Genomic DNA, 60,948 nt, shown 5'->3' with positions numbered 1-60,948 from the left:
TCCAATCACGAGCAAACGGACCTCACGACGCTGACGCCATCTAGCGATATTTCGCCTCTGGGAAAACCCTCATTGAAGTACACATGGGACTTTCGAGGGTCAAAATTGTGCAGTCTTTTTTTTCTGATTTAGGAACTGATATATCCTCCTGGGTCCCCGATCCTCACTTGAAGACATAAATAAATTATAATTTGAACTTTACTTGATTGTTCAGTTTAAATTGTGAAAACAGAAATTTTACATCGGGTCTCAGGATATAGGTAGAAAGAAGTAGAGCAATTGGTAGAATAGACTATACATGAGGACCATTCTAGGCATTGAAACAACAAGTAAGCTTTTAGGAGTTTATTCAGCTTAACAGCTACACATTAAAACAGCTTACAACTTCAGCTTCGTCCTCCTCCAGTGACGCCTCTTAGCATTGTACCTGTAACAAGGAGTGCCATATTAAAGTCAAAATTTATATGTAAGTAATCAAAACATATTTTGGATCAAGGGCTTTTGATAAAACAGTGATCAACTAATAACCAAGACTGAGTAAAAATTCAAGCATTTGAACTGCAAGGGTTGAGCATCCTCTTAAAATAAAACCACTGTCACTTTTTGACTTTTAATTTTTTTTAAGTATGTAAGAAAAAGTTAAATCCCAGTCTCTATAATATTTGCTTCAAAGAGTAATTTCATACAAAATTGACTTGTCAGTGCATTCAAAGAAATAGGAAAGAAACAATCCTTGTAGGTACTTCTCCATTATACTTCTAGGTTCTATTTAGTTACTATAAAAATAAAATAGATAGAGGTCTTGACAAACTAGTTAGCCCATTAGAGTTCCCTTTTGTAAGCAAGTACCTCACATATAACAAAAAATAATTTAATCACCATGGAAGTAAATTTTAGTCTACTTGTAAAATGATGATTTGAAATTCGATACATGTACCTACATGTAGTGAAATCAGATTGAATGAAATGAATCAGTCATTTATTTATTCAAAGAGATGTGCTGTTTTGGAGAATGTAAATGCTTGCAATCTTATCACACTTACTAGAAAATTGTTAAATTTTTATATTTCATATATGCACGGGAAACATGAATATAACCAAGCCAGGTCATAATAAAGTTAGGAATATATGGTACAAGAAATACATATAACTTCAAACGTTTTTAAGGTATTAGATTCATTAGGAGGTACAGACAGTGTTCATCTCACAAAAAAAATGTATTAGAGCTCTCTGTGATGTTGGACCACTTGAATCATGTTGGCCACTATTTAAAAAAATAAATTTGCTTACGTTACCTAGCATGTATATACTGGAAACCTGTGTCTTTGTCGCCAGTTATCCGTTCTTCTTTAGTAAGCCAAGAACCAATATAAACCTAAGGCCCAGGGATCCTACAAAGTTGCTAGTTCCAACATGTAAAAGTGCGTTATATTCAAGGAATTGTCACGCGATGTCTGTGAAGGTGTTCAACCATTTACCTGAACGTATACGACGTATTACAGTCATTGTCAAATTTAAAAACGAAGTGCGTATCTGGCTGAGGGAAATGTCTTTTTACTCTATTAAGGATTATTTGAGCTATGACACCAAAGTATTGACCTAATGGATTATTGTGCCTACTTAAATTATTGATTTGTAATAAATGATATATTGACATGTTGAATAAATTGCTAGGACATTTAATAATAATAATATTTTAGAAATCTATTACCCAATACTAATATTTGCATGCTAGAACTGGCTAAGTGTGTGCTAATTAGCCCTTAGATTAAGACCATTGTAATGTAATCCACACTTAAAGCGAATAAATGAATATGAATATTAATGTAATGAGACAACGTTTAGTCAAAGTAAACAAGCGCTTGACACGTTTGCTACTGATAAAACTGCAGGCAATTTCTAGAGCAATACCTATCGTTATGTTCATCTTATTCGGTGATTGCATGTTGTTGCCTATATTGCAACTGACTTGAGAACGTTATTTTTCTTATGCCATTAATCGAAAGGAGTGAAGTTCCAGAAACCGAGAATAAGAACACGCAGGTTTGTTTTTTGACACTTTTATCGATTGAAATCAACTGGCGCCGGTGGTCGAGAATTAAGTATTTGAGACAACAAGAAGCCAACATCGATTTATTAAGTAAAACACATCACTCGTGCACTTGACTTTAATCATTTTATAAATTTTGTTTATTATCTGCTAGACTTACCGTATGGTGTTCCCTGTGCGCATTCTCACCCATTGGGGAATCGGCCTGTTCTGTTTGAGCTTTTTCGCAAGCTTTCGCTTGATAATAAATGTCTTGTGGGCTGACTGAAATATCAAATAAAAAAAATAAGTTAAATTGCATTAAATCACTAATGGGATTACAGTAATAATTAAAGATTTTTCTTTAAAAAAAGCACAAACCATTTTCACGCCGTCAGCTGTCAAAACAAAATGACTGAGCGGAGGCGGAGCGGAGCGAATGGTTTTGGAACTTTTGGAATGGTTGTTTCTGATAGCTACAGATAAGAAACAAACAGCATACAAAACAAAATTACAAACAAAACGAGCAAATGAATGAATGAGAACAGATAACGTAAATGGTGCTATCGATTAAAAATTGTCTATGGCTCAAGAAAATAATTATGATATGCACACCCGAAATTCCCGAAAAAACCTAAAATTTAACTGGGAGTCCAAGGGTAATCTAATCTCCCGAGGTTTCACTCTTGCCTCTGGCCTCGCGCAACAACCCAAGGAATTTAAAAAATAATATAGATTTTTTAACTATATTTTCGCATCAGGCATCACATACTTTTCACGAAGGACAAAGGGCCTCGCAAAGACCTGCAGGGCTACTCCGAAACTCGAAGTTCGTGTCGTGCGGTCCCTCTGACACTTATACTATTTAATACGAGAGCGAGAGGGACCGCACGACACGAACTTCGAGTTTCGAGTTTCGGAGTAGCCCTGCTGCCGCCTGGCCCGGAGCCCGCAATGGGTAAGGCCGCCGCTGAGTGAGTCCATTATTTATAGACAGTATAGTCATATTGGCACTGATGTGATGGTAATTAATATGATTAATTTATTTTGTTTATTAGCCGATGAAAATTTACAGCCTTACAGAGTTCATAACAATTCGCTGTAAATTAAAATAAAATAATCTCGATATTATGATGAAATCCGATTTGTCCTCCCCCAAACTGCTCTTAATCACGTTATGTCATGAAGTAGCCGCTTTAGAGCACTAACATTTTTAAATGATAAAATACGTCTCACTACTGTCATTTTATCAGCTGTTATCAATGTCAAATAAAATTGACAATGACAAATACTGTCAATTCAGTACCTGTCTATCATTCTGAGTGTCAGTTATTGAATGAACCCAAAACAGTGCAAGTATATTTAAGAATTAGGCGTAATACGGTCTAAAATGAACAAATTAATTGCATTGTTCAGTTATAGACCTTTCGTAGAATGTCGGTCTATGGCCAGACTGGCAGCAGATGGCAAAGAAATACCTAAACGCAAGAATTTTGAGAACAGGATAACATTGATTGGCACTGATGACTCTGTTAGCATTACGGATCTAAAAAATGCACAAAATCTTTCTCAAAAACGAGAGTTAAAGCTAGTTAAAATTCAAGACGTCGGTGCTAAAACACGACGACCAGTTTACAAGTAAGAGAATGTACTTTGTTATCATATCATAATAATATTTACTCAGATCAAATTGCACATTTCTTTGTGTCTTTGTTAATGTGACTACTTAATATTTTACAGGCTAATGACAAATGCTGAATATCACAGTGAGGAGCTTGAAAGCAGAAAACAAAAACAGACTAGTCAACAAAACACATTAAAAGGTGAAAAGCTTTTGACTCTTTCTACGAAAATTGGTGAACATGACCTCATGACTGGGGTGAAGAAGATGCTTAAGCTTCTCGAGAAGCAGCACCAGGTCCGAGTGGTGATAGCTGGTGAATCAGGACAGGAAACTCAAAGCACAGTGAGTATATGCTTGAAGCATTTTAAAACATCTATGTATATTATACCAATTTAAAAATAGGTTTGGATTAAAAAAACGAGACAGTGTATTTGCTTATTTTTGCGGATTAATCTTGGGAATATATGTAATTTGTTTTTGGTCTTCCTTCTGTACCTCTCCCAAAATCAAAATGTCATAAACTGGACAGTATCTCCATGTGCGTAATATCTTTACATCTTGCAAAAACAGTAATGGTGAAACCCATTAAATTAACTTGGGAACTAATTAACCAATTTCAAAAAATTTCTTGTAGACTACTCCTCAGTAAGACAGATTACCTGTATGAAACCAGAAAAATCACAGATATAGATTACACTAGATTACGCAAATGCATCTACTTCGCATGTCCGAACCCAGACCAAACGTCGAGGTTGGCCCCATACAAAGACTGACCGCTAACTGACTAATCATGACTCTAGCTCCACGGCGTCGGTTGGGCGGCGCATTTGAATCGATTTTGCGCGTACATTGAGAAATTCACATTGCTAATTCGCTCTTGAGGTGTTACAATAGATATAAAAAACGTGACACTGTTAGCTTTCATACAGATTGAGGTGTTTGCGTTATCTAGTGTAATCTGTATCTGTGAGAAAATTAGACTTACGAGTATTATGCTACTATACTCAACGCCATATATAGATTCCAAAAAAGTTACCAAAGATGGCCGAACGTCACTGTCACCAGTAAAATAAAAGACAGAATGATGCAGTTAGATGTTTTAATTGATGATGTGGTTGAACCTTTTATAATTAATACGGATGAGGAACTAAATTGTTCGGAAATTGAAAATTGAATAAATATTCATATCACTATTATTGTTGAATTTATTACTAATAAATAGTTTGTAACTCCTTAGTTGCAGTGTAAAAAATAGTTTAGTATGTTTGTCAGTCAAACTCGTAAAAATGGCTCAATTGATAGTTTGGCACATGGATAGTTAAAAACCAAGGTATTCATATGCAACACACATTGTACACAATACAGTATGTGTAGGTATATATAAAACATCCAAAACTTGGGATTTACTTAAATAACAACAAAATATTATTATGACTATTTTTAATTGATGTGCATTATTGCGGCAAGGGGTTTCGTCTCGAAGTTCTAGAATGCATGGAGATAATTAGGTACAATAGTATAGGGTCTATTATTAATGAGCAGGTACATAAATTTAGTATCATCTCCCTTGCTACGGCTTGGGTCTAATTTCAGCAATGGCAGTTAATTGACAGTAAAATAATAAAAAAAACAAGGTAGTTTTATAGGACAGTTAAAGTTTATTAATATTTTGTGGGTAGTTTTGTTTTGTTTGAGAAAAAATATACGTGGGTACTTGGGGAGTTACAGTGACAAATTAAAACGGTTGTTGTGGTGTGTTAGTCTAACAACTGGTAGCATGGTGTTTGGTTGTGTTACTCTGAAGATGAGCTCTGGTTGAGTTCGAAACGCATCAGTGTGGTGTGGTGGTGGTAATAGATGGGTTTGTGTGATTTGTGTGTGTTCTTACAACAGTGTGGAGGTGGAGGAATTGCATGAACACGCATATTTTGCATAAGCTTAACTATCGTAAGGTCGCGGGTGAGCAAGGATATTCTTTTAGCTCATTAGAATATAAACCTCTTTTAATATATGTACAGTTTACCGCATAAGTGTAAAAAAAAATGTGTTATTATCCTTAATAATGTTTATATTTCAGGAAAAGATTTATTCAATCATCGAAAGAGGCGTCAAATCAGTTGGCAAAGTTGTTCAAAAGAGAAATAAAGGTAACACTTTGAGATTCCAAATACTACCCTCAAATGAAAGCAGCACGCAAGGAGGTGGTGATAGACTCGACTCCAGCCCTGAAGACAAAGAGAAAGGCCCGCTTTGACTAGGCGTGGGACTTGCAGCCATATTGACACTCAAGTACGTCATTTTACAAAAATATTATTTTTCTAAGCCTGTTAGTGAAAAAGAGAAGCAATCAAACAAAGGCGAAGAATTAGATTTACTTACTTGACCGCATTTAATTTTAAGTGTTTTTAATTAAAAATTTCTTAGTAGTAAAATGAAACAGATAATTACAGTTTAAATTGTGTATATTTATTAATAAAGATTTTTATTACTTAGATGTTTGTATTTTGAAATTAATTTTAAATTAGAAAATGTACATCTTGTGATTTTCCTAATGCAGCATCTTACACTCAGTCCAAATTGCTCTTATGTTAAAATAACTTTACTTAAAATTAAATACACTCAAACTTGCTATCATGGTAAGGAATACTTTAAGCTACACAATTATGGTGATACTTCTAAAATATTCATAAATTAAAGTTTTATCGGTTGGAATTATCACAGATGCTTTAGAGATCTTTAAATCTTAAATGGTAGAAGTTATTAGTTACATATATATATAACCTTAGATTAGTATAACTATACTTTCTATTATTAAGGATGATAATTTACAGTGATCAGTTAGTTACTGACACAAGGAAACTACTATTGATTTAACAGCAAAGCCTTCGTTTTGAAGCTGAAATAAATTAAAATTTAGAAAGGAACATTTTCCGTAAGCCGTTATTTAAAATACTCTGACCCTCAGTGTATTTGTTGTTTACCTAACAGGTAACACTAGGATAATTAACAGAACGAATGGCATTGAAATTAGCTCTCAATTGGTTAATCTTGCCTGATTTACACACTGATATGAAGGTAATTGATTTGATCTATGGGCAATGGAGTCAAGTTCAACTAACATTACTACTAAACCTACTATAATGACTATTGAACACAGTCAAACTAGATACTTATGCTACGATTAATAGACCGTAGTAAGTCTAAATATTGGGATCTGTCTGCATGTATTCCGCATTTTCCTAAAAGAATTCTTTCACAGGTAAATGCACCGAATATTATTTTCAGCTACAATATATGGAACGAACTGCGATTACTGACAAAAGATTGGAACCTAGTTAAGCTTATACAAAAACATCTACTTAATCCAATATAAATATCTGTCTAAAATATGGTATTGTTGTTAAAACGTGCTGTCGAAAAAGTTTCACCGCTTTCGTGTGCCGAGGCAGGCTTCTAAACTCGTATTCTTGAAAACACGGTCCTCCGAGCCGGATTATGGCCATGAGCAGGCTTTGAAAATAACCTTTTCAGAATACGTAGAGGTTATGAGTAGACCGCGATGTAGTTATATCTGTTGTTGTCAGGCGGCAGGTCCGCGTTGAGCGTGCTTCCCCAGATCAGCAGAGGGGACACGGTTCCCACGACAGCTGCGGGCCGGACATTTTTTTGATCCTGCAACAATAAAAAAATAAATAAGTTATTTCCCTACGTCGTTCGGATGTTCCCGGCATATAGACAAGTTTGTGATTCTGACGAAGTTGGGGATAGCGGGTTTGAATCCTGCTAGGCCAAGCCAGTCAAGGTGATCAAAAATATCGACACATTGAACTCTAAACCTTAACAATATAGTGCATGTGCCGATATTTTTGGCCACCTTGACCGCTCCGAAATATCCGATGGCGACTGCACCTACGTATAGTCTACTCAGTTAAAATATTTTATTTTCAAAAGTTCACGGATCGTTATATATTGCTATATTGTCTTAAGAACTTTGCTATTAAAATAGCAAAGTAACTGCAATAAATAAAGCAATTAATAATAGGTGACTGCTTTTTGTTCGACGTACTTGCTAATAGTAACCTACCTAAAATTTTGTCTTACCTGTAGATATACGCACGTACACGAGCGTTACAACTGTTTTCGAACAATGTCTCTTATGGAACTATTACTTATTAATCGAATCAGATGTAATTAAAATGCTATATAAATAGTCGAACGTAGACTTCACAAAGCATCTGTTTTGACCTATATTAACTCATATCCTAGAAATTGCCAAATATGACCGCACAATACCCTTGAATTCATTCGACAATAGAAGCTTAACATGTGTGAACTAATGGGTCTGTGAAAAATGCTGATCTATCTACTCTCAATGTGCTTGTTGATGTATTTGCGTTAAAGTGCAAAAGCTAGTATTTAAATGCAACAGTTGACCCTTGATCTTATCATAATTACAACTGTAGCATATTTGAGAATATGTGAGATGATATGCGCGTAAGTTTCGTGCCATATCAGACAATACGAGAAGATGCTGTTACATGATTTTTTTAAATAAATATATATACCCAACATGCGAAGCATTAATAATGGATTGTTAGTATTTGACTCCAACTTGTTCTGTGTACAAAAATGTAGGTATGTGATTTGTCTAACTGGGAAAATTTTACAACAACGCGTAAAATTTAGAAAACAGTTAATTTTACCTACATGTGTTGTCTACAATAACTACCGTAAATCTAGTCCATCCTTTTATGGTGTATAAAATAATGTAAATAAACCTAATCATCTTCAAATAAAACAGTCAATGCAGTCAATCTTTCGTTTGTCAACATGCTGCATGCTGCTGTATGTGAAAGATTGCCTTGATTGGCTGATTCACCGAGCATCACAATCAAGTTTATTGAACTTATTTTAATACTTAAGGTCACATTCACTGAGAAACTGGCAGCCCAATGTGTCGCAACTATAAACAAAATGACTACGCTACAATTAGAGCTTATTGCAGAGCAGACTATCCCTAGACGCATAGCGGTGAAAGGGATACTTGCTTCATGTCTGCTATAAAATCTACGAAGCATTTTGTTGGTATCCGTCACCGAACAATAATAATTTAATAATAACCGAAAAATAAAATAAATATAATTCCCGCCATGATCTTAGCGAAAAAGTGGATTAAAAGGATGGACTGTGATCGTTTAGAGAACAAGTGAGCGTCAAGTGTGAGACACACCATGTTACCCATGACAGAGGAACGCCGTCGGCCCGAGCGCCGCTTGCGCCGGCACCAACAACGGCGGCCCCTTCTGCGCCCGTACCCGCGACTCCGGCCGCGTCCCACCTCTCGGCTGCGCTCCGTGTCCGCGCGTACCACCGGCGCGGGCGCCGGCACTGCCTCCCGTTTGCGCTCGCTTCCCGTATGCTCGGCCACTATGTGCGTATCTTCGTCGTCCAACGCGGATTCAGAGCTGTGTTACATCAATTACTTGATTAATATCAACGAATAGTACCTACATGGAAGAGTATATATTGCGAAGAAGTAACTAACGGGAAATTGACATTCAATTCAATTCCACGAAGTTATGTTTACCTAATTTAAAAATTTCATCAATATTCACAAACAAATGTTTTCAAAATTATACACAGTGTAATTTAAGCTTGCCTATACATCTAGCGTTCAAAGTTATAGAAGCTGCCGTCGTTCTTGTTAAATTTTCTTTGTAACTTTGTATAACTTTTGCGCGGCCTTGTGTAACCAAGATAAACTTTTAAAGTGATCGAGCAGTATTTATAGAACTTACTTTGCACTTATCGCGCAATATTCGTTGAGCTGCTCCCACGTACATCCAAAGGTGCAACATTGGTCTGCGATGCCGATTTGCCGCTTCCGACGCACTACTGATCCTGGTTGCTCAACTACTGAAACAAAACACAAGAAATAAGACTAATATTCACTTAAAACCTTCCTAAAACTAACGAGTTTAAAAGAATAGTAAATATTAGAAATAATCTTCCCTTTATGATCACCGAAGAAGATAACGAAAAGACTTATCAACGTGGCAATCTCGTAGGACTATTTTTTATAGCTACCTACCTAATAACAAACCTACACTTGCGAATATCTAGTGACTAGTTAAATAGTCTGGCGTTACAACAGTCCTTATGTTTACTAGATATAAACAGCCAAAAGGTCACAAATGCCATGATAAAATAAGCAATGTAATCGAAACCCATATCGTTTAATTACAGACTCGAATCGATAAATATAATTGACCAGTTTAACTTAAGCAAACCGTGACCAATAAAATTTATATCTGTCTGCTGTAGTGAAATTTTGAATAAGTAGGTACATATATCTTATAAATATTACTTTCAATTCACCTTATGTACCTACTTGAAATTATATAATGTACGTTTCCGCTAAAATAAAACTTCTTTACATAATTATATTGCATCACTATCACATCATCATCAACCTTGATTTTTTGTGAATTTTTGGACATGTTAAGATTTACAAAAGCACAGAAGCACTTAGTCGTAATTTAATCAAAGTTGCAGGAAAAACATTTTAATTCAAAAATTCCAGGTATTCAAAGTAATTGGTGCCCGGGTCATCATCATCATCATCATGTCAGCCGAAAGACGTCTACTGCTGGACATAGGCCTCCCCCAAGGCTCTCCACTCAGACCGGTCTTGTGCTTTCCGCATCCACCGCGATCCCGCGATCTTAACCAAGTCGTCGCTCCATCTTGTTGGAGGCCTACCGACAGCTCGTCTCCCGGTCCGCGGACGCCATTCGAGAACCTTCTGGCCCCATCGGCCATCCGTCCTGCGAGCAATGTGCCCCGCCCACTGCCACTTTAGTTTCGCAATTCTTCGGGCTATGTCGGTAACCTTAGTTCTACTGCGGATATCATCATTTCTAATTCTATCCCGCAGAGAAACCCCGAGCATAGCCCTCTCCATAGCCCTCTGACCCCGGGCTCTCTGGTGCCCGGGTGCCATGAACTTTTAGATAAACACGTCAATAATTTGCGGCCGGATCTCTCACTATCTAACTTCGTATCTTTTGTTTTGATATAGGTAATTGAAAACATTTTTAACCTATAACACAAGAGATTCCAAAAAAATACATTAAAACCCAAACCTAAATTAAACCCATTGATAAAGTAGAAGTTCAATACTTTCATGATACTAAAAATAAAACTATGAATTAAAATAATTAGCAATTTCTGGCGCTAGATAAATATAGTTGACAATAATGTGACAATCGAATCGTAACGACCTTCTCATTAAGAGTTTATCGATAACTGTTGTTGCTTTGCGGATGTCAGATATTTCGAGTAGGTATAATTATATTAATGAATGCCATTATTTTACCCATCCAATTAGAATCATAATTACCAGCAGCAAAGAAGACTGAGAAATATTTAAACTTTGGCGTTTCTCGTGCGGCTCGTCTTTCAGTATTTAATTAGATCATTATCTAATTGCCTGTTTATTTAACTGCCTCTAATTATGTTGACGTTTAATTTCAGCTACTATTTCTAGGTATCATGTTCCTATATCCCGATACTACGAATGAGTTAGCCCTTCATAGGTTGTTGTTTACTTGGTCTCTGTTTTGATATGATGCCGCTGAGGACCGTGCAATGGCTCTCTTCCTGTATTTTATTTATTGCTACAATAAGGTCGAAAAATAATAACACTACGGTCCTAAACATTGCCAAGGAGTTGAGAAATGAAGGTAGGATGTCTTATTATAGCAATAATACAAATCTTACAGTTTTATATATTAACGTGAAATGTTCATCATTTTCACGTTCATCATCATTATCACGTGACTGCGAAGACGGGTCTTGAAAAAGGTTAAAAGTGCTTCAAAACAAATTGATACCTATGCCATTTTTTTGCAATTAGTTGTGATTAAATAATTCGATGACGATGAACTACGAACTTTAGGCGAAAATCAAAACTTGGTTAAATCCGGTACAGGATTCTACAATCCCGTGGTACGGCAATCACTCTATAATAGAAGGTAATTATAAATTCGCGGTTATCTTCACTATATCGTTTCCAATACTAACCAGTGGGATCATCCCAAGAAGGGCTGTTGTATGCGTGGCAGACGCGGCTCATGATATCGCTCAGCTTGCGGCCGCACAGCTTGACTGCCGACGTGGTGGCGGCGTCACCTGGCTCCGACATCATCGCCAGCGCCAGCAGAAATTGCACAGCTTTGCTCACGAGCATTGCCGCTGCTGGAACAAGGAACAAGGAACGTTAAGACCAGAACCTTGAGCAAAACTTTTGAAATTTCTGTAAGGTAAATATCGACGCTAATCTGGTACTTTTTTTTGTTAATGGCTATTCGTGCTTTTTCTCGAGTGTATAGTAACCTGGTAAGGTGAGCCTCGAATGTGCGTAACCCGAGCAGCTCTCCACTTTTATAGCGAAGGGTAGCTGCTACCCGATACGGGCGACGCCTTGTAATCGTTGATCCCTTAAACACTTCTGTCATTTCCTAAGTGTATTGCTTTTCACAGTGAAAATGCATTTTATCAATAACGCTTGCATTAAATGATTTATTTGTGAGTGATAAGGGGGGAGCAATATCTGCTTTTATCACCCAATGCCAATTACTTTAAACGAACCGAGCGGAGTGATGCGAACAAAGTTCGATTCCCATCACTTGTTTAACTTTCCAACGTTAATGTTCAGCTCGGAGCTCTCACGATTAATTCACGCTGTTTATTAATGTCTTTGTATTATTTAAATATTATAAACAAATAATATCTTATAGGTACGTATTGCTATTATTAGGTATAAAGTAACATTTTCTTGGTCTCAGTAAGCTTTGCTTCAAAGTGCTATAGGTAGGTAAGTCTGCGATGAATGAACTGTAACATGATATTTATGGGTTAGTTTACGTTTTCGGCGGCGTTGTTGCTACGCTCGTTGTGTTAAACCATTTTATATACTAAGTACGCGACTTACAGAATCCATTTTTAGGGTTCCGTACCCAAAGGGTGCCAACGCAACCCTATTATTGAGACTCCGCTGTCTGTCTGTCTGTCTGTCCGTCCGTCTGCCACAGAGCTTTACCTTAAGCCGTAAAAGTTAGACACTTGAAATTTTTACAGATTATGCATTACTGTGGCCGCTATAACAACAAATACTAAAAATAAAATAAAGTTACAAATTAAAGGGGGTCGTCATACAAGAAACGTGCTTTTTAAGCGTTTTTTGGTTGCTAGGTGTTTATAGCCGTTGCTAGGCGACCAAGGTAGTCAACTAGCAACGGCAAAAAAACTTATATTAGAAGAATTTTAAGAAAAACTTTTACTGAACTGTTTGCGGAACCCTTCATGTACGAGTCCGACTCGTACTTGACCGATTTTTATTTAATATGATGGGGTCAAGCAGCATGCGGGTCACCTGGGGGAAAGCAATCACCCGTCCATGGATTTTCATACCATAAGTTGAGTTAGATATGGATGCGTTGGCGGCACTTTGAGAAAAGAGTAGGCTCGATATTTGAAGATCCCCAAGTTGCACCGGTCCGGAAATACCGGCGTTGCCAGCTAATTCCAAAGTTTTACCGTGCGTGGAAAAAAGTTGCAAGAAACGAATTTTAGTAGACTGCGCTATTGAGTTATCTAACTATTACCTAATCGATTTCACGTTCAGGTATACACAATGCCAGTAGTGTTTACAAATGAGGGCCATGCCATGGTTGTGTCTCGTCCATTCATGAGCGGCATTGAGCGGCGCTGCTGACGCCTGCGCGCGCGCCGCGTCTCGCAGAGCGCGGCGCGCGCGCGTAAGGCGCAGCGACGGTAGTATCCACGTGCAGTCCAGTTGCATCTTAGATTGCCACTTAGCGTCCCGCGCCGTAAACAGGAAAATAACACCACTTTGCTGCTACCATTTTATATGGAACAGTCCATTTATAGATCTAGTACAACAACAAATATGTTTTATGTCTTAGATTCAGACTATCCGATTTAGGAGCCCGGCCAGATAACAAGGCGAGCTTTCCTCGTGCCAAGCTGCACTTTACTCGGATGCAGCTAATAATAAGTCTGTTATAAATTTATGTAGCAGAGTTCTTAAACGGTTGAACAAAATGATGATGACTTCACCTTCCTCGTTGATAAAAATGCAAATCAGCCTCTTCCTTTTCTTAAGTGCCGTGCTAAGAATAGTGTGGGGTGGGTGCTATTGCTTTACTGGTGCGTTTTGCTTACATCATGGTGTAATATAAGGCGGAGGACACTCGCATTTGTTATACGCAGGTGGGTGGGAAGCAGAACATTAAAAGAATCTGTAACCTGATAGTTTACAGTAAAACGCAGTATGAACGATACCTATACAAAGCGTGAAGGAACGTAAACAAAATGAGATTGATCTGAGCTCTAGTCAGTTGTACATTTAATGAAGGCGGGACATGACATCTTATTTTTTGTTGCACTCGGTCATATGCATCGATCGCATAGTTTTCTTTTAGTGTTATATTTTAAAACTTCCAAAGTAACAAAACTGGAGTAAACCGAAGCCGTGGCGGAAACAGTGCTGCGGTGGCGTGGTATACCGTAGCACTTAGATTTCTACTAGACTAGGTATGGCAAAAGTTGTGTAGACTAAATGCAAATTGTTGCAGCCTAAGCCGACTTTTCTCACTACCTGTTCCCCAAAGAAACACACACACACACACACACACTACATGTATTTCATTCATAAGATCTCTGTACATTTACCTATGTTTTGACAAATAAAATTATTGATTGATTGATTTAATGTCTACTCATCGCCCCTGGTTAGTACCTATCTTCATTCATGGCTCTTCTCGATCGTTCTGTCTGCTGTTCACACGGTCGGCTAATGTCTGATATCGAAATATGGAATGAATTGTTTGGTGTACTGCAGTTTCGGCAAAATATTTTTCTTGCGCCAAATATCACTTCCCGAAAAACTTATCGCAGTACGAGTTGTTTCATTTCCCAAACGAATCCTTAGCATACCTATTTACATTTCGGGTTGTATTCATTTGGTAAAATTATCATTTGGCATAACTTTCTTTGTCAAGTTTTAATACGACAAACGATTATTAAGCAAATGTTTTCTTTTGGCTAATATAATATTCCACAAAAATGATTCTTCAAAATGACACTTCGCACACGAACCAAACTCAGAAACCAACTACTACCAGAAAAGTAGGTTATTAAGCCATGCAATATTTTGGGAAGAGTACGGTTCGTTATGCCAAACGATACATTTGACTAAATAATACTTGGTAATATGAAACATGACTAAGTAATTATTTATGAAACAATACTTTGCCAAAAAAAATATTAACTGTAAAATTGCGATAAGTTGTTTTAACAAATGATATTTGGCAAATGATAATTTGAGTAAAATATTTTGGGATGTGATATTTTGGGAAAAGTTTTTTGCCCATATATTAGTAATCCGAATTGTTTAGAATTAGTAGGTAAATAATTAATAAGGTACTCTTTGAAGAACAGTTCATTCAAAAGCAATCGGTACCAACATCTCAGTCAGCCTCTTTATTCTTGGGAATAATTTTCAAGAAAGTATAGGAATTAATGGCGAATCTAATGCACGCATTATCAGGATGTCCCACTTTCTGGAAAGTCAGGGAAAAGTCAGGGAAACTCAAGGTCGTCAGGAAAATCAGGGAAATTTGCTAGAAATCCAAAAAGTCAGAGAAAAAGTGTGCATGTTCGGTGTGCAGTGAATTCCCATCATCGGGTCTAGCTTAGTATCTCGGGCAGTAAAAAAATCAACACAACACCAACATATCAGTATAACTTGTTTTGAAATGTACATGATTGGTCAGGGAAATTTAGAAATGTGGTCAGGGAAAGTCAGGGAGAAGTCAGGGTTTTTTTTAGGGTTTGTAGGGTACACCCTGAGATTATGTTTGATGGAACAAGAGCGTTATTACGAGTAACGAGGTGTTGTCGGTTTGCGTGGCGCGCAGTGGGTCGGGTCGGTCACACGCAGGGCGCGTGCGCTGCGCCCGCGGCGGCCGCCGCGCCGCGCGCCGCTCGCGCTCGGCTGCGCTGTCTCGCTCGGTGCTAGTGCACTCGATTGGATAATTACGTGAATCCCTGTCTCGATTTGCAGCCTTGCCTTGTTTGCTTTAACGCACGTTACCTTATGCGATGAAGTAGCACAGATCTACTCTTCAGAGTAAACGGTTCACATGAAACGCTTAGGCATATCCTGATGAATACGATCTTACTCACTGCGGATATTATATATTTTAGCGTACCTAAATTTAAGGTCTTTATGTGAGTGAGTCAAGTTATTGAAAATTCCTTTGATAAAGGTAAGTGCAATTTGAGATGAGATTTTAGAAGAAGGAATTTGATTAGTACCTAGGCTAGGTACCCTACGCGCCTACGCCTGCGATATGTAAAGTCGAGTCAAAAAAATAGACATTAATTAATGAGGTCGGTTAGAAATAACGCTTGTTAAAACAGTTTAAAAAATAATTATTAAGTAACTATAATGTAGTGTGGGATATCATTGGAGAGGTCTTTCAAAAACATTATATTATGTTTGAACACACTACTTTAGGATTTAGGGGAGACGAGTGTCGCCTATCCTCCATGCACAAGCTAAACCGTAGGCTTTTGAATATTTTCGGATAAGTAATAATTAGTACCTACTTATTTAGTACATTTTTATTTAGCAAACTCGACTAATTTTGAATTTGACCTTAGTCACGAGACGTTGCTCAAGCCGTTAGCTAGAGTTAGACGGATAAAATTATACCTTCATGGTAATACTTACAGGGTAATTACGCCGTAAGTAGTGTTGTCACTGTCTATATCAGAAAACCGACCTAAGGCGCTATGACTTAACAGTTCGGTAATTATGACTGAAAGGTTGAAATAGACCGCAATCGAGTATGCCATCGTATGATTGCAATTCTATATTTCATAGTACCTGACAGTACTACACAGGCACGGTAGGTAAACTTGTTTACATAGTAATTTATTTTAAGTCTGCCGTATAAATCAAAACGCAAGACAGCGGCGTGAGTATTTACGATACAGACACGTGGCTGAGCGCCGGTGGAGCTTAGCAACAGCTGTGTACATAGGTACTTACCTACCTAAATCTGAGCTCGTAACAAAAGACAATTTAAGAGTTTGCGGGGTCAAGTGTAACGTCGGCTCTCCCAATTGGCGGGTTGCGGCGGTCAGTGGCTCTAGTGCGACGAGACACCTCGCGTCTGATCTGTTCCTAGGTGGCTCCCGCGTAACCTAGTGCCGTCTACCTACGCGAATTATACTAGCACTTAGGCCCGAAATAGCATCAGACACACGTTTCAATCAATTATTATCAATGTCAATTACTGTAAAACTTGAGAAACCTAAAATATTCTTTGAGTTTGTTTAAGGGGCTACCCGAGGTTTTCTCAATTATTATCAATGTCAATTACTGTAAAACTTGAGAAACCTAAAATATTCTTTGAGTTTGTTTAAGGGGCTACCCGAGGTTTTCATCGATTTTTGACAAGTTTTGAATCGTATCTCCTACTTTTGCACTACAGATAGAATAATAAGTCAAACGGCTATCGGTTCTCCAATCTTTTATCTCCATTTTTGTCTACCGGATTTTGAAAATAATGAATCCTTTGTATGATTTTTTTAAACATTGTCTGAAAAAAACACTTATTTCGTATCTCTATTGACGTGAAAGATCTAATATATACGAAATCTACATATTTGGGTTCGTCTTTGACGCCTCTAAAAAATGGTCGAGTTTTCATTTGAAACTAATTAACACAAAAACCAGTTTTTGGCCTAAAATTGTTCATCTTTGATGCCAAATATCTTGAAGACAATGAACTTTGAAGTAAATATCGGATACTATATTGCTTAAAGCCGTTGCTGTTAATATAATAAGCTACAAAAAACATTAGAAAACAAAGGAATTCTGATCGAAGGTCGTTGGGGCATGGGATCCCCTTAAATCTAACTATAGGCAGAGTCTATTTAGTTCATACTCATACTTGGCAAAAGTTTTTTACTTGTTATACTATTTTGTCACTTCTCACGAAAACATAGCCTGTTCAGTATGATTAGCCACTCAATGATCGGTGATTACAGGTCACAGTCACAAGTCAAAGATGGTCGGTCGTGGCATCGGACCGATTGCCTTCGACCCCAATTTAAAGTTTGACCTGTCAGATATCTACAACAACAACAGTTATTTTGTAATTTATCGTTTCGTCAGTGTCACTTCGCGAATCTTTGTGCTAGGTCGGCGAGGAGCACTGCGACGCAAACGGACATTGCATCTCTCCTCATTAAGAAGAGTATTGTTTTTTTTTTACATTTACGTATTAGTTGCCGAAATTTTTTTATTTCTTTTACATTCTTTTGAATAATAAGGGGAAAATATCCCTTTAAGAACTTAAGTCTTAGGTACCTAAACTTATTTCCTCCCAAAAGTAACTAGTGAAGACCTGTTGAGCAAATTCTTAGCTTATATAATATAATAATTTTTTCACCTCAGCACCTCAAACAAGCAGGTTTTGCTACGAGAAATCAGTGAGCAAAATCTCATTTTGCTCACTCCGTGAGACCAAGTAACTTTTTAATTATTTTTTTAAAATCCTGAGTAGGTACAGTGCTGGGTCTATTCAATGAATTTCAAATATATTTGTACTTCACTTTCATCTGTCACTTGACTTACAACACGAAAAAAGCGAGTAAATGTGTTGATTACAATCTTAAATTTAATTTATGGTATTAAAAATATATCGATAAGTACCTAATAAATTAGATGACAACAAAATATTTCCAAAATGTAAATTTTTCCGATCTTTTAATAAAGTATGCAACCTCGTTGCACGAAAGCCGCTTCTCTTGTTTTTTTTTTTATAAAAGAATTCCGTATACTGCCTCTACAGTTGGAATAAATATTTGTCAAATTGAATGAATTTGTAACATCTATTTATGTTTATGTAATAGAAATGTTAATAAAATTCATATTTAAAGGTTTAATAACATCCTTCCTTATATACTATTATAAAGGGGAAAGTGAGTTTGTTTGTTTGTTTGTTACGCTTTCACGCCGTAACTACTGCGCCGATTCCTATGAAATTTTGCATACGTCATACTAGAGGTCCAGAATTATTTTAATTATTTTACTGTCAATTTCAGCAATGGCAGTTAATTGACAGTAAAATAATAAAAAAACAAGGTAGTTTTATAGGACAGTTAAAGTTTATTAATATTTTGTGGGTAGTTTTGTTTTGTTTGAGAAAAAATATACGTGGGTACTTGGGGAGTTACAGTGACAAGTTAAAACGGTGGTTGTGGTTCGTTAGTCTAACAACTGGTAGCATGGTGTACGGTTGTGTCACTCTGAAGATGAGCTCTGTTTGAGTTCGAAACGCGTCAGTGTAGTGTGGTGGTGGTGATGGATGGGTTTGTGTGATTTGTGTGTGTTCTTACAGTGTGGAGGTGGAGGAACTGCATGAACACGCATATTTTGCATAAGCTTAGCTATTGTAAGGTCGCGGGTGAGCAAGGAAATTATTTTAGTTCAAGGATATTTTTTATCCCGAAAAAAATTGCCATTCCCAAGGGATGACCAAAAGTTTGTTTTTGTATTCTAACCGCTGAGCTGACTCTCTACATAGACTATGAATGCACATTACACAAAACGTTTTTTTTATAATGTGTTAAAAAGCATGCTTGCTTGCTAGCTGCACCATTTCTTGCATAATCACATGCTTGCTTACACGATTGCTTCCAAGCTTGCTTGCATGCTTGCTTGCATGCTTGCTTGCACGCTTGCTTGCACGCTTGCTTGCACGCTTGCTTGCATGCTTGCTTGCATGCTTGCTTGCATGCTTGCTTGCACGCTTGCTTGCACGCTTGCTTGCATGCTTGCTTGCATGCTTGCTTACATGCTTGCTTGCATGTTTGCTTCGAGTACTGCCTTTTCGCAACGTAACTTTTTTTTTTATTCGACTGGATGGCAAACGAGCATGTGTGGCAACCTGCTTCATTTCGCAACTTTTTATTTCGCAAACTCTAAAACTGTAAATATTTCAGGATTTATTTCAGGGCCATCGTGTAGAACCCTTTAGGTTAGGTTAGGTTAGTTTTATAAAAATCCTGAAATATTTACAGTTTCAGAAATATTAAACAGTTGGGAAATGAAAAGTTGCGAAATGAAACAGGTTGCCAAAAGTTATTCGCCAAAACATTAGTAAACCTGTTTGCTTGCATGCTTGCTTGCATGCTTGCTTGCATGCTTGTTTGCATGCTTGCTTGCATGCTTGCTTGCATGCTTGAATACATGTTTGCTTGCATGCTTGCTTGCATGCTTGCTTGCATGCTTGCTTGCATGCTTGCTTGCATGTTTGCTTGCATGCTTGCTTGCATGCTTGCATGCTTGCATGCTTGAATGCATGCTTGCTTGCATGCTCGAATGCATGCTTACTACTAGCACTATTTTTTGCAAAATTACATGCTTGCTTGCATGCTTGAATGCATGTTTGCTTGCATGCTCGAATTCATGCTTGCTCGCACTATTCCTTACATAACTACATGCTTCCTTACATGCTTACTTGCATGCTTGCTTGCATGCTTACTTGCACGCTTGCTTGCATGCTTGCTTGCATGCTTGCTTGCATGCTTGCTTGCATGCTTGCTTGCATGCTTGCTTGCATGCTTGCTTGCATGCTTGCTTGCATGCTTGCTTGCATGCTTGCTTGCATGCTTGAATGCATGCTTGCTTGCATGCTCGAATGCATGCTTACTACTAGCACTATTTCTTGCAAAATTACATGCTTGCTTGCATGCTTGAATGCAGCTTTGAATGCATGTTTGCTTGCATGCTCGAATTCATGCTTGCTTGCACTATTCCTTGCATAACTACATGCTTCCTTACATGCTTACTTGCATGCTTGCTTGCACGCTGACTTGCATGCTTACTTGCATGTTTGCTTGCATGCTTGCTTGCATGCTTGCTTGCATGCTTGCTTGCATGCTTGCTTGCATGCTTGCTTGCATGCTTGCTTGCATGCTTGCTTGCATGCTTGCTTGCATGCTTGCTTGCATGCTTGCTTGCATGCTTGCTTGCATGCTTGCTTGCATGCTTGCTTGCATGCTTGCTTGCATGCTTGAATGCATGCTTGCTTGCATGCTCGAATGCATGCTTACTACTAGCACTATTTCTTGCAAAATTACATGCTTGCTTGCATGCTTGAATGCAGCTTTGAATGCATGCTTGCTTGCACTATTCCTTGCCTAACTACATGCTTCCTTACATGCTTACTTGCATGCTTGCTTGCATGCTGACTTGCATGCTTACTTGCACGCTTGCTTGCACTATTCCTTGCATAACTACATGCTTACTTGCATGCTTGCTTGCATGCTGACTTGCATGCTTACTTGCATGCTTGCTTGCATGCTTGAATGCATGGTTGCTTGCATGCTTGAATGCAGCTTTGAATGCATGCTTGCTTGCATGCTCGAATTCATGCTTGCTTGCACTATTCCTTGCATAACTACATGCTTCCTTACATGCTTACTTGCATGCTTGCTTGCATGCTGACTTGCATGCTTACTTGCACGCTTGCTTGCATGCTTGCTTGCATGCTTGCTTGCATGCTTGCTTGCATGCTTGCTTACATGCTCACTTGCATGCTTGCTGGCTTGCTTGCTTGATTGCTTGCTTCTTTGAAATGTTAATGGTTAACGCGAGCGAAGCCGCGGGTAAAAGCTAGTTTATAATAAATTATTAATGTTATTAAACTTTTATTATTATCGTTTATTGTTCAACCTTTTAAATGACTTCAAGATGAAGCTTTTGCATTACAAGAAGTTCTTACAATGCATGTTATGAGTATGAGATTTTTATTGTATCTACTGGAAACTTTTTTATGGTTTTAAATGTTATTATTATATTTGTTTCTTAATAATCGGATTCTATTTAAAAAAAAATGTGTTTGTTTTGTAAACAGGTAGGTACTTATATGTGGTTTTATTCTTATGTTACATTTAAATTATTTTCTCGCTGCTGAGGTGAAAAATTGTATGTGTCACACGAGACCAAAGTTTTTTGCATCTCGTGTATTTGAATCCCTTGCTGCTCTCAGGATTCTAACCTAGAATCACTCGCTGACGCTCGTGATTCAATTATAGAATCCTTCGCTTACTCGGGATTCAAAATCAACACTCGCAACAAAAAACAACTTTGCTCTCTTGTTGCACAAATAACTATTACACTTTACTACCTTGTCGCTGTTACTTCTTGTTTGATCTTTTGTATAAAGTTGTTAGAACGCATAGGTACTACAAAGGACCGGTAGGACGTGTGCACGCTCCGCTATTTCAGATGCAGGTGACTGTACTAAAATCTAGAGATATATCCTTGACGTCGACTGTACAGTCGTCATACATAAATATCAGAGCTGTCTAGGCCCTCAAAAGTGTTTAGGTATAGATATTTTGAGTAGCTAGACAGCGCCGATATTTAAAATAATGAATTTACCAGGCCCATCTAAAGGTTTACCATTGTCTGTTAGTCGTAACTGACGCAGTAAAACCATTTATTGCCACGAGGTAGGTCTGTCTCACAGCGCTCCATTAGTTCGCGTCAGACACACACGACGGCGGATTCGTTCATAGTTCCCAGAACTTCAATTAAGTTTACGGCTCTAAAAAGAATCTGTTCTTTATAGCAATTTGCCGACTGACCGCCGGCCAGATTGTGCGATAAAACGGACCTCAGTCCAAGTTCGTTTTATTATAAAGTTAATTAATAAAAAAAGTAATACACTGCTTGGAAGTCTGAATATTAAAAACTGAAATCCTAATATATAGGTACCTACATACGAGCATATACAGCGTGTATTGTTGATATAGCCTCAAACTGTAACCAGACGTAGATAAGTGCTGTGAACCGATATTAAACCAAATTATTAATTTAGAATTAATTACCAGAGCGTACTTATTTTTTGAAATTTTTTCGAGCAGCAATGTAATGCGTACAGTCACCAGCACCAATATCTGACACAACGAGCGTGCATAAATATCTGATACGACTCTATTTCTAGGGCGGGAAGGACTTGTCAGATATTTTTGCACGCTCCGCTTTGGCAGATATTAATGCTGGTGACTGTACAATAATTTGATACGAGATCCGAGAGAAGGGTTCTGTGACAGCTGTCACGTCAACAGGTGCGACGTTTTGAATAAAAACAAAATAGATCACATAGTCATACGTTGCGTGCTAATTTATTTTATAAGGACAATAATATAAGTCTAACATTTTTTACTATAACATAATAAACTGTGATTATTAGGGCCGCCCTCTCTAACTACCCTTAAAGTTTGAGGTTGTATACAAAAATACATGCTGTATTTTTTTGCATTTTTGAAAATCTGTAGACGCTTCCCCCACCCCTGGAACGGGAAATATCACATTATAACTTTTTTCTCCCTATCAACTAATCTACAAAATCGAATAGGTCTTGCACGACGCTCGAGTAAATACCCATTTAGCATCATGGCCTCCCATACTATAATACATAGCTGTAGGAATTGCTATTATTGCTAAAGTTCAGTTGCGCAATGTAGTCAAACCGCAAACGTATGATGCTATTTACTTATGAACAGGTATATAAGATATTACTAAACAGCAGGTTTATTATAGAAGCCATCACGCATAATGCGAATTATTAATAGCAGTTATATAGACTTAGTGTGGCGGCTTCCATTACTTTACGGCTAATTAACTGCAGACTCTACAGTCACCTTAGTAAGCCCTAGTTTATTGCGGGTTACTACTGCTTTTGCTTGGGAAGCCATTGTTACAACGATTCGGAGAGCAGAGTTTTCCTTATTCAACTGACGTGGGTGATGATAATAAATTGTAACTTTAATTAACCTCTAAACTTAACGGCAAAATCTACTTATTGTAAAGGCCACTTGGTAATAAATTTATAGGTAAAAGTATATTTGTTATAGGAAAAACTATTTTTGCTATAGTCTACATACCTAGATATAGAGATACAGTCGAGTTATAAACTTGTGAGCAAAAATTTGATCAAAAATATCTGAACACGCTTCTACGCCGTTAACAATAGAGTCGTGTTCAGATATTTTTGATCAAATTTTTGCTCACAGGTTTATGAATTCTACTGTAGGTACATACATAATGTATAGATGAAGTAACAAACATTCAAACATCTAACTAAGCATCCAAACATTCGCATTTATATTTATAATATAACATTATAATATCACGCAAAAAATGGCTTTACGAATTTGGCACACAGATAAATTAAGTTTAAACGTAGGTAGGTTTATAACACAGAACACTTTTTATTCTCTAAAACGGCATCGTTCCCGCGGGAGAGCGATCAACAAAATCTTCTCAGATGAAGTCTCGGGCAACAAATTATTATTAATAAAATTAAATAAAGAATACCTGCAGGTATCGTCGTATTTTCTAGGCATTAAAAGGACCCACTTTGCTAAAGATGTAAGTGGATTAGGCCAAGTCTAAGTTGCTTAAGCTCGTTCTGGCGCACGACCGATAATAGTGATTAGTAATTAAATTGCTGAATAAATATTGGTTAAACGACTATTAAAGTTATAAGTAGACACAGCTAAATTAATATGTGATTTATTATCTACAACCCGACTTTTATGAATCCGACATTACCTACCTGCTACGATTGATAACATAAAGATAGTGAAGATGGTTTTACATAGGCTTTAAAATGTTGATTATGGTATGTAGAGACGTTTTACTGTTAGGAATCGGAATCTTCCAGTTGTCATAGAAACTTGAAATTTCGTACGAAGGTAGCTCTTATATTTTACCAGTAAAATAAGTCTGAAAAGTCTTAATATTTTATGCCTGTTAATCTATGTTAGTAACCAAATAAAATTACCCCACGCTGCGTATACATTTTGCTTAGGAGAGGGGCTCTGCTAATACCTGCATAAAAATACCTATAAATTGATATTGAACAAACTAATAAATAATTTTGTCCTATGAAAATAAGGAATTTAATTATTGCACGATCTTATTCATGCACTTTCCTTGTTTATTATTAGGAAGTAGAATATTACTACTATTGAGAATAACAATGGTTAGGGTACCTAAATTACAGTCATCTTGTAATTACGCTGATGAATGTATTTAAAACAGATCAATTAGTGAGGGACCCCAGTGTATTCATTGTCATAAGTAACAAAACAACATTAATGAATGTAAACAGTAAGAATTTAATGTGTTTTTGATTTTACCGCTTTACCTACTTCACTACTAAGTAATGATATGTTTTTGCTGCTAGGATGGCGCCTTTAATGCCTAACATTAATTAGTTAACGATGGGCATTACCTAATTAATTGGATATTAATCATTATATCTATGTTAGCATTAATTAGGAATATACTATGCCCACGTAGTCATCGTAATGTTCTATATCGACTCTACATTATACGAAGAGTGCCAACTCAATATATCAAAATATATACTATGTATACCTATATAAAATATTATTAAAATTAGGTAGCCGTTTAACTTGTAGAAGAATCTTAAATCTAAAACATTGTTATGATATCTCTCGTAAACAAAAGATAGGCAATGAAAATGTAGTTGGTTAACATTTTTGATGTTTTGAAATGCGGTTGCTATCAGTTACAAATGATACTATTAAACTAAAAAAAATGGCATAAAATAAGAATTAATTATAATGTTTTTGTTATGAGGAATATATAGGTCGCGTGATTGATCGTGATAAGTATGATTTATAAAAAACTTAATTTAGATTGATTCAGCACATAACTGGTATGTAGCTAGATATACACGCATGTATGTAGCCAAAATAATAACTTAAATTTTATCTAAGATTTGAAAATATCGGGTCGGATTTCTTAGATTACATGTATATCCTTACAGAATAATGAAATGTAAGTAGTCACTTTATGGGTAGAGTCCTTATAATTTTGGATATCTTATTTAGCTCCATCTGATTACTATGAATTTAGTTGAACCCTTATTAAAATAAGAGTTTATACAAGTATATTAAAGTTAACGTTTCAATAAAAATACATATGACACGAACTCCATCAGTAGTAATCTTATCAGTGTTAAAGAAAGTTTTCACTCAGGTAGCATTAAAGCACAAGATTAAAAGATGATTGATTTGACTATAAATCAATAAACGGCGTATCAGAATGCACTTACCTTTTATGCAGAAAGGAACGTAAGCTGTTTCTTGAGGTGATGCCAAGGCCAGACCAGATGCCGGGGAGGTCGGTGGCGCCTAAGTGCAGGAGATCGCGGCTGCTCACTGCGTGTCGCGCGCACTCGGCTCTCCGGCGCAGGGTCGGGCTGAGGCTGCCCGGGCCGCGTGCGCGCGCGCCGCTTAAATAACGGGCGATGGGCGGCGCGACCGACACGCCCCGCGCCCGCTGACCCCACTCCTCCCACCTTACACACGGTACGCTTAAATCGTAAGGGTAGTAACTGAGATCAAGCACCGTTGACTTGTAAGGATAAATAAACAGCAACAGTACAGTACAGTACAAAAATGTTTAGCTTTCTTTAACTTCGTCGTACCTAGTTAACTAAGTATCGAAAGTATTACGAGTACTAGGACTAAAAACAACCTTATCTCACGATTTTTGAATTTGACAATCCACCATTTTCATTCGCATGGTATATTCAGTGACCTGCATTAAGGTGCGGCCAAACCGCTGCTTAAAAAACTGTGACGCATCGTATATGCGCACCGTTTTTATGCATGCTTTCCACACCGCTGCTTAAAATACACAAACGGTGCGGAATCGCAGTGACGTGCCGTAAACGTCACGACTTTTGTTCGGTAAAGTCTAGGTAAAGACCTGAAGTTTATGACACGTCACTGCGATTCCGTATTTTAAGCAGCGGTTTGGTCGCACCTTTAAGCTCTGCAATCCTAATAGCGGTCCTCTACCGGTCCTAGAAATAGAGACGTAGAGACGCAGATGTTTATGCATAGGGACTTTGTTGTGTTAGATATTGGTACTGGTGACTGTACATGTTCTTCATTCAATTCAAATTCAAATCATTTATTCAGTAAATAGGCCGCAATGGGCACTTTTACACGTCATTTTTTAAACTACCAGCGCTTTCGGAAAGACCATAATTGCCAAGAAGAATGCGCCCCAAGAAACTTGGCAGAAAGTGATTTTTCAAAACAAAAAAATTACAAATAAAATACTTAAAAACTAAAATATAAAATTAAAGAAAAATGTACAAAAAATAATAATAATTATAATACAGGGATGTACGAGTATTGTGTCCCTTAGTTACAAAATTAAACACTAACTATAGGTATATCTACGTTCAGTGGAAGTGTAGAATGCTTCGACCGTCATATATGTGAAATGTATATTTCAGTTTTTTTTTATTCGACTGGATGACAAATCAAATTATTATATCTATGTCAAAAAACAACTTTCCACTCTTGTTGGACAAATAACTATTTCCTGCGACAGGCAACACCAGGTTTATAAATAAATAAAAAAAAATATATATTATATAAATTTACTTCACTGAATAATTAATACCTGTATAGGTACTATAAAAATGCAATCATAATGAGACAAGCAGTAGATAGTTGTAATAGGTCATTATCTGCTAGGAGTAAACATGAGCAAGGATGGAATATCCCGCCAAGCCTGTGGTCACTGCGCCGGCGCACCAGACGACGACCTGCCTACTACGAGTCACTGACACCAGTCTCAGCTATAAATACCAGATTCTTTGCAATCGTTCGCAGATTTATTTATTTAGCCACGCTATTTACAAACAAGGTGACAATATTATTGACAGATAGAGCCCTCAGGGCACTACTAATGAGAATTAATTGCCGCATAAGTGTGTCGCCCGCGCTCTGCAGTCTGCTCGGTGTTGTGTATCCAAATGTTGATAAAACTGTACTCGAACAAGTTATCTACTCTGGAATATAATACATTTTATAAACAAACTTTACCATGAAAAAACTAGTGGTTGAGATAAGACACCTTAAGATGATAACGGTTTTTGTCGGCTTTTGATACTTGTTGTATTGTATCACATAACATAAGTAATTAGTAGCTATGACGAGCTTTGTTTGGGTGGTCCCAAAAGTTAAAGAATTACTTACCTACTTATTACTTATTCTGCGCTCTAGTATCCATGTAAATAAGTGCTTAAGTGCTTATTGGGGTTAATAAAACAGTAATAAATAAATAAGTGGGCTAAAATTGTTTTTGATGGCTATAATAAAACTTTTGAAATTCACCAATTGGAGGAATGTAGAATTTAAAGGACGGTCTCTATGTATGCAAAAGTGTCCGTCGAAAGGTGAATTCAGTGCATTTGGTCAATTTCCAGGGTAGACAGGCTAGTTTACGCCGCAGCAGTATCCACCCCCAGCCCCCACTGGCCTTGCACTGCCTTTCCTGCTTCATACACAACGGTATCTGCAGTAGCAAGGGGGTAAATTTAAAAGGAAAATTTATAATGTTATTCACAGTAAAATCACTCAATAATGCTAATTGGTAATTAACTTTTTGGCCAAATCGAAATTAAATTTTTCATACTTACATTATACAAGGTGTTAATTAAATATCTGAAAACGAGAAAGTTGTTTGTTCAGAATCGAGAGTAGAATCGATTACTTATACTATGTTTTAAATTAGATTGTGTTTTTGTTTTTTAAATCCCTTTTTTATTGTGCCCAGTCTAAAAGCTACGACTGCAACAGGCGCCAATTAGTATTTTAGCGAGGTTACATACTATTTCGATAATTTAATTACAAAGTTGTCAGTTGCGCTACGTTTTTAGAAGAAAATCACACATTAACAGAAGAGCGGCCAGTATTAAATTAACGAAATAGTATTGTATTTATACAAATTATGAGTGTAGAGTTAGAAATGAAGTAGAATTCTGAGGGGAGGCCTGTGCCCTGCAGTGGGACGTATATAGGCTGGGATGATGAACAAATATCAAATTTAAAAAAATCACAAATTTGTTTACATTAATGTGACACATAATAAGAGAGAGACATGAGAAACTCACTTTTTTAACGCTCTAAATATGTAGGTACTTATGAATGAAATGAATCACGATATTGTAGTTACAAACTTAAAAAAAAGCGTCACAAATTAAAAATCTTTAATAGGTACCGATTTCCTGCGCCTAATTAACTATCATAATTCTTGATTATCTTTTTACAGTAAAAGTTAGGCTACTAGCGTCAAAGAAATTATGAGCATTTGATCTTTCGAATGTTCCCTTAAGTTAACGGGAATCACAAATAACACGTTGTATAAGACATTTTCTGACCCCATCCATAGCCTCGCGGAAGACGGGTTGGAGCTTTAAAGTAAATAATCTGTTTACCCGAACACAATGTTTACGCTATCGGCCCTGTCTGTTCCAACAATTAATTGGCAACGATAAGCTTGAAAGCTGTCATGTGCCGTCGCTGGCGCCTCCAGAGTTCCAGACGTCTTTGGGAATGTCTATTATTATGCAGGACCTAATAATACACTTTCTACAATTGTCGTTATGGACTTTGAAGAGATATCGAGCCCTAGAATAACTAATCACATCAGTATTTTACACTAACTCTTGGGTTCAAAAGGGCTATATTTATGTTACGGATTCTTGCACAGGACCTTAATGGACGTGTTGTTAGTCACTTAAATTGGTTTGAAAAAATATGCATTAATTACCTACTTTTACTTAAAATTTAAAAAAATACGATTATGATCATATCTTTTTAAATCTATTCGAACAGTTATTTGTAATGGTCATGCCGTTTAATTTATTGACTGCTTATTTTCTTACCAGCATATACTGACGGCCACATTTATAATGGTATAGATACTTTTATTTGTATATAATTTCCCGTCACCTTTGACCAACGCAATCTCTACTTTCTCTTATCTAAGATTTCTTAACTTTTAGTGGTCTAGTAGGATGATGAGTGGGCACGTTATGACGTTAGGTATATGTACAACGTCACGATCTTATCGAATCGACTTAGCACGTTCTGCTGCTTGCACCTAATTCCGAGGGAATTTAACCTACATCACGAAACGCCGTCATGAACTTTCGCAATGGTTTAACATCTGTTATCAAACTATTGTCCTAATTTCGTTGCCCCGATTTAGAGCGACACACACAATCAATCTATTTTCAGAGCTAAAAACAAAATGCATGATTGATGTCCATAATCTGCAACTTGACAAGGCCAGATATCAACTGACTTTTGTTTTGTTATAACATCTAATTAGCAACGCCTCATTAGATGCAACTTTGTGATAGAAATGACTGGTACCTACTCGTACTCGTTGTTGGCGTCCGCGTCTCGAAGTTGCGTGACCGTCGCCCGACCTTTATTGTTTTACTCTTTATTCTTCCTAGATTTGACCTTTTAAGGTTCAACACTACTTAATCGAAAATAAAAACAAATATAGAAAGTTGACATTCACACCAACGGCTGTTCACTTTGAAGTTATAATAGTTACATTTTGCATGCTCAGGTAGGATTCCAGGAAAAGTGATGCCGAAACTGGAGGCGAATTGGTGGGTGGAGTCATCCTAGCACAGATTTTACGATGTCTGTCAAACGGAACATATTTATAGCTTCGTAAACCCGTGTAGTAAACAAAGTGTAAAGGGGAAAGCCTTGTACTCAGTAGTCGTCTTAACATTGTCGAATAACATCAAAAGCGAGTATACGCAGAACTCCTTAAGTATACAGGGAGAGTTGAGAGAAATATGCAGCAAATATAACTATGGGGAATCGTTTTAGACCGGGAGATGGTGACACAAAATATTAGATGATTTGTACCAGTATGGCGGTTCTTCAGGGGTCTAATTACGGAATGACGAAAAAGAAAATGATGGTCATAGCGCTGGTACCGGCGGCCCAATCGCGTGGGCGTTAATCGAACGTGTCAGATAAATAACGAAAATCGAACGATTTGTTTCACAAAAATGATTGTGTTTTCCAATAGTCGATAAAAAATGATGTAGGCAGTAGCGTAATGCCATACTTCTCCGGTGTGGCTTACAGCCCGCCATACCGACGCGAATACATTAATTAAAAAAACAATTCATTCATTTGTTCCAGGCTAATTTTTGCACATCTAATCATCGTCGAGCCATTCACGAAATACACCATGCCATACTTTTCTGGCGGTTCCAAATGGCCACCATACCGCCGCAAATAATAATATAATAGTAATTCTTTTCTTTCGCAAACGATTTGTACCAGTATTGCATTTAGATTTTCGTTTATTATCCGACACGTTCGATTAACGCCCACGCGATTGGACCGCCGGTAGGCCGCCGGTACCAGCGCTATGACCATCATTTTTTTTTGTCATTCCGTAATTAGACCCCTGAAGAATCGCCATACTGGTACAAATGATCTAATATTTTGTGTCACCATCTCCGGGTCTATTTAGAAATTTATAGACTCGAAACCTGCTCCGCTCGTAACTTTTCTGCAGACAAAATAACGGCATTATTATTGGCGAAAGTCATAATTAGCTTGTTTACGAAGCAATGTTTTGACGGAACGATGCCTAAGTAGTAGCATCTGTAGTAGTCACTGATGAATTATGATGTTGTAAACTTCGTAGCGGTTTTACATATATGGTTTTTAATCTTCTTTTAAACTTAACTAGCTGTTGCCCGCGGCATCGCCTCCGTTCCACTTTATTTTCTAAATTTTGTTCCACACAAACCCTGTCCTGAACACAACTAAAAAATAGTAGATTGTACAACAATGGCATAAAACGAGCCATTTTACCCAAGACGTTACGTGGATAGACACGTCGAGGGGAAAATGGGTTTAATGCTCGAGTTTTACACTCTGCTTTTCACTTCGATGGCGAGGGACTGAAATAGCAACAGTGGAAACAATATTATTAGGGTTCCGGAGCCAAAATGGAAAAATGGAACCCTTATAGTTTCGCCATGTCTGTCTGTCTGTCTGTCCGTCCGCGGTTTTGCTCAGGGACTATCAATGCTAAAAAGCTGTAATTTTGCACGGATATATATGTAAACTATGCCGACAAAATGGTACAATAAAAAAAAATGTAAAGTGGGGGTGATTTTTTTTCTCATCCAACCCTATAGTGTGGGATATCGTTGGATAGGTCTTTTAGAACCATTAGGGGTTTGCTAAGACGATTTTTCGATTTAGTGATTAGTTTGCGAAATATCCAACTTTAAAGTGCAAATTTTCATTAAAATCGAGCGTCCCCCCCCCTCTAAAATCTAAACCGGTGGGTGAAAAAAATTTGAAAAAATTCAGGATGGTAGTAAGTAGGTATATCAAACTTACAAGGAAAACTATAACGGCTAAGTTTGCTTGAGAATTATTAGTAGTTTCAGAGTAAATAGCAGCCTAAGGTATAAAATATATAGGTAGGTATAAAATACGAAATCCTTAGAAAAATATGACTTAATTTTTTCGTAATGGATATGGAACCCTATTTTGGGCGTGTCCGACACGCTCTTGGCCGGTTTTTAGTTTTATTGACCTATTTTGATTGATTTGATTGATTTTTAGTTTTAAGTATATAAATTGAACCCATGCACTACCCTGTGCTTGAGAGGCGATAGGTCAAACCTAAGCCACCGGCTCGCACCTCTGAGTTTTTCGAAATTAATGTGCGGAATTACAGTCATTTGCAATGTACCACGAGCTTTGCGGTGAAGGAAAACATCGTGAGGAAACCTGCAGAACCTGCGAAGCAATTCAATGGTGCGTGAGAAGTTTCAATCCGCACTGGGCCCGCGTGGGAACTATGGCCCAAGCCCTCTTGTTCTGAGAGGAGGCATGTGCCCAGCAGTGGGACCAATATAGGATAGAAGTGAATAAAAAATACTATTCAAATTGATTCTGTCGTTCAGAAGCTTCGCGCGTACCTACATAGATTTCAGCGATTATTTTTTAATTTTATATTTACTTCATTACCTTGGATTTTATTCCCAGTAGGTAGTCACGTGAACTTGGTCAATTTCTATTAAATAGGTAATAAGGCGTTCTAGTTCATTTCTAGTCACATCTTTCAGTATCTCATTCCAATTTTACTTTTCATCCTTTGCATATGCTTGAAGCTCGGACAAAACTGAGCAAATAAGTGCAATAAATTAGTGAACACTAGGTTGGTAAAAAGTTATCTAAATTGAACATCCGTCTTAATAGAATAATGTACTTAGTTCGGGCATTAGAAGGAACCTCAATGTGATATTATGGTCGTGTCAGACACATCAACAGGCCCGTGGGCAGCTAACGTAAGCTGTAACGGGCAATAAAATAGTCATTAGTCAGAATGTCAACCTGGAACCCTGGGCGACTGAGAATCGCTCGAAGGATTATCGTCATTGTTTTGAAGGTTTTCTGTTTGTTATCCTTTTATATTAGGTAGGTAGGTACTTTCGTCATAGTCAACGTTAATACGTTGTTATTTTAATGACTTATCGTCGGGATAATGCAAATTCGCGCTTATCTACCATACGTAAATATACCTACTGCGTAGGTATCTGATGTACCTACGTGTAGTTTTACAAGGGATCGTTTTAACTTCATATTTGTTTCTTTAACGAATTTGGAGTAATTAGTTGTAAATTAGATTAAAAAAAATGTAGGTATGTAAATGTAATGTTCGTCAGTTATATTTCCAAAAATATCGGACACATATTTCCGACAGTTAAATGTTAAGGTGATGAATAATAAGGTGATGTTAAACCTACGTACACTTTTTAACTGATTGATTCCTTTTTAGGGTTCAGTACCTCGAAAGGAAAAAACGAACCCTTATAGGATCATTTTGTTGTCCGTCGGTCCGTCTGTCAAGACCCTTTTTGTCAGGAACGCGTGGAGGAAATTTATATCAAATACTCAGGTCTACTGTCCCTTGGAGCTGTGAAAAAAACCAAACTTCTAAGCCAATGCAATCAAAAGATACAGCCGTTTATGCCGCAAATAATATCTGCAAATTTTCGAAACTCGCAAGGGAATCAAAACCTACAGGGTAGGTACCTACTTCCCGTGAACTCAGAATCTTGAAATTTGGTACGAAGCGACTTCTTATATAGCACAGATAAAGGAAAAATTGCGAAAACCGTATATTTTTAGTTACATCATATTATTATAATAAAAATATTTTTAATAATTTTAAAGTTACTGCCTACAGGTTTGTACGGAACCTCGGTTCGCGAGTCCGACTCGCACTTGGCCGTTTTTTCGTCGTATTCCTGATTGGACATATTCTTGTTCCCGAAGTTTGATGCATTTCGTCTTCGTAATTTTTTGTTTGATTGACAAAAGAAAAAACACGTGTCCATTCTTTGTGATATCTAGCTGAGATACTTCATTGTTTTTTTTTCCAGAAATGTACCCAATTATCCTATGCTTGTTACACGGGTTAGCATTATCCCCGACGTTATGCAGGTGCTACATGTGTGTACTGTACGAGTATTAATCATGTCTTAGTTAGCTTAATATGGACAAGTTCTATGAGTTGTGTGAAAGTGCCCCCAGGCACAGGTGGCACGTATCGAAGGCGAGAGGAGAGGAGTATAAATAGTGTCTTCAAGTGTGGGTTAGATGGTAGACGGTCGCGACCCGGTTACGCTAATCCAGCCGTGCGCGGCCCTGCCGATATCCTGCGCCCGCGCAGGGCTTGCGGTAAACAAACAACTGCACTGTAACTCGAGCAATACATCACACAACTACATAAGTGCCTCCCGTGATTTAGATACACGTGCGAACTGTGGCCGCCGTCTATGATATGTGGCAGTGGCAACTAGGAACGGCAACACCAGAAAGTTCTGATAAACAATTTTATCTATTAAATAGTTTTATACCTACTTACCTAGATATCCATTCTAGGAAGTTATCAGTAAATTGCGTTTATTTTTAGAAAAGAAAATACATTATCGTAATACGAGTAAACAAGCATTATTTAATTAAAACAATAACGTTTTTATTCTCGTTGATTGGATAATTGTGATACTTAAGTGCCTATTAGCGACGTCTTACGTTTGACATAAGAATCCGAGAAATTGCATCAAAATGTTGTTTGGTCAATAATATTATTAAATTCGTTAAGGGAATTGTATAAATGTTAGAAGCTTCACGCAGTTAGTTGATTTGAAAGGTCGAGTTTTTAAAATTTTAAACATAAAATGCTGACAATGGACCTAGTGACTAGATTGCATTGTTTATAGATGATATATGTGCTTGGGACTTTGCCCCCGCCCGACCGGTCTCCCACGCGATGCGAGCATGATGCAGTAGCGGCCGTGGGCTATTCTCACTTATACCGCCGTGGGACCCGGGGAGAAAATAGTAAATACTCGTAGTTCAAAGGAAAACCACCAAATTCAAAATTACATCGTAGTTGAGAACTTTAGGCTAATGTTATCCAATATATGGGGCATGGTACGGCAATGGAACACATATTTTAGTTTTTAATGTTTTTCTCATTTTTCCATACGGGATTAAAATGCCGAAAAGCACAGGATAGTTAAGCCTAGTTTAGACTTGCAAGTAACATTCAATTACATTGCAAGGCTGGTCAATGGAGCAACAACCAACAAGGCAAGCGCGCGTAGGACGTCCAGCAATGGATGGATGGAAGGTTGGACGCTTCCAACCGAAGCAACTGGAGGTCTATAGAGGAGGCCTATGTTCAACAGAGGACGTCTATGGCTGATATGATGATGATGATGAATGGAGCACCGCAATGTAATGGTGGTCTAACTAAACCAGGCTTTCCAAGTGGGAGTAACCTGCGTCCACTCTACGAGCGGGCAGGGGCTACTACGAAATTTGAAAATCGAAGTTCGTATCGTACCGTCCCTCTCACTCTCTTATTTATTAATATACTTAAGCGTCAGCGGGATGGCAAGATACGAAGTTCGAATTTTGCAGTTCGTAGTTGGTAGGTAGGTACAGCGCGAGGTTCGGCGCGTGGCTGTCGGATCGGAACACTGAATAGATGATGTCGAAAACAAACGACAGTTGCGTGCGTCCACGGCAAAATACAATACAATACAATGGCTCTTTTTGAACACCACAAGTAGTGCAGAAAACAGAGGCAGGTACTATCCATCCATTCCAGCCTATATAAGTCCCACTGATGGGCACGGACCTCCTCTAAGAATTCTTGCGCTTGGGCCGTAATTCCCGGTGATCAGGAATTGAAAATAGTTATTTGTGCAACAAGAGGGCAAAGTTGTTCAAAATATCCGCATTTGGCTTTGATACACATAGGCAAACGTTTGTCAAAAATATGGACGATACACCGCAGCTCTTCCACAGATATTTTTGCCCATTCCTTGGTGAGTGTTGCTTTCGGAGCGCGTCTACAATTTGGTGTTTTTTATCACAGGCCCTTGCTTATAAAATTGAACACAAACTATAATCGAGAAAAACTAACAAAAATGCAACGTTGCCACTTGCCAGCTCATCAAGTATCTTAACTATAACATATAAAAATTGCATATTGCCTCTAACTGTCTGCCTGTTGATGTATTAGGAGAGGTATAGGACAAGTTTTCTGCTTGCCTCAAATACTTAAGGTGCGGCCACATGCAGTCGCTCGTCGCTCGTTTGCAGCGATAAATCTGGTCTCGTGACCCCATTTTGAATGAGATTTTGCATTTCCCGCGACTCAAAAAAGTAGCGTCAAGTCGCCGCGTCGAGCAGCAGCGACATAAGATGGCTACTTGCAGGAATGATCTTGGTCTTGGAAGCTGATTTCTTAATCTCATTTAGTAGCAGTCAATGGCAGTGGTACAAAGAAAAGAAATTGGAGTGAATGAAAAAAAAACAGTGTTTTTGGCGAAATTAAAGTGTTTTTTTTTTCAGCGATAAAGCTCAACATTTTCAACTCTATCTATATCTATTGGAAATGAGCGTCGAGCGATTTGCATGAAGACGTGCCTTTACCTAACCAAAAATTGGTGACAGCACTCCTACCATTGAAGAGTTCTGTGCTGCGCAGACGAACATGATACCAGGAAGTGATCAATACTGTGACGCTTACGTTTCTTACTAAGCAAAAATAGATGGAATAAGTAAAACAAAGACGTCAACAAAAAAATATTTATTTGGGCTCAACAGTCCCATAAAAAAACTGAATTTAATTTTGAGCAATGAGAGGGTCGTGGGGGTAAAGTCCTGTCTGGTTTCCCTTCGTAGTCCGGTACTCCCCTGCCTGGTCGACGAGCCGAAGACGGGCCCCCGGTCGATCAGCAGTGACGAGGGGGTAAGGCGACTCGGAGCGGACGGGGAACTTCTCTCGCTCCTTATGCCGGGATTCGGGATGTTAAGGCCGTGTGCTTCTAGCGTAAAAGTTGCACCCAAAATTGGGTGCCAGGTAGTAGATACGTAATTAGCGCCACAGAAGTACGTCGGCGTTACTAAATTTATTATGCGTATTATTTGATTGTCAAAAATGTTTATCAAAATGAATATCATGAAAATATTTGTGCAGGTTTGCAGTGCTCTATACTTGCAACTTAAAAAATGAGGATTAGATTATAATATAATACGGACAGACATATGGACAACAAAATGATCCTATAAGCCATAAGGGTTCCATGCCTCAGTTGGCAAAAACGAATAAATTAATAGTTTAAAAAACACTAGAAAAACATGGTTTTATTAATGCACGTAAAAACAAAAAATAAATTATGGATCGTTCAAGTTGTCTCTATTTCTGGGCTGAAGTGTAAACTATGTGCTTTTAATTATAATATTTGACTGTAAAAGCGTGGGGCGCTGGAACAGGAAACACGTTCTTGTTTAACTTGTTGAAAGATCTTATTCTTTGTTTTTACGTACATTTATAAAAGCGTGTTTTTTTAGTGTTTTTTTAAACTATTAATTTATTTTATAGTTTTTGGTCTTTGATAACGAAATATTTTTAACATTTATACATTTATTATAAGTAGGCGAATGAGCCCGCATCCTCTCCATCTCCGCCAGTGCGTCTGTATTGCATGGTGTTTTATCTGTCAGCTTAGAACAATGACATGCCAGTGCCTATCTTCCGGCTTCATCATTAGACTCTGAAACCTGATCGTGTTCAAAGTCTATTACGTGGCCTTTCTCACAAGTGCAAACACGACTATGATACGATATTCCATCATGAAGTTCCAGTTCCGGCTCCATCATCAGACCAGTTCGACAGTACCATATTATTGTATTGTCATCAGAACTACATACAGCTGCCAATTTTCATTACGCTACGACCCTTGGAAGATGGTTAAATTAGTTACCTTAGATTCCATTACATAGTTACATACAGGTCGACCTAATAAAAGCGTGTTAAAAAGATTTTTACGTTGGCACATTATAATATATACAGTACAGTACACCTAGTTGTCACTTTTTGTGCGGTGGTCATAGTTTTGTTGAGGACGAAAGAAGAAAATGTTGGCATTTTTTTATTACGCTCACGTTGATATCATTACAGCTTTAACTAAGGGTATCTATGTACAGCAGATAATACTAACTAATGCCTAACAGGCGAATACCTAAGATAAAAGCAATCTCTACTCGGTGCCATTTCTGACCTTTCACGTCTGTAATTTTCCATTATTCACGTTGGGTAACGCTTGTTACCTAGTAAGACTAGAGCTCTAAGTAGATATTCTACTCGTATCTATGGAGATACTAGAGTAAACATTATCGCTAATAGGCAACCCGGAACTAAGAGAAACGCGCGAGTTGCAGTAGCCGCCGAGTCGCGTTGCTGATGATGATGATAATGGATGATGGACGATGGGCGATGGACGTTGTACGGGAATGGACGATGGACGAGAATGGGCTATGTGCTTGTTTGTTATTAAGTGCCTAAATGCCAAGTTTCATGGTTTTATCTTCGACAATGGCGAACTTCCACCATATAAACTTTCATCCCCTATTTCAACCCCGTAAAGCCTTTTTTCGCGATGGTAGATAACCTATGTTCTTTCCCAAGATCTAGTCTATCTCTGTGCCAAATTTCATTAAAATCGGTTTAGCGGTTTAGGCGTGAAAGCCTAACAGACAGTTGTCTGTCTGTTACTTTCACATTTATATTATATATTAGTATAATAGTATGGAAGTATGGATATTTGAGAAATTAGGCATAATTTAACTTAAAAAAAAACTAATCCATTTACAATAATTCTTATATTATCTCACAATAACTCCATTCGTAGCGGTTTCTCGTTTGACTTTTTATCACGTACAAATGTTTCTTTAAGTTGACAAGTAGGTAGGTATCCCTTAACGGGTCGAGAAACTGTTTATCCAATTTTTTTTTGTCTAAAATGGTAAATAATTGTGGTTTGCGAAAAGATGATTCATGCGCGCTCGGGTTAGTTGCACGCCGCGATTGTATCGAGCCGGCCGGAAAGGGGTATATTTACACGTTTGTCGTCTTCCCGTAAGTATTTTAAATTATTAAAATAGTAATAAAAACTTAAAAAAAATATAGCTGTTACCGCTACTACAAAATTGGTAGAGCCATATGGCTCATCTAGAATGGAGTACCTACTTAATGCAAAATACATAGTTTTATGAGTTGCTCTTGAAAAATAATATAATATGATGAAAATAATTAACATGTTGTAGGTAACATACATGGTCCCTGAAAATAATATAATAATAAACACACGTTATTTTGATATTATGTACACACATTTGAAATATATCATGCACATTTAGAATCGCATCTATATAGGTAACGTATACCTGCAAAGCAGTTCAATGGTGTGTACAGCAGCTTACAGCCAAATCCTCTTATTCTGAGAAAAGGCCCGTCCTCAGGTACCTACTTATATATAATTAGGTACTTATGTATATGTATTTATATGCTGATACTTTCCGTGAACACGTCGTTTTTTAAATAACATCAAATAATTCTAATACTTTCGCATGTGTTTCTCATTCAGACGGAGCTAAGTATTTTAATCATTGCATTTAATGACATACGGATATTTGACGTATGAAAGGATCATTAAAAATGATTTTATGAGGGCACTACCTGTGCTAGTGTGACTGTGTGCGTGGATGAGTCAATATAATTTATGTGAAGAATAACGAAAATGAACAAAATTAAATGCAATTGTCTGGACATGTGAGATGAGATTTGTGAATAAGTAGAACCCATAATGGCATATAGACGTCGAATAATTTCTAGTTTTTATTTAGTTTAGAAATCATTTATTTTTATCATTTTGTCATAAATAAATACTTGGTTATTCTAATAGGCCGGTAGATAGTACTTCATATTTATTATTTACAGGTATACCTACTAACGATTATACATTTATAGAGCATAAGAAAAGAGAAGAGAAATATAGTATAGATTTAGGTAACCTATATTGAATTAAAAATAGCATCACACTGAATGGCCTTAATAAAATTTCCCAATATCAATATACTTATAGGGACCATCAACAAATGCCAATCCTGGCCTCAGAATTCATAGCAAATTGCATAATTACAATACAAATAGTTAGTTTAAACACCACAGGCATAGATCGATCATGGTTCTGAATAAATTATCGTTTTAAAATTGTATGCAACTGATACAGGTTGATCCACAAGAGCTGGCTTAGAAATTTTTGTAGGAAAATGACAGCTGCATGACATTTTCACATTTTTGTGAAGTGCATTCAAATAGGTTACACCTAGATACTTTCATTCACTCATTCAATCCAGTCCTGCCAGCTCTTGTGAATCGATCTGTATTAGGTAAGTACGAGGTACAGTCACCAGCATTAATATCTGCCACAGCGGAGCGTGCAAAAATATCTGACATGTCCTTCCGGAGCTAGAAATAGAGTCGTATCAGATATTTATGCACGCTTGTTGTGTCAAATATTGGTGCTGGTGAATGTACATACAAGCAAGTATCAGCAAAACATAGAGCCACATGTACTTACATATATGCGTATATCATACTTAGAATTCTTTTTTACAAATAAATGCTCGTTTTCAATCATTCGTTGTTCACCTTAATAAATTAAGTAAGTACTCGTAAATCAATTTCATGTTCATTAGTGTATAGCCGACTGCCACTTTATTTAAGGTTTAATTTTAACAAAAACACAAGATTCTTCTTTTAAGTATGCTAATAAATAATTAACACTAATTCACGTCCTTAATAAGTACTGGCATTGTTTCCCCTCATAGCAACGCTCATTCTCCTGACAGGTGGTGGGATGGTGCGGACACTGGGAGGGTGACGGAGTCTGGCGGGGCGCGGGGGCAGGCGGGAGTCCGTGCTCGCTCGTGCTCGGAACTCTTCGGCGCACTCGGACTGGCCTGAGGAAGAGGTCGAGTCGCTTCTGGACACTCCGGCCTCTTCGTCCTCGTCGAGCTCCACCTCGGTCCAGCGCCGACCTGAAACGTAGAATTTGAACCTGAGGTATACAATAAGGCATCTGTTCTTTTCCTAGTTGGCCTAACCGAGGTTAGCACTGAGATTTTCGCGACGAAGTCAAATTTGAATACTAGGGCACACAAGAGATTTTTATTTGCGCAAAATTTGCCAAGTTAAGCCGTGGCCGACCAAGAGCAGTTGAAGCTACTAAAAGTCAGTTACCCCTACAGAGTAGGTATTTTCTATTTTTCTATAAGGTTGGGTTTCTTGCAGTCGGCCCCTTGTCTACGGGCCATTATTTTTAACGTGTACATGGCTTTTCCGCACCCGTGATGCTACTTACTACATGGCCTCAATACATGGTAGATAAGCACGGCGTATCACAAACTAAATACATACGTATAGGTACAGAACCAACCAAACAGCTTTAACAAACCTTAAGGCATCTTCTCCTATGGGTACATACTCAGAACTATCAATAAAGCTAAAACGTTACGCGTTCTCCAGCTCAGTCTGTTGCGAAACGTCGCCCTATTTAAACCTGACAAAAATGGGTCATTGCATAGATAATCCTTAAAAAAAATTAGGTTATTTTCCAGAGAGTAGAAACACGTTTTACAGTCGCCATCAGTTATTTTGCAGCGGCCAAGGTGGTTAAAAATATCGAAACGTGAAGTCTAAGGCCTTGAGAATAGAGTGTATGTTCTAGGTATGTTCCGATATTCTTGACCACCTCGGCCGCTCTGAAATATCTGATGGCGACTGTAAAGGGGTTGGAAAATCATTTCCCCGAAATTATTATTTCCTAGTAGCAAAATTTCCATTCGCGTTTTTCCCAAATTCAAATAATTTATTCAGGAAATAGGCCGCAATGGGCACTTTTACACGTAATTTTTTAAACTACCAGCGCATTCGTAAAGACCATCATTGTCAAGAAGAATGCACCGCAAGAAACTTGGCAGAAAGACATTTTTTTCAGAATAAAATAATTAATAATTAATTAATCTCTATACATACCTGTGTTTTCTGTACTGCTTACTGTGTTGGTGTGCAATAAAAAGTTATTGTATTGTATTGTACAAATAAAATACTTAAAAACTACAGTATAAAATTAAAGAAAAAATACAAAAAAAGAATAATAATACATGGCCATACGTGGTGTGCAAAGTACGGTCCGTGGGCCAACTCCGGCCCGTGAAGGGGCCCGCCGACGTTCTTTCGAAGTGAATAGTACCTACATATATGGCCCGCGATTATTATAATATAATTTTATTATTTGGCAAAAACACGTAAAATATAAAATAGAACGGTGTAATCCTGGCCCTCCTCTAAAATATCTGCAGGGCTACTAAGAAATTCGAAACTCGAAGTTCGTGTCGTTCGGTCCCTCTGACACTTGTACTATTTAATACGAGAGCGAGAGGGATGATACGACACGAACTTCGAGTTTCCAGTTTCGTAGTAGCCCTGCTGTAACTTTCTGGCCCCCCATGAAGAAAGTTTTCCCACCACTGCATTGTATGGGGTCCCTTAGTTACAAAACTAAACACTAACTATATCTACGTTTAGTGGAAGTGTAGAATGCTTCCACCGTCATAAAACCCCCTCTAAAATCTAAACCAGTGGGTGGAAAATTTTGAAAAAATTCAGGATGGTAGTAAGTATATCAAACTTTCAAGAAAAACTATAACGGCTAAGTTTGCTTGAGAATTATTAGTAGTTTATGAGTAAATAGCAGTCTAAAGTATAAAATATACCTAAACTTGGAAGATAAAAAATGGAATATAAAATACGAAAACTTAGAAAAGTATTACTTAATTTTTTCGTAATGGCTACGGAACCCTAGTTTGGGCGTGTCCGACACGCTCTTGGCCAGTTTTTTTTCCAATACGCTTTTTTACTGAAGCTTTTTTTCACAGTAGCGTTTTTTGCCAATCAGAATCGACACAGAAACATAGGTAGGTTTAGGTTACGTTAAATTTGCATCGGAGCTCCGTCGACCGATACTGTGTCAGTGTCGACTCTGATTGGGAAAAAACGCCACTGTGAAAAAGCTTTTGTAAAAAATCATTTGCTACTTACTAGGAAATAAAGATTTTGGGGAAATGATCTAACCAGTCCTGTACAGGCCGAGATGATGAAAATACTAAAAAATCAGGAGAGGCGAAAAAGTGACATCAGTTTAAGGATTTCTATTCCTCTAGTATTATATAGTTTTGTGGGCGAGATGATAAAGAACTTACACAAAGCGGAGGGCTCCGGCGTGGTGTCGGAGACAGCTCTCGCGAGCGGCCGCTCGAGTGTCGAGGGGTGCACTTCGGAGTCCGCGGATGCCACGCGCCCGCGCGACCACTTGCTGCCCACGCGCCAGAAGCGGCGCACGTCGCGGAACACTCCCCATACCTACGCAGAGAATACACGAATGAGCTTTTTTATATCTATCTTTACATATAATAAAGCTGAAGAGCGTCAAAAGTCTGTAGGTACTTACATGGAAGATATTCGAAAAAAACCACTACACTCGATTGAGTTAAGATTGCACCTGAATCGTATGACGCTACTTAGGAACGAGGTATGCATAGGTACTTTTTTTCACGACAATTGAGTACCCTCCGGAACTAAAAGGATTTGCTCACCCGCGACCATATATATGATAGTTAAGCTTATGCAAAATATGCGTGTTCATGCAGTTCCTCCACCTCCACACTGTAAGAACACACACAAATCACACAAACCCATCTGTCACCACTACCATACCACTACTGACTCAACCAGAGCTCATCTTCAGAGTAACACAACCGTACCGTACACCATGCTACCAGATGTTAGACTAACTCATCTATATCATCATGATAGCATCAGGTCGCGGGTGAGCAAGGAAATTCTTTTAGTTCATTGATATGGATCTCCGCAAAGTACGCACAACCCTTGCTTTGTTATGCGAATGTGTAGAAATTTGGAACGTTCGGTTGTATAATTTCCTACAACATTGTTGTTTGCTCCTGATCCCTGTTTTCTGTGACAAAGGGACGGTTTTCACTTTGAGCCAATGAAATTTGAAAATAACGTTTTGGTTATTCCCAGTCCGATCCGAGCGCAAAAAGGGAAGCTCAAAAGGAATATTATTTAATTTAACGGCAGTGATGCACATAATTCGCAAAATACTCCCAGAAGTATACACGAAAACCTTATGATGTTTATTTTATGAATAATCCTATGTAAAGCAACCCGTGTAAGTCATTTATTGACAGTAATAGGCAATTAGGCAGTAAAGTAAATTACGCGTTTGATATGGTTTAGTTTAGTACATTTAAAATTCTTCTTGTTCATCTATTTACCTCTTAGAAGAACAGTTCTCAGAAGGACTTTGTTCCCGTCAGGAATACAAGTTGTTAATTCAATAATACTTAAACTCATCTATTTAATTGCTTGTAACTCCCAATTTAAAGGTAAATAGGCTCTACCTACATTATTTAACTCTCTGAGAATGATGTATTTTTAATCTACAATACCGTAAATGTTTTTTGATGTTCCCGGGTGCGGACGCCATTTATTTCAAGAGCGAAATTAATGTGATTAAATTTTTAGGAGATTGGATATTTTAATGAGGTGCCAAAGCTGAGCGCGTCGTTGTATTTATACCAACGAGGAAAAAGTTAATTTACATGTTTAAATTGACAATGTTTGACGATTAACGATTGTTAACCAAAGTTACGCCTAACGATTCTATAATAACTCGAATTAAAGAAGTAATCATAAAAAAATAGTCTGAATTCGTTTATTCGGCGGGTATACAGTATGCGATAGAGAATTAACAACCACCGCAGTTTTGTTATTTGTATGAATTTCTAACTATCTTTATTTCTAACTTCTATTTTGTTGATAAGTTATTACATTCATTACATGCAATACCTATGCGTCGTACAGTTTTTAATAATCAATTACTTAATTACTGAATACTGTATGGCGGTTTCTCATCCATGCTGGTAAATAGATAATTAGATATTTCAAGTATCTGTTTAAAACATAATTACGTAATTAATTACCTATAGCTTTTCAATCTTTACCAAAAAATAACTAGCTATTTTGGTGTTTGTTTTTTTCTTTTTTAAAATAGGGTTAAACATAAATTAACTCAATTAGGTCTTATAAATACCTAATGCTAATTTTAATATTTGCCTATAGGTATGCCTTATCCACGCTGTAGAACACCTCGGCGTAACGTCGAATGAGCTATAGTGAATATTTTTAACAATTTAAAAGATATTATAAAAAACCGGCCAAGAGCGTGTCGGATACGCCCAGGGTAGGGTTCCGTAATCATTGCAAAAAAATCAAGTAATATTTTTCTAAGGATTTCGTATTGTGTACGGAATCTTCCAAGTTTAGATATCTTTTATACCTTAGGCTGCTATTTACTCTTAAACTACTAATAATTCTCAAGCAATCTTAGTCGCTATAATTTTCCTTGTAAATTTGATATATTTACTATATATTCCAAATTTTTTCATATTTTCCACCTAACAGTAGATTTTAGAGGGGCGGACGCTCGATTTTATTGAAAATCTGCATTTTAAAGTTGAATATTTCGCAAACAGATCAATTAATAGGAATATCGTCTTCGCAACCCCCCAATGGTTTTAAAAGACATAATTATCCAACAATACTCCACACTATAGGTTTAGTCGAGAAAAAAAATCAACCTCACTTTACGCCTATGGGAGATACCCTAAAAAATTTTTTTTTTATTTGTTTTATTTTACCACTTTGTCGGCGTGACTGTTATGTATATTCATGCCAAATGACAGCTTTCTAGTAGTACTAACGGTAACGGTCTGAGCTTAGCCGCGGCCGGACAGATAGACAGACGGACAGACATGGCGAAACTATAAGGGCTCCTAGTCCTAGTTGAAATGAGATGAAATTCGAAAATCGAAGTTTGTATCGCACCGTCCCTCTCAAACTCGTATTAAATAATATAGGCGTCAGCGGGACGGCAAGATACGAAGTTCTAATTTTGCACTTTGTAGTACAGGGCCAGATTACGTCATGACTAATGTCTAGTTACTTATCGCGGCATATCGGATTTCTATTCTATTTAGTCTCGCCCAGAGCAAAAAGTAATTTTAATCTAAGCCCCTAAATGCCTCTGACGTAAGCATTCAAACACTCTACTCCAAACTGCTCGCGATATATTTGTGATTCTCTGGCGGTGCATGTGCAGTGCAATGAGCACTTAAACAGCTCAAGTTTAAATCGGCCATGAAACTCAAAGTTGAAGGACTATTAATACACTAGTGAGAATACTAAACGGGTATAAAGTTAACTTAAAACAGGATTGGCTCATTGGCTCTCACTTGTAAATTGTGAAGATCGCAAGACGAGATTCTGGCTTTTCGCCGAAAATATTTTCCCAAATGATTCATATGGACGAACGACATTTTTTCTGAAACTGTTTACTATTTAGGATGTATTTCAGGACTATCTTGTATAAACCTATAGGTTAGGTTAGGTTAGGTTAGCTTTAGTTAGCTTTACCAGAGTGGAACTTTTGTTACTCATGTTGACATCCCATACATCTGCCAAAGAAGTTATACCGAAATTGGCTATGAAAGGGTTCCACCATGGTACGTGAGTTTCCTCGAACAATTAAACAAAACCGGCCAAGTGCGAGTCGGACTCGCGCACGAAGGGTTCCGTACCATTATCTATACAACATTAGACATTAGCAAATAACGGCAAAAAATCAAGTTTGTTGTATGGGAGCCCCCCTTTGAATATTTATTTTATTTTAATATGATTACTATACAACTAAAGATTCTGTGAATATTTCAAGCGTCTACCTGTTGCCGTTATTAATACCAAGCAAATAACGGCAAAACAATCACGTTTGTTGTATGGGAGCCCCCCTTAAATATTTATTTTATTCTGTTTTATAGTTATTTTTGCAACAAGAGCGCAAAGTTGTTTTTTGTTGCGAGTGTTGATTTTGAATCCCGAGTAAGCGAACGAAGATACTTGCTTGGTCAATGCTCTCGCGCACTGAGATCTCGTGGAAGCAGATACAGCCGATCTCCTTGCAGCGGCGCTGGCCGTCTTCGGTGGAGACCATGCGGTCCCCGGGCTGGTCTGCTTTGTTCCCCACCAAAACCACTGGTGTCTCCAGGGTACAATCCTGCAAATAGCGAACAATATGTTAAGGTAATCACTTCACTGTTAGAGATCCCTTAAGGTAGAGTTCGCCTTTGTACAAGTATATCAACGTTTGTCTATCGCGTTTTTTTCTACAATAAAGGGTTTACCTACTTCCAAACCTACACATACTGTTCATAATGTAACGGTCAAAGTTAAGACCTTTTATCTGTAACCCTATTTCCTCCTGCTACCTACCTATACTTATCTTTCGCAACTTTCTTATTTATTTAAAACACCTACTTTGTCTAAGCAAATTTATATTAGGTACATTTACTAATTGTGTTCTACATGATTAGGTGCCTACTAAAGTTAAGTTAAAATTTTAGGAATTGACCTCCCTAATAAAAGCCAAAAAAACGGTAACAGGGTCATTATTTGAGCGTTAATTTTATTTGATTTGCGTGGGCACATTTTTGTTGACACGATAGAAGATTCTGTCACAGTTTCCAGGTTATATAGTAGAAGGAAAAGACGTCTAAAAATAATTAAAAATATCATCAATTTCTGGAAGGCACAAAAAAATGTGACCACGAAAATCGTGGGATTGAAACGCTCGAATAATGACCGAACAATGTATCTACCTAATTTATGATTTCCACATACCTACAGTATGATTCAATAAATAGAGACGCAAGTCCTCAACTCAATTACGTGAGAGAAATTCGAGGAATCGAAATGAAAATCGCAGCAATGCGAGGGGACATATAAATTAGGCGGGTAATAATATTAACCTTCATCGACGAGGCAATCCGACGACGTCTTTTATTGTAGTTGATTAGGAACTTGAGGCGATGGCACTCGTCAAAGGAGCACTTGTCTGTGACCGAGTACATCAGGATAAATGCCTCGGCCCACCTGATGTTGCTTTCCAGATTAGTGTACTCGCTCTCCTGAAAAAACATCAAAATGTCCCATTATGAGGAATTTTACTGGAGGGAACGTAACTAATTTCAACGACCATCGAACCACTGGCATAATGGCCAAATAAAAATAACTGTAGAGAGTCGGAATATCTTTTTTAAGTAATGTACCTATTAGAAGGTCCGATAAGTTATTGGACAAAAATACGAATGTAAGATTTTGATGATATTCTTGAGTATAAAATTAAGCTATCTTGTAAGTAATAACTATAATGTAACAAACATTGTCTCAGTTAAGTATAGACGACATTTTCGTTGATTATTCGCTACCCAATTTTAGCAAACAATGCACAAAGTGCCGGTAACAGGGTTTAAGAATTAATTGGCGAGAAATCATAACTCACGTGGGGATCGCCCGCAGAGTCCAATATTTCAAAATACACCATCTCATTGTCAATTACAGTTTGAAAGGCGTAAATCTTCTCCAAATTGGGATCGTATTCCCCTATGAAGCGGCGTGTAATGAATCTTACGACTAGGGCTGTAAGTAAACAAATTTGCTGCTTAACTGGGTAATGAAATAGGTCTTTAAATGTTGTACATTAGACAAAATAAACATCAAAAAGGTTACTATGTGACGCCCACAAAACAAGTACAACAAATCCCAAGTTCACATTGATATGCTAAATGTCTGGTCTGATTTAGTTAGGTACACAATCATGATTGTGTTTGTCTAGCATCTAATTTTGGATTACGTACATTAATACTTACATACCATTATTAGACGGTGCCCGCGACTCCGTCTGCGAATAATTCGTTTATTGATATTCCTACCGGAACTACGCAATTTTTCGGAATAAAACTGTCGTATTTACTTGTCAGGGCCTCCAGCTATCTTCATGCTAAATTTCATGTAAGTAAATGGTCCGCTTGTTAAAACGTGAAGCGTGAACAGACAGAGCCACAGTTAATTTTACATTAAAGTTATAACTATGAAAGTACGGATGCGAAACTAAATATTTTCTTGCAGATTGTTTTAAGTTCATAAATCTTATCACGCAGAGAGCTAAAAGCTATTTAATAGCGACTCTACATTTAAAACTAGAAAGCGCTTGGGAATTATTTTAAGGAGTTAATTTGATGCTGACTGTGTTACGTCTTAATCAGTTCCCCAACGTAATTAATCAGCAATCAAGTGCAGATGTCAAAGTTAGTCTAAACTATATTATGCTATCTATTCAGCACCCTTGACAAGCGGCTCTCCCAGTTAATTGTAGTGAGAGGCAAATTTCGGGATTCCTAATACATTCCCATGATCTTGATTCTGTAGTCTACAAACTAAAAGTAATCGAGTGAAGGGGAAAACATTGAGTTTAGGAAGTGAAGTTAACAAAGTTTGTGTTAGGTACCATAAAAACTTCTTCCTGAAATCGACGTTACGCGAACTCGATCGGTCTTCCATTGAAATGAACCGCCCGATATAAAATCGCCGTTAGCTGTATCGTAAAAACTTTGGTGGTCTAAAGGCCAACTATAAATATCAAGCTATCATTATATCTGTGCACACAAACGAAAATATGTTTCAATATTAATTTCCGCACAAACATAACAAAAATACTTTCTTCTAGGAAATGATATAAATAACGTCGACATAAAGCTAAGCTGCCACAGATTCACAGGTAAGAATAATGAAAATGACAAAATAATAAAAAACCATCCCGTGAAACTCGTGAAAGTTATTTGACCGTGACAGAGTTACTGAAACTAAATTAGGTTCCTCTGAAGACAAGTTTGCTGCTTCTTGGATAAACATTAACACGATATATTACTGATTCTGAACACGAACTTCCAATCATCAAACAAACAACCCACCTAATTCTTACGAGCAAACTTTGAAATATTAGACTGCCGTTTCGTTATTGGGGTTCTGTAGGTACTAAAAGACGAATCCATTCGAATCCTAAGCCTATTACGCCGTCAAACCTTTGGTCTAGCTGTCGTCTATCATATTTAAGAGATATAGATAGATCCTTTAAGACATAAATACATATTGGTGGCCGATCAAAAGTTTCTATAAAACAGAATAGGTATATAACTAAGTTAAGTGTTGAGTGGCGATTTTTAGTTGATAAAAGAAACTTATTTTACCAACGTATTTATTTTATTGCTCTATCTAATAACGGCAATGTTTTCATGCAAGTGTACGTGTTAGGTATTATATTATAGTACAAACTTTAAGCCAATAATAGTATTTTATGCAACTGTATCGTAATAGGGGTCCTTAAAACACTAGTGTAGCCGAGTTTCATAATAGGGTCACATGAGTGTTTTAAGGCCTAATTACGTACAGTTGCATACAATATTTTATCTATATCCATATATTAAATCCTCTATCATGTGTTCAAGAACCATTGAGAATGACCTGCATTAACGAGAAGTAGGTAGGTATGTCTGTCCCACGAGCTGCGCCCGCTGCGCGCGCGACGACGTGCTGCTGCACGTGGTCGCGGCGCGCCCACGTAATGACCATTACGATACAGCCGTGTTCATAATAGAATCCAATGTCGTAATGCTGGTCATTACCTATAATTTTTGAACGCATAATTGAGGATTTACTATATGGGTGTAGATAAACTCCTTTTTTTCGCTGTAAGTAAATGCGGAACTCTCAGCTTGCTGGCCTATCTAGCACTTGGCCAGTTTTTGCTAGTTTAGTTTGCGACTGGCCGAAAGTCATTATAAGACCTTCGACCGTGACATATTATAGCCTATTTAGGTACAGCTGCGGTGGAGCGAGTCGAGGAAACCGTGTGTCATACGATACAGCTTGCGACAATGGACCGTTCGTAGTGTAGCCACTTAGTATAAGCGTACTTTGTCCACTACTTTATACGGGTACGAGTGTTAATGATCAGTAAATGCCTCCTAAAATTAGTAGCTTAAACTGAGGTAATCTCATTGGAACACAAATACTATTTTCTGTTGTAGAGCTCATAATGAAGTAAAAAATCACCCCCACTTTACGTCTATGGGAGGTATGCAAAAAAAAATTCTCCAATTTTATTCCTACTATTTTCAAAGTCCCCAACGTCCAAAGTTAGGTACAGCTTTCTAGCATCGTCGTCTCTGAGCAAAGCCGCCGACAGACAGACATGGTGAAACTATAAGGGTTCCGTTTTTGCCATTTTGGTTATGGAACCCTAAAAAAGGTTCGAGTTACTTTAAATCAATTCAATCAATCAATTCAATTACCTGTCGACTCTCATCATTCATCGCCCTATCGCCTATAAGTAACTAAAGCGTTTTTAATTTCGCTACCGCCCCGACACGACACTCGCAGTGGAAGGTACTTCGTAGAAAAAGCCTAAAATCAGTTAAGTTCAATGTAGTTCTAATATTTTTTTATATCCTTTTAGTATTTAGGTTATTTGCGGTTGAGAGAACAAAAGTAGATAATATAATGTTGTACTCGTATTGTATTCATAACTATGGATTTGTATTCCGGTATACGATTAGTTAGCTCAGTTAAAAAAATAAAGACTATAGGTACCGTGTTGTTCTTACCAGACTTGCCAACTCCTGATTGCCCCAATACCATAATTTTGAATGGTTTCGGCTTAGGGTAGAGGCCGAGCTTGGCCAGCGAAGACTTGGGTGAGGTAGTGATGCTCATAGTTCCGCCAACGCCTCCGTTCATCCAATGTCCATTGGCCAAAACTACCCTTGCTAATCATTTTTCACACAAAAAGTTTCTGAAAAAAAAACCTAATATAGCCACTTGTACTGTTACTTATTCTGTTATATAGTTCAATGTTTCAAGGAGCAAGAGCCACATCAATCAGTTAATTTTCTTCTGGACAACACATATAAAGGCCTTTTTTATTACTTAGGTCCTTTGATGGTCCATCAATTTTGTTCACTCGAAACGCTTCAAGTCTTCGAACGCTTCAGTAAAATCCAATTAATTAAACTTGTAAATTGGAAAAATATATACCTCCGATCGTTACGGAATGAATCGATTAAAAAATTTAATAACTTAAAAATCCTAGTCTTTGATCGGAAACTGAGAGGAAATCTCAGTGAATATTCATCAGTCATCACGTCAAGTCAAGGTTCATACATCATCATACTTGTATTTCAATTAACAGCAAGTGCGTGTAGCGCAAATCATCGCGGCATAAAATTGGCTGTAATTCGGAAAGTATAAGGCGAAATTTATGTGGATTATTTTTAATAAATTGTTTAAAATAAAAATTACACAAAAATATACATATTTTGCACAGAACAATGCAATGAAAAATTCTGGTGTATGTTTAGTGGTAAAATATTCTGATATAGGTATACATATGTACAGTCGACCATTTTGAATCATAACCCAGGGTGGAACCTTTTAATAATCAATTTCACTATGATTTGCTTGACAAAAGTATGAGATGTCAACATGATTTTAGTAGCACAAAGGTTCCACCCTGGGTCATGATTCAATTTGTTCGACTGTACCTACGTACTTATTTCCTCCACAGATTCACTTTATTTTTGTTTATTTAGTGCGTCAAAGCGTAAACTTATGAATGAACCAGTTGTTGAAAACCTTCTCCCAATTCTCAAACATATCAAACCTTTGAACAATTAATGGCAATTTTAAATGTGGTGACGTCGTTATAAAAGAAACTTCGTACTTACTATGTTTCTGGCATCATTTTTATGGTGACGCAATTGAAGGTAAAACTAATCTGCAACTTTCCTTTCGGTCTTACTTTTTTCACAATATTTTTAAATTATTTAAATATGGAACTTGTATTAGGGGCGAAAATAAAAGAAGTGTTTTGGAGTAACGGAAGCGAGCGTCTCGGGACCCGTCGCGGCGCGAGGTGCTGAATCAACTGATAGCTCCGTAAATCTGCGGTTGTTTACTCCGCGTATATCTACAGGATGAATATTTGTTTGGTGTCTCGTGGAAATTGGAATAAACTGGAATAATCTACCCCAGAATATACAGTATTAATATAGGAAGTACGGGGCATCATTGATAAAGAGCGGTGGTAAATTAAACTTTTCGTAGGTATTTTCTTGGAAGTTGGTACAAAGGCTTCATATATGTACCTGAGAGTATGTTAGTAAAATTTACTTTTGCTTAATGAGGATGAAACCGTTTCCAGAAGTTAAATACTTTATTTTTGATTTATTTATTTATTTAAAGAAACGGATTATGGTAAAGGTAGGTACAATTGAAGTACTTATACTAAACTATCCTAAATTAACTATATATACAACTCCCCCAAGTCTTGAATTAAACTTTTTATTGTACAAAAGAAAATAAACAATATACAATTGATTTGAGATGCATGTACAAAGGCGGACTTATTCCTTTAAAGATATCCTTTAAAGGGATAAGTCCGCCTATCAGTCAACCTTTGACTCAAAGTCCTAACTAAACTCAAACTCCGTATCCAAAATGGCAAAAACGGAACCCTTTAGTTTCGCCATGTCTATTTGTCTGTCTGTCCGTCCGCGGCTTTTCTCAGGGACTATCAATGATAGAAAGCTGTTATTTTGCACGAATATATAATTATGTATGCCGACAAAATGGAACAATAGAAAATTAAAAAAAAAAATTTTAAGACTACTTAATATAGACTTAAAGTGGGGGTGTTTTTTTTTTCTCATCCAACCTTTTAGTGTGGGGTATCGATGGATAGGTCTTTTAAAACAATTGGAGGTTTGCTGATACGATTTTTCGATTCAGTGATTCGTATGCAAAATATTCAACTTTAAAGTGCAAATTTTTATTAAAATCGAGCGTCCCCCCCCTCTCTAAAATATCTAAACCGGTGGGTGGAAAAAGATGAACATTTGAGCCAGTAATCTGCCGTCATGATTGAGTAAAACTTTTAAATCCCATGTCGTTGATTTTCTGGTAAAGAAAGTCTTCAAATTCATTCACAAAAAAATTAGACCTTCTGGTAGGTGAGAGTGGACAAAGTAAGTACGCATAATTATACGTAATTATAGGTAATAGGTACTTAAGTGATTGTAATAATACATCAGAACAAGATCGAATGATGACTTTATTTTTGGCCAGTAGACATTGGAAGTACCTAATATATAAAAAGTTATAATATTAAAACCATATGTTTAGTGAGTTTTCAAAAGTTTATACTGAAACGAATAAAGTTTGTAATGTTTTATTACTATGAATTTATTACAAACGTATATTTAAACAATAAACGGTACAATGGGCACAAATGGTACTTCTGTCCTACCTACATCGTATACTTCCAGATTTCGATAGTAAAAGATTGGAAAAATTTTAAATGCTCACCCTGAAATTTTTTAATTACATCGCGTATACACTTGTCCGATATTAGCTGGCCACTTAGTTATTAAAAAAAAACATAAGAAACCGTACGGCACATAGGTACTATTCAAATTAGTTTACATCCTATACCTACCTTCATCTAATTGCTGCCCCAAAAACGTCCATTAATTGAAATTGATACTATAACTCTTTCCAATTTAAACGTCTTACAGGTACTGACTGCTTTTAACTAACCTACAAAACTTTTTAACAAAATAAATTTAAATGAATATTGTTCTGTTTTCATTAATCGATATTAAGCGTAGGACGTCTACTAACGAGATGGACGCATGATCTAGTTAAAGCCACGGGTTCAATGTGGCTGCAGGCCGCTTAAAACGGAAGACACTTGGAAGTCTATGGGGGAGGTATATGACTGTTTTCAATTGTTTCGTCGGCGATCATTGAACACCGAACGGGATTATGATTATTAATATGAAAAGGGTGAGATCATAAAAGCTTCCATAGAAAGGGCGCGTACGCTTGCCTGTACCCATAAACATAAGGCTTTACCAAAACCAAATCGATATTGATAAGCTCCTGTAACGCACGTAAAGCCACTTGTAATCTAATCGAACATAAAAAATATTATGAGGAAGCTGATAGGTACTTACTTTCAGATTGCTGCTCGATATTATGATCAAACTTATTTTACTATCGTAACCTACGAGCTCAATTTTACATCGGAAATTTAAAAGCTGTGGCAAGAAAACGACGAAAAGAAAAGCCGTGTCAGGCCGTGTGGGTGGAGTTGAGCTAATTATGATTAAGTTGAAAGATGAGTAGATGAGTAGGAAGAGAGTTTGAAAAAAAAACATGCTAAACCCTCTTCGCTTCGAATCTCCTCTTTATTTTGGGTAAGGGGACATAATTGGTACAGTCACGATAACTAATTCGCATACCAGGATGAAACCTTTTCATAATTATTTCCACGATGTTATAGAATAGAATAGAATAGAATAGAAATATGTTTATTCAGCCAACACATCATGACAAAAAAAAAAAGAGAAAACACATTTACAAAATTATAAAGAATACAAAAACAAACAAATAATGATGTGAAGCCGAAATGGTCTCCACTCAGCGGTGCCGTTGGCACGGCTAGCGTTGTCAACGGCGCTGGTTTTCTGCGGAGCCAGCGAGGTGTGCGGGACAGCATACTGCGCGACTTGCGTCAGGCGAGTAATAAATACATAGTACCTACTCGTGCATATAAATGTAACAAAGATAAATATGTCTGTAATAATTTAAATATACTTAATAGTTTAGATATTTGGCGGTCACCCACAATCCGACAGACTAGTAACCTATGCTTGGGCAACAGTACCTTGTTGGTCCATAAGATAGTTCTTCAGTTTGGACTTGAACCCACCAACAGTATTGCTTTCCCTGACCGGTGGAGGAAGGTTATTCCAGCACTTCGTTGCAGCATAACGAAAGCTGCCACGAAATGCAGCGGTACTGTGCCTTGGGCAAACCAGTCTGGGAATACGCCTGATATGCCGCTGATAGAACATCAACCTCTCATGTAGATATGAAGGCCTTTTACTGTTGCAAATACCAAATAGGAGTGTAGCAAAATGAAGAGTACGTCGACCATTCATGTTTAAAAGTTTGTTACTGTTAAGATGCGGAGTGATATGCGATCGTGGGGGTATAGGGAAACAAAAACGCACGCATGCATTTTGTAGCCGTTGGATAACTTTTTTAGTACGACATAACAAGCAGTTGCCATACACTGTATCCGCATAGTTAAGTTTCGACAGGATAAGTGTATCGCAGAGCTTCACACGCACATCAACACTAAGATAGTTACGCACCTTGTAAAGTACTGTTAATCTATAGAAGCAGTTCCGAACAGTTTCCAAGATGTGGTTTTCGAAACGCAAAAAGCTATCCATAAGGAGTCCTAAGTTGCGAGCTTCCGAAACCATCTCCACGCTTTTACCCGAAATATTTACATGGGGATTTGACGCAGTAATACGGTTAACTTGTTTTTTTTGAGCCTAAAACGAGGAATTTAGATTTTGAAGGGTTCAGCACTAGACTGTTCATACCCGACCAGGTATCAATACGATGCAGGTCTTCGTTTAGATCGTCCACCGCACGTTGAACATCTTCTGGCTTGAATGATATAAAAAGTTGTATGTCATCCGCATAGATATGAAATTTGCAATTTTTTATGTTATTTACGATATCCGCACTATAAAGACTATACAACACTGGGCCCAGAATGGAACCTTGTGGCACCCCGCGTGATACTGGGAGTAATTCCGACGCCGCAGTTGAGCCGTCTGCACCATGCACTTGAACAAATTGTGATCGATTAGTCAGATAGCTAGCGAACCACTTTATCGCGCTGTTGCTAAAGCCATAATATGCTAATTTAGATAGCAGAACAGACGTATTAATGCAGTCGAACGCGCGCGAAAAATCCAAAAGGGCCAATATGGATCCCTTGCCTGCATCTTGCGAGGACAAAATTTCATCCACCACATCCAGAAGGGCTGTGGAGGTACTGTGCCCTTTCCTAAAACCAGATTGCCTTAACGGAAGTATATTATTAATTTCAAGAAAATCGGTTAGTTGAATGCATACAATCTTCTCAAGTATTTTAGACAGGAGAGGCAGTATGCTGATTGGTCTAAGCTCTCCGTAATCGGATGGATTAGGCGTTTTCGGGATAGGTTTAACAGTCGCTATCTTCCACAGTTCGGGAAACACATTTGTTTCTATTGATTTGTTAACTATGCTTGTGACTATGGCTAATGTTCTTGGAAGCGTCAATAGCAGCATGTCTAAAGATATACCATCGACCCCTGAAGCATTTGTCGATATTGATTTAATAATTTTGGCAACAATTGTTTCATTGACAGGTTTGAGGTTAAACACAGCAGAGCCATATCGGTTAGATTCGAGGAAGTTAATATATGACACATCTACTACATTGTTGCCGGGAATATTCAGAAAGTGCGAGTTAATATGATTAGGATCATTGAGATGTGCGGGTAATTCTACATCTTTTGATTTGAAGTTGGCTAAGTTATTTTTAATATTTTTCCAGAGCTTGCTGGGGTTGTTTATATTTCTATTTATATGATATTGGATGTAGGCAGACTGCTCATGATAAAGTGACACGTTCACTAGGTTTTTCAAATCTTTGTAATATTTTTTGTGACTATCCAACTTAGTACGGCGATATTTGGCATGGGCTAGGTCTCTTAATCGCATCATTTCTCTAATATTAGAAGTAATCCAAGGATAAGTGCTTTCCTTAATGTGTACTTTTTTTAAGGGCGCGTATATATCAAAGATATTCATTAGACAATAATTAAACTGCGCCACCATATCATTGACGCCGCCCATCCCCAGTTTTTCCCAGTCAATGTTATTAATTGTGGTGTCAAAACTGCTGATATGCTGTTATCTTCGGCAGATGCAAGGAAGGAACATGGTACCTATTTATAAAAAACCGGCCAAGAGCGTGTCGGACACGCCCAAAGTAGGGTTCCGTAGCCATTACGAAAAAAATAAGTAATATTTTTCTAAGGATTTCGAATTTTATACGGAATCTTCCAAGTTTAGGTATTGGGAGGGCGCGAAGTACTAGGTGGGGGTAATGAAATCTATCGCAGCGCTCATGGTGGCCAAAAGTAGAAATAGTGCTGGCTCTGTCATCTGTCATACTCATATGATTCTGTCATTAACAAAACAATTTGTATAGACTTTACGAGTAACTACCTAATTTTAGTAATAGATGTTTGTGTTATGATGCGAGCTTGAATTATTGAACACTGTCCCTGTTTTGTTCTTAATTCCTCTCTACATCATGGACATGTCCAGCAACAATTTTCCTTGAAACGGTTTGTGATTGAAATTTTATATTGAGTGATACTCACAAAACTGGTCTTCAAAATGATACTAATTTTGATCTGAAAACGATATTTAATTTATGGGTTATAATTAACGCAGCTTCTTTAAACTGTCATTTTTGGCTTCAAATTTAATTATTTGTCTTCTGAATTAATAAATCAGCGACTAATTTTAAGCGCCTAATAAATACTTTTGAAGCGACTGTAAATTGTGTAATCCGAGCTACGTTTTAATAAATCAGCATGACGATTATTATATTATTATTATAGCAACTAAATTTGTAATATGCCTACAAATGTTAAGCTTCTAATAAGTGTATCTCTTGCATCTAGAAAACAATTTTAACAGATCGAAAATACAAACTAAGACATGGATGCACAGAAAAACCAGAAAAAGAGACCAGCGCTGGGAATCGAACCCAGGTACCTGGTGACCTGGTGACCTGGGTTCGATTCCCAGCGCTGGTCTCTTTTTCTGGTTTTTCTGTGCATCCATGTCTCAGTTTGTATTTTCGATATGGTTTCTCGGGATACCCGTAAAAGTAACAAATTTGGAGTTGAAATAAAAAATACAAAAAGACTCCAAAAAACCAATCATAATTTTAACAGACTCATTTAATATTGTCACCTCTATTTTTATACATTAGTATATGGAAATTATGACTGAAGCAACCATAAATGAACATCAAATTTAATATTATTGTCATCAAAAAATTAACAGTGGTAGGTCTAATTGTATATGTATAACGTCCACTATTTTATACGTTAGAATTTAAATAATTAGCGACTAAGGGCCCCGCCACATGTCCACGTTGCGGCGTCGTCAACGTAAAACGTGGAGGCAGCGGAGCGGAGTGGAGGCAGCGGAGCGAAGGTAGCGGAGTGGATACAGTGGAGTAAAGTGGAGAAAGCGGAGCGGAGCGGAGTACCACGGAGCAGAGGCAGCAGAGCGGAGTGGAGACTGCGCAGTGGAGCGGAGCCTGTGGAGCGGATTGGAGGCAGTGGAGCGGAGTGGAGGCAGCGGAGCGGAGGCTACGGAGCGGAGCGGAGACAACGGAGCGGATACAGCGGAGTGGGGGTAGTGGAGCGGAGTGGAGGCAGTGGAGTAAAGAGGAGACAACGGAGCGGAGGCAGTGGAGTAAAGCGGAGGCAACGGAGTGGCGATAGACAATGGAGCGGAAGCAGCAGATCGGAGGTAGTGGAGTGGAGCGGAGGTAGTGGAGTAAAGTGGAGGCAACGGACTCTGCTCCGCTACGCAGCCTCCACTCCGCTGCCTCCGCTTCACTCCGTAGCTTCCGCTCCGCAGCCTCCGCTCCGCTTCAACCTGCTACGGTGGGGCTTCTATTTTCGGCTTTGTGGTACAAAAGGCAGCGACCGAACCTATCATTTCTTCTGTGTTGTGTATCAAGGCAAAAGCGGCCCGCCAGAAAGTCGACTATAGCGGGGCTTCTAATTTCTACTCTGAGGTTCAGAAGGTAACGAACGAACCTATTATGAAATAATTAGTGTATTTTTGTTAAAACACGTTCACTTCTAAATCTTGTCTAATTGTAAACAAATAAATGCGACTCGATGCGGTATTCTGAATGCAGCACGCTCATTGGCGGGCGGCCAGTTACGGCGCGTGCGCGCTCTCACTCCCGCGCAGCGCACCACGAGTTGTGTTACTAATTTTCATTAAAAAAGAAGACGAATTATTAAGTTAGTTGCTGAGTCATTATTTACGATGCTCTTTATTGGGGGTTGATTTTGATTAAATTAGTCGACAGCTATTGAAGCTCAAAAATAAATAAAGTACACAATATTATATACAATATTAGTCGCCAAATCATCCATTTTGAAGATACTTAATATATTTATCGGTAGCCGAGTTACATTATTTGTTGTTTGTAAATTGTCGCTCGATTTTGCATAATTTGCCGGTATTGTAAAGATCGCGTATTATTTTAATAGAAGCTGTTCTATTTACCCGTTGCTTACATATTAAAAAAGATGTTCCGTTGCAGATGCTAAATAAAACTTTAGTCGTTGCACTTATTATTTCCCTTAATTTATTACTAGCGATATAAGAACAATTATATAATTTTACTGCTATTCAAAGAAACCAATAAGATAGCTTTATCTTTTCGTTTTACAGTAAAAGTACAACTAAACATGAAGTAAATAAACCCTGACATAACGAAAATAAAACACACTTTTTGAATAAATTTTACTTATCTCATTTGACGCTCGATTTTAATAAAAATTTGCACTTTAAAGTTGAATATTTCGCAAATAAATCACTGAGTCGAAAAATTCTTTTAAAAGACCTGTCCAACGATACCCACACAATAGGGTTCGATGAGGAAAAAAAAATCACCCCCACTTTACGTCTATGGGGTACACTAAAAAAAAATTTATTTTGAATTTTTTATTGTACAATTTTGTTGGCATAGTTTATATATATATGTGCAAAATTACAGCTTTCTAGCATTGATAGTCCCTGAGCAAAGCCGCGGACGTACAGACAGACAGACAGACAGACATACATGGCGAAACTATAAGG

The 60,948-nt window shown here is 37.6% G+C and overlaps 4 protein-coding genes across 10 annotated transcripts; 1 reads left to right on the top strand and 3 right to left on the bottom strand.

The window, feature by feature from the left end:
- Positions 1–330: 330 nt before the first annotated feature.
- Positions 331–2,521, bottom strand: RpL39 (ribosomal protein L39). Its single transcript, XM_074108991.1, has 3 exons — positions 2,411–2,521; positions 2,211–2,314; positions 331–427 (listed from the first exon to the last, which is right to left on the bottom strand). The coding sequence occupies exons 1-3, from the start codon at positions 2,411–2,413 to the stop codon at positions 379–381; spliced, it is 156 nt and encodes a 51-aa protein (XP_073965092.1). The 5' UTR covers positions 2,414–2,521; the 3' UTR covers positions 331–378.
- An 804-nt stretch (positions 2,522–3,325) lies between these two features.
- On the top strand, positions 3,326–6,145 carry mIF3 (mitochondrial translation initiation factor 3). The gene is made up of 3 exons (XM_074108942.1): positions 3,326–3,667; positions 3,770–3,995; positions 5,731–6,145. Exons 1-3 carry the CDS (start codon positions 3,420–3,422, stop codon positions 5,905–5,907), a joined length of 651 nt encoding a protein of 216 aa, XP_073965043.1. The 5' UTR covers positions 3,326–3,419; the 3' UTR covers positions 5,908–6,145.
- On the bottom strand, positions 6,098–26,130 carry LOC141443612 (uncharacterized). Of its 5 annotated transcripts, none has more exons than XM_074108961.1 (5): positions 25,919–26,130; positions 11,739–11,909; positions 9,452–9,569; positions 8,884–9,118; positions 6,098–7,325 (listed from the first exon to the last, which is right to left on the bottom strand). In XM_074108961.1, the coding sequence occupies exons 2-5, from the start codon at positions 11,902–11,904 to the stop codon at positions 7,197–7,199; spliced, it is 648 nt and encodes a 215-aa protein (XP_073965062.1). In that variant the 5' UTR covers positions 11,905–11,909; positions 25,919–26,130; the 3' UTR covers positions 6,098–7,196. The 5 variants fall into 5 exon arrangements, with proteins under 5 accessions (XP_073965062.1, XP_073965078.1, XP_073965056.1 ...); XM_074108977.1 differs by having other exon boundaries at positions 8,892–9,118; positions 11,739–11,912; positions 25,919–26,126; XM_074108955.1 differs by having other exon boundaries at positions 11,739–11,912; positions 25,919–26,124.
- Positions 26,131–40,777: 14,647 nt separating this feature from the next.
- On the bottom strand, positions 40,778–52,882 carry LOC141443587 (ras-related and estrogen-regulated growth inhibitor-like). 3 transcript variants are annotated; one of them, XM_074108931.1, is made up of 7 exons: positions 52,853–52,882; positions 51,738–51,925; positions 48,578–48,714; positions 48,045–48,203; positions 47,141–47,293; positions 43,362–43,521; positions 40,778–41,158 (listed from the first exon to the last, which is right to left on the bottom strand). In XM_074108931.1, exons 2-7 carry the CDS (start codon positions 51,868–51,870, stop codon positions 40,935–40,937), a joined length of 966 nt encoding a protein of 321 aa, XP_073965032.1. In that variant the 5' UTR covers positions 51,871–51,925; positions 52,853–52,882; the 3' UTR covers positions 40,778–40,934. The 3 variants fall into 3 exon arrangements, with proteins under 3 accessions (XP_073965032.1, XP_073965014.1, XP_073965023.1); XM_074108913.1 differs by having other exon boundaries at positions 40,778–41,138; XM_074108922.1 differs by having other exon boundaries at positions 40,778–41,138; positions 52,857–52,881.
- Between the last annotated feature and the right edge of the window lie 8,066 nt (positions 52,883–60,948).

This window comes from Choristoneura fumiferana, chromosome 2, assembly GCF_025370935.1.
Source record: "Choristoneura fumiferana chromosome 2, NRCan_CFum_1, whole genome shotgun sequence".
Classification (NCBI taxonomy): Eukaryota; Metazoa; Arthropoda; class Insecta; order Lepidoptera; family Tortricidae; genus Choristoneura; species Choristoneura fumiferana.
Note: the sequence above shows the minus strand (reverse complement) of the source record. Positions and strands in the feature narration are given on the sequence as shown.

Coding starts and splice junctions, on each gene's coding strand:
- RpL39 (XM_074108991.1), bottom strand. Junction 428..2,210: donor CGCACAGGGAACACCATACG/GTAAGTCTAGCA, acceptor TCCTTGTTACAG/GTACAATGCTAAGAGGCGTC.
- LOC141443587 (XM_074108913.1), bottom strand. CDS start 51,870: ATGAACGGAGGCGTTGGCGGAACTATGAGCATCACTACCTCACCCAAG. Junction 48,204..48,577: donor ACTCTGCGGGCGATCCCCAC/GTGAGTTATGAT, acceptor ATGTTTTTTCAG/GAGAGCGAGTACACTAATCT. Junction 47,294..48,044: donor GGATTGCCTCGTCGATGAAG/GTTAATATTATT, acceptor CGCTATTTGCAG/GATTGTACCCTGGAGACACC.
- LOC141443612 (XM_074108961.1), bottom strand. CDS start 11,904: ATGCTCGTGAGCAAAGCTGTGCAATTTCTGCTGGCGCTGGCGATGATG. Junction 9,119..9,451: donor TATTGCGCGATAAGTGCAAA/GTAAGTTCTATA, acceptor GATGTAACACAG/CTCTGAATCCGCGTTGGACG. Junction 7,326..8,883: donor CCTCTGTCATGGGTAACATG/GTGTGTCTCACA, acceptor TTATTGTTGCAG/GATCAAAAAAATGTCCGGCC.
- mIF3 (XM_074108942.1), top strand. CDS start 3,420: ATGAACAAATTAATTGCATTGTTCAGTTATAGACCTTTCGTAGAATGT. Junction 3,668..3,769: donor ACACGACGACCAGTTTACAA/GTAAGAGAATGT, acceptor AATATTTTACAG/GCTAATGACAAATGCTGAAT. Junction 3,996..5,730: donor GACAGGAAACTCAAAGCACA/GTGAGTATATGC, acceptor TTTATATTTCAG/GAAAAGATTTATTCAATCAT.